Here is a 57631-nt window from a genome sequence, read left to right as displayed (position 1 = left end):
ACTCCAAAGTATTGAAGCTTAGGTTAATATTTCCCAGCTCAAAAGATAAACAACACTTCCTCCTGACTACTGGACATCCATTCCATCGGAAATCTTAAACTAAGATTCTTAGGAATCTTCCAGAAGATGCTGACGTCAGAGGTGGACAGCTTCTGCCCAAGACTTCGGATCAAGATTAACATTCTGACTCAATTTATATCAATTCAAAAACTAATAGCATCGATCCTATTTAAGAGAGGATAATTTATTTGTTTTCCTGAAAAGGAAAGTAGCACTTTACCTTTTGGCTTGGAGACCTGTCACAAGGACTAAGAGTCATTTTGTTTCTGATAATTGCCCATTTTACAGCTGGCCAATGTATCACTTCCAGAGTCTTAAAAGTTACTGCACAGCCATTGTCACATCAGATAGTTCAAAGATTTATCCTACAACAGAAGGAAAAGAAAAGAAGAACTCCAGTTTACAGACTACACTCAATGCACACTCTTTTGATTTTAGTTAGCCAAGTCTCAACATTGGAGGAAATCTGGATTTCCTGAATTAATGTTCTTAGCCCAAAAGGGAGGACTGAGAAAGAAATAAAGCAGTCCCAGATGTCTGGAACTGATCTGACATTCAGAGCGAGACCTCAGTGTTATTGCAAGCTGCTCTGATGCTCACAGCAGGACTCAGTTCTCCTTTTGGACAAGTAATCCCACAGAATAACAACCTCACAGTTACTCTGAGACCGTGATAAAATGAAACAAAACAAGACCACTTCATAGTTTTACTTAATCACAGACAAACAAGATCACTGTGCTCCCCACAAAATGCCCAATTACAGAATACCCCCCAACTTTCTGGCAGCATCCAATCTAGAGAGAGCCCCTGCTTCCCTGGGGCTGCTCCCCCAAATCACCCAACCAGCACCCAGATCCTCTGATTGGGTCTTTCTAATACTCTTCCTGAGACACTGTCTGGTTCCCTGCGTGTTCTCCCTGGCTGCAAGGATCAATAAATCCGGCTTGCTGTATTCCTGGTGGTCTTCGGCCAGAGGGCAGTGACAGTATCCATCATGCTCATTTTAAATTCTTGGCCCATGTATTAAAACAATTCTGTGTCTGAAGGTGTATGTTGTTTAGGTTGCTGCTTTTTCTTTTATAATAGCTGCACTTCTCAGGTGCCCATGTCTCTCTCTCTCCCACTCTGATCTCTCTCTCTTTCCAAGAGGCATTTCAAGAGACTCATAAAAAGACATACAAAATTTTTAAAAGTGAGGTAATTGGGGGAAAAGTAAAATAAAAAGAAAAGAAATAGCATTGAGTCAGAGGCCAGATTTACACAGAATGAATGTCATGAGACCCTGTGTTCTTTCCAGATGACAATATTTGGCTGTGACTTTCCTAGAAGTCAAGGCAAAGAGTGAAGTACAATTTATTATGCAATTCTGTGTCTATAAAATAAATAAGTGAACAAACGGCTTGGGGAAAGCCCCCCCTTTTCAGTAATGACCCCTTAGAGGAACGTGTCCTGTAGGATCCTATTAAAGTGAATACTATCCACATTATTCACAAGGGAAAATCCAATAACAGGTTTCGAGGGGCTATTTCTTGCAACATCCTTGTAAGGAAGTGTTTTAGGATCCACCAAAATGAAGACTGTCTCCCCATCCTGGGCCAGGCTGTACCTGGATTCTTGTAATCACAATGTGAGGGACATCACAGGGCTCCATGCCACAAGGGCTCTGCGCCCCCGTTTATGCCTACACTGCCCACACCGACCCTGCCTTCTTCCTCTGTCTGCATGATCCAGGGCTGGCTCCATCCACTGGGCTGTGAAGAGTGCCATTACCTGTCTGCAGGCCTCAGAGGGACACCCCAGGCAGCTCACTGAGGTGGGGGATGTATTGTTTTCCTCAGGAGAGGCCCTGTGGGCTGCAGCCAATAGCCAGTCACACTTCCCTCACTTCTTCCCGGCCTCTGAGCCACAGCTTTCTCCCTCTTCTCTGATGGAAACAAAAAAGCAAGGGGGACTTAAAAACACTTCAGTTTCTTTCTTTGTCGAAGATCTATAATAAACAATCTGGGAAGAGACACGTAGGTCTTTGAGTGCCTTTTGTAAGAAAAAGCAACAATAGCCATAGGTTGTCAATCCCTTCTGCTGGCCACAGCAGGAGCGCCTGTTCATGGTTATGTCAGAGGGTCTCAAGTCCCATAAAGGGGACTCTTCCCAGAGTCTCCCGTAACAGCAGGCGGATATGCCAAAATGCCAAAGCACCGCTCAGTTACAGCCATTCTATGAGGGGCGCCAAAAGGGTGGTCTAGGTTAAGACGGTGAATTTTACATGAATTTATGTGTATTTTACCACGATTTACAAAAAAAGTGTGGTCTAAAGACTCCCTCTTTGAAAGTCTGTTTTAACCCAAGGTTACAACTTAGAGTATCTAAAGGAATGAATGGACCGCAGAAATTATATCAGGAATGTTATTTCTTGCAGCTGAGCGTTTGATTAGTATCAAGTGGTAGAGCGTTCAGACTTACATCATCCGACAAAATCCTGGAGGGTGGATACTGTGGTTCTGATCAAGGAGACAGCATGTGCTGTATGGCAGCTATTCAGCTCTGGCCCACAGGAGAATTGCCTAGGGAGCTCGCAAAAGTTCAGATGCCATCACCCTTGGGAATTCTGACTTCATTGGTCTGGGACGGGGTCCGGGCATCAGTATTTTTTAAAAAGTTCTCCAGGTGACTCTAATGTGCAGACAGGTTGAAAATTACTTAGGCTTTTACAGCCACAGAGCTAGGGAAAAGGCTGATTTTTGTTTTTTAAATAAAAGTTAAGCAACTCAACCAAGGCGTGTGCCTGAATGAGCCAGCAAGAGATTGCCTGTGTTTTCCAATATAGTTTCCATCTTCTTGTTCTTAATCTAATCCATTTAAGCAACAGCTTTGTTTGTTTATGCTGTAATTGAGTATAACCCCGTGGAACTTGCAGATCACTGTCACTTGAGCCACACAGCCACCTGTGAGATAGCACAGGTGTTATAATTCTTATTTTCCAGGTGAAGGAAATTGCCTTTATCCGGCATAGGGCACTGACTAACCAACTAGTACCTAGTGTGGGTGAGGGGCGGGGTGGAGCCATCTCCCTGATGGTCCATGTGACGCAACCTGCTGTCACTACCTTGGATCAGTGTTCCTGATGCCACTGTGGCCTTGGCCACTTGGTCTGCTAAAGGAACCAGTGCCATTCTGTGGCTGTGCTGGAGTGTTCCTCTAGGCCTTCCACACACTTTGCATAATGAAATATTAACAGAATATGCAAGTCTGCTCTGAGAAGCAGGCTGTAACCAAAAAGCCAGAGTGGAGGAGAAAAGCACACAGACTCTATTCCATCAATTGTGAGATGCATGGTTATTTTATGGACAAATAAGAAACGGAAAAAACCCTACCATGTAAACTACAATGTGCAATTGATTGTAAGACATCCTGATTTCAGAGATGTTAGGATGTGAAAAAAAAAATGCAGGGGGCCTTCCCCGGTGGCGCAAGCAGTTGAGTGCACGCACTCTGCTTTGGCGGCCCGGGGTTCGCAAGTTCGGATCCCGGGCACACACAAATGCACCGCTCGTGGAGCCATGCTCCATATAAAGTAGAGGAAGGTGGGCACGGATGTTAGCTCAGGGCCAGTCTTCCTCAGCAAAAAAGAGGAGGATCGGCATTGGATGTTAGCTCAGGGCTGATCTTCCTCACCAAAAAAGAAAAAAAAGCATCTTAAAATCCATAAAATAGGGTATTTCTAGCCATCTCCTCTTTTCATGCTCCATAAAGAATGTGATCCATATTTTCCCAGGGCCCAGTAGCCCAGAGTTAAAATGGGGTTTCTGGGACCCCAAGCACCTGCATTTCATAAGCTCTGTTCCCGCCCCGTCTCCGTTATTCCTGGGAGTCTCCACAACACCTCTGTGCTCGCACTTGGCTCTGTCGCAGCCCCTTCTGTGGTGATTCTGAGGGATCCCCTCACCAGACAGCCTCTGAAGGCACTTGAGCCGAGCTTGCTAGCAATCCCCAGAAGGCCCAAAGCAGTGGACTTTTCGTTGCTCATCTCGAACTCCACATCTGAGAAGAGGAATTCACCATCGCTTCCCCTGCCCCTTGTCAACAATAGTAAGAAAATACATTGCCTTTTTTTTTTCTTTTTTCTGAGGAAGATTAGCCCTGAGCTAACATCTGTTGCCAATCTTCCTCTTTTTTTGCTTGAGGAAGATTAGCCCTGAGCTAACATCTGTGCCCATCTTCCTCCACTTTATATGTGGGTTGCCGCCACAGCATGGCTGACGAGTGGTGTAGGTCCATGCCTGGGATCCAAACCCATGAACACGGGCCGCCGAAGCTGAGCACACCAAACGTAACCACTACGCCACGGGGCTGGCCCCTACATCGCCATTTTAATGCAGGTGAGCATTCTGGATTCTCTTTATCTCAGGCACCAAGATCCCTGCCCTACCTTTAGACACTGGGTGTTGCTCAAATCATTAAGTGCCTGTTGATATGTATATATGGGCTTCAGGACCCAGTAGGTCCTCTGGACTTTGGAGCCCAAGGAAAGCAGCACAAACAAGCCCTCAAATCAAGGGAGGCCTAAGTGTGGGGGCAGAGGGGCAGCCCCCCACTGCAGAGCTCACACGTTGCCTTTGCTGTCCTCAGCTGCGTCTTTGACCCATGGGCTGTGTCTGCCAGTGGGCGAGTGGTCGGTGAGCTGAAGAGACTTGCCTCTTCTCTGACCACCACCCCACATCCTGCACAGTTCCTGGAAAGTTCCCATTGCTTCTGTGTCCTTCTTCCCTCTGACCAGAATGGCGACACTCACATCTGTGTGCACCTTCCAAGGTCCCGTTCAGATTTCGTCTCCCTTAGACTTTCCTGACTTTTCCCTCCCGTGTCCTTGCCACATTCAGACTTCCCTCCTGGCACTGCCATGCCACATGGGTCTTCTTTGTTGATCTCTTCATGCTCTAGACCAGTGCCATCCGATGGAAATATGATGCTAGCCACCTAATTTTAAGTGATCTAGTAGCTACATTAAAAAGTAAAAAGAAAGTAACTTTAATAATTTATTAAACTCAATATATCCAAAATATTATTTCAACATGTAAATGAATTTTAAAATTGTTAGTGAGATATTTTTCAAGCTTCTTTCCCCTACTAAGTCTTTGAAATTGGTTGTATGTTTTATACTTAGAGCACATCTCAGTTCGGATCCTAAATTTTCACCGGAAATACTTGACTTGTATCTAGATCTCAAAACATTTACAGTTGAAAAAATTGATTCACATCTCCAACTTGTTCCAAACATATCTAAAGGTTTTTCAATAACTGAATTGTCTCAGTTTTTAAAATTAAACTAATTAAAATTAAATAAAATGAAGAATCGAATTCCTCAGTTGCACTAGCCACACTTCAAGTTCTCAGTGGCCATATGTGGCTAGTGGATACCACGTCACACAGCGCAGTTCTAAACCACAGGCTTCTTGAGGGTAGGGATTGTTTCTTTGCATTTTCAGAGTCAAACATAGAGCCTAGCACAGAGGTAGTGAAATGTTTGTTGAATGAACAACAGAGTTGGGACTTTCAACAAAGGGAACAGCAAGAGTATAGCAACATGTTTACAGATAAAGCCTGCCTGGATCAGTGTAGCTCAACAGGGCACTTCTCTGGCATACACCTTCCTCGCCTAAATCTTTTTAGATTTTAGAGAACCCTCCTCCCCAGTGCCAGCCAGGTCTTGTTTCCACGCTCTCATTTGGCTTCTAAGAACTTCCAGAGCTCGATTTTTCAGATCCCCAGCGTTGAGAGGTAGAAACAGACCTCACTTCTTCCCCAGATGTTTCCATCTGGAGGCTCCACATTTCCCAGGTCTCAGAGCTCCTGGCAGGCCAGGCGGGCAGGAGTGAGTGGAGCCACCCTCTCAGCCCTCGCAGGGCTGTCCAAGAAGAGTTCTGTGCTCCAGCTGCAGCTGAGGCCAGTGGAAGCTTCCATCCTGTCAACAATGGCCCCTTAGGGACAAGGGGGCAGGGAAGGCCAGGGGGGATGTGTCCTCCTGGTCACTATCTGCAGAGGGGAGCCCAGAGGAGGCTTAGGTCCTTTCTCCCAAGCCAGAAGGTTCTTCTTGGAAGGAGAGGTGGAGGACAGCTGAAGCTGGGGAGGGACAGTTAACTCCATCAAGGCCAGTGTGGGAGGAAGTGGTGTGAAGGTTTTAGTGTTAGAAGATGATGTCACATCAGTCCTTTCCAGGTTCTAGGGGAATTATTTGTCCTCAAATTCCCGGTTCACAGGAAGCATCTGAGGGCCATCCTGCCTCAAAGTACCAGGAGACAAAATTACAGGGGCAAATTGGGAAATATGAGCCAGTCCCCAGACCAGGCTGAGGAGCTTCGCTCTCTCCCCTTAGAAGAATAATTAGAGACTGGCCACGCCCAGCCTTGCTGGTCCGCCTCTCCCATCCACCTTCATCTGGGTTTTCCTGAGTCATTCAGCAAGATCCGAATTCTCTTGCAAGTTGCACAGGCATGTTCTGAGCCTCTTTGTTTGGCTAGGGTCCCTCCTTTGTCTGCAGCTCTTGAGGAGCTGTGAGCCTCCTCTGAAACACAAGAATATCGTGGAGATGGAGCGAGTGACAAGGCCTCCTGTGGAGGCGGGAGTGGAGGGGGGGCGTGAGGCGAGTGCAGCAGAAAGAGCACAGAACTGGGGAGACACAGAGCCGGGCTGCATTCCAGCCCTTCCCACTCACTAGCTATGTGAGCACGAGGAAGGTGCTGAAACTGCTGTGTGCCTCAGTTTCCCATTTTTGTTGCCAGGTGGTTGGGAGAAAAGCCCAGATTTCATTCACAGATGCTGTCTTCTTCGTCACCATTAACCCATAGAGCAGAGCTGTCACAGCCTCCCTGGGCTCTCCGTGCCTTCCGTGCCGGTGCTCTGATAGGTTCCAGATCTTGAGTCAAGCTCTTCTCCTTCCCCACTCTCAGGGCCTGAAGAAGCATTCTGCCTGCAGAAAGCCAGCTGCTCTTTCTAGCCCAGGGCAGAACAGACGCTGGAGTCCTGGAGAGTTCCAGGCATCCTTTAAGGCCTCAGCTGCCCACTTCCTTTCAATAAATTTCCCTGCACCTGTCCCAGTTGGGTGTTCTCTTCTGCTGTCAGGGTCATTGAGGTGAGGTGAAGGGTGGTGACCTTGACCAGTGAATAGGTTCCTGACTTAGGAGGGGGGCTGGGACAAATCCTGTAGTTGCCTCTGCTTTGAAGAGCTCAACTGGACCTCTCCTCTGCTATACTTAGCTCTGAGGTCCTTCTCCATTGCCCTGCCAGGACAGTGCCAGCCTGGTGTGGAGGCCTCATGGCCAACTGGCCCGCTCACTGCTCTTGGCTGCAGCCCCTGGCCTCGTCCCACCCGAGACGTGTCTGATCCCCAGGTAAGGGCTGAACCACACCTGCAGTGTCTTGTCTTTTTACCTCTTCGCCACCTGGACTCACCATCTCGCCCTGCTGCTTCCAGGAGATTTAAAGGGCCACCGCCAGGACTTTTCCCTCCTTCATTTTTCACTTTTTCTCCTTTTGGAAGCCAGACATTTAAGGTCTAGGACATTCAAAAGCAACCACATATATGGAGGAATTTAGAAGATACCACACAGACCTTCAGTGTACACTTCAGGCTGATCCCTGGCACAGAGACACCATATAACAGAATGCGCACACACACACAGACATACACACACACACACACACACACACACACACATTCTATCTGTGACCACCACGTTCCCAGTCATGTCCCTGTCAATGTGAGGGATGTCCAGCTGGCTGCCAGGACATCTCTGGGGCTGCACCTCTATACCTTCCTCTTCGCTGGGACTGGTTCTGGATTTAGAGTCACAATTTAGGCCATAGCTGACTGATTAGTTTACATTTGATCTTATCATTCTTCACCCCATGACTGAAGGGCTGGTCCTCCAAAGTCCTTGAAAGGGAAACACTGAGACCACAGTTCCTTTTCTCTGCCCCTTGTCCTGGGTGGTCCTTCCCACACACTGAGAGTCTGTTGTGGAGGACAGGTGGCGGTCATGGATTATAAGGACTAGGAGGAGGTTTCAGACTCTTCTAGTCCTACTCTTCCTGTGACGGGTGCTGATTTAAACCCTCCATTTCACTGGCACCACCTTTTGGCCTTAGCCTGGCATCTGAGCCTCCCAGAGCCCGCGGGGCCTGGGCAGCCCAGGGACAAGGCTGACCGGTGCCTAGACGGGATGAGAAGGGAGAGAGCTTTGTTCTTTTTATCTTTCAGGCCTGTCTCCCAAGCGCGCTGCCAACGACCTCCGACCTAGCAGAGCTCTGAATGGGGGCGGGGGAACCGGGCAAGCCCGAGCCAGACGCCTTCGGAGTCACGGCACCCAGAGCTCAGCTCCGAGTCCTCGCGGCTGTGGCTGAAATAGATCTTATTCCTGCCTGCCCAGGGCGCAGACGCGGTGCTCCGAGGCCTCCGGCGCCAGGAGTCCCAGGAGATGGGGTGGTAGGTGGGGCGTGGCGGAGCTAGGCGAGGAGGCGGGGTCGGAGTCAGGCCTCACCCCAGCTCGGCCCCCGCACCCCGATGAGTTCCCCCGCTGCTCTGCTGACCCATTCCCTGAGTCCGCAAAACGCTGACCATGGCCATGACATTGGGTTACTGGGACGCCCGCGGGGTGAGCGAGGCGTCCTCCTGGGCGGCTGGGATGGAGGCGGGCGGGCGGGGAAACGCTGCGCAGCTGGGGACCGGTTCTGGCAGAAGGTTCCTCCTCCGGGGCTTGCTGGAGCCCAGCCCCATCCTGCCGCCTGTCCTCTCAGGTGGGAGAGTGTGTGGGAGGCTGGGGTGTGCGTGGGAGGTTACCTGGAGAGAAAGGCAGCAGTCAGGCCCCTCCAGCTCTGACCTCTGCCCCGGCCTTCTGTCCCAGCTGGCTCACGCCATCCGCCTGCTCCTGGAGTACACAGACTCAAACTATGAGGAAAAGAAGTACACGATGGGGGACGGTAAAGGCGTCCTCATGGTGTCCCTACTTCTGCCCAACTCATGCTGACTTGGTTCCAGGCACCCCATGCCCCGCCACCTGTTGCTCACCTCTGCCGCCCTCCAGCAGCTGGAGCAGGGCCTGCCCCTTCCCTACCCACTTTGAGGGTGCAGCTCTCCTGCCAAGGCAGGATGTGGGAGGGGATTGCTGGACCCCCTGTCTCAGTAATTGGGATGGGTTCCCTTAGGGTTGCCTAAACCCTGTGTAGCTTCCACGGCCTCATTATTGTTCTTTTCCCCTAATCCTGGAATGTGAGACTTAATGGTTCAGATTCCAGATTTCCCTGTTCAGGGGTCTTGCCACTGACTCCTTGGAAGATTCCCCTACACGGAAAGGAGGGTTGGACTCTGGGGTTTGTTTCACTCATCTTCTCCACCACAGCTCCCGCCTATGACAGAAGCGAGTGGCTGAATGAAAAATTCAAGCTGGGCCTGGACTTCCCCCATGTAGGTGCAGGGGATGGGGGTGCTGTGGGGGCAAGTGAGCGGTTCTCTTCTCCATCTCCTGTCCCAGATTCCAGGTGTCAGGATCAGGTGCCTTCTGCTCAGCCTCTTAGCTTCCTGGTTCTCTTCACTGCCTTCCCATGAGGCTCTATGTTCCAGCTCATTCATTCATTTTGCAATATATTTATTTAGTGCCTACCAGGGGCCAGGCACTGTGAGTGCCAGGTTTCATCTCTGCCCTTGCTCAAGCAGGGGGTGCAGGGGAGCCTGGTGGCCCAAGCGACCTGCCCATGTTGTCCTTCCAGCTGCCCTACTTAATTGATGGGGCTCACAAGATCACCCAGAGCAACGCCATCCTTCGCTACATTGCTCGCAAGCACAACCTATGTGAGTGGGCTGGGGGTGGGGTGCAGGGGACAGGTGGCCATGCCCTGGGCTTGGCTGGGGTGGGATGTTGAGGGTGAATCTCTGTTGTGTGGCCGTAGGCGGAGAGACAGAAGAGGAGAAGATTCGTGTGGACATTTTGGAGAATGAGGTTATGGACACCTTCATGCACCTGGCTAGGGTCTGCTACAGCCCTGACTTTGTGAGTCCCCTCCCAGTGGGCTGGGGGGGACAGAGTTTGATAAGGAGACTGGACTCTTGTGTCCCAGCTACACTGGTCCTATTTGCCATATGAACTTACTGGAGCTGCTGATCCTCAAAGTTGGTGTCTATACTGCCACCAGAGTGACCCTCATAAACCCAAATTGCATCAAGTGAAATCTCTGACTCAGTTCCCACCAATCCTAGGATAGAGTCCAGACTCCCCAGGGTGGAAATTTATTCCTGGACAGTGTGTTTGCTTGTTAGCCCAGCGCTGTCTCCATGACACCCTGAGGCATCAGCATATTAGCCCAGTGGGAGCCTCAGGGTCAGCCACCAGGCTTTTGTACCTCTCCCTCCTTCCTTTTAGCCTCTCAGATTCTCCTCTTTTGTCCAGAATCTACTCAAATGTCTATTCTTTCACCCACTACCTAGACCTTAGGACTTCTTTCCCTGAGTCATTTTAGTTCTTTGCTGCTTTGATTCTGCCCAAGAGGAGTCCTGAGCTCTGCCAGGTTCCCACAGCACTCCTGGGTCTGACCCATGGAGGGTGTTTGGAGATGAGTGGTGACAGATGCAGGGGCAGTGTGGTATTGCTCTCTGTCTTCCCATTATCTCTCACAGATGGGAGCTGGTCCCCAATAGGAGTCTAACGAACACAGGTTGGGTTAAATCACCCAGCTGTAGCCCGGGGGACATGGCTGCTCACTCGTGGCAGCTGGGGGTCATGCACAGCCCTGGGGAGGCCTGCCTCCTGCCCACGGAGTCTGTGTCTGAGGGTGGTGACAGCTGTTTTGTGCCTCAGAAGAAACTGAAGCCTGAGTACTTGGAGGTGCTTTCTGAAAAAGTGAAGCTCTTCTCACAGTTTCTGGGGAAAAGGCCTTGGTTTGCAGGGGACAAGGTAAGAGGAAGGCTTTGGGGGACCAGGATTTGTCATTATTCGCAAGCTTCAGAGTTTGGCGCCCATTCATCTTTGGCCTTTCTGCAGATCACCTATGTGGATTTCCTGGCTTATGACATCATTGACAAACTCCGTATGTTTGACCCCAAGTGCCTGGATGTGTTCTCTAACCTGAAGGACTTCATAGCCCGCTTTGAGGTGATTCTCTTAATTCTCTTTCTATTTATATCTCTTTTATCTTCCCCCTTCTCCTTGATGCTTTCCTAGTCCTGGAGCTAAAATGAAGAATAACTAGCATTTATTGAGGTCTTGTTTTATGCTAGGATCTGTTCTCAAGATCTTACATTTATTCTGTGAAATTTAATCTTCACCACATTCCCACTGGGTAGAAGAACTATCACCTCCATTTCACAGATAGGGAAACTGAGGCTGAAAGCATAAGTAATTCGCTCAAGGTCACAGAGGCAGGACAGCCTGTGCTGGGCCCCCTGTTAGTGTCTGGCTTCCACGGGCAGCAGTCAGTGGCTCCTCCTTTCCTGTGCCCAAAAGAGAAGGCTCAGGTCCTTTTCCAGCATGAGTGACACAGCTCAGGATAATGTGGATGAAGGAGAACGTTCAGGAGTGTGTATGTAGCTGGGATTAGTAGAGCTGAGACATAGTAGGATTGATGTGAAGTACCAAAGACACAGACGATATTTACTCTTGATCTCCAGAAAGCTCTGCAGGAATTGGCTCCCTATCGGGGGAGTTCTGAGATGCCAGGGCTGTGGTTGGTGCTGGGACTTGAGTCCACATGTGGGTGCCCTTGTGGAAGGATTGTATCTTGACATCTTCTTTTGTGGGACCCTTCCTTCCCACTGTCTCCCTTTCCTTCTTCCTTCCAGTTACCCAAGATTCTGTCTCAGCAATGGATAGTACATTTATTTTAGGTCCCATTCACTGATCTGATCTTCTCCTGTGCATGAGGCGCTGTGTCAGGCACAGTGGGGATGCAAAGGTGAGGCAGCCCTGGAGCCCAGCCTCCTGGGGCTCAGTGCATTTGGAGAGCTACAGCAACCAGGCTGTGTGGTGTGTGGGCCCAGCTAGCTGCTGGAGGAGCACAGCCTGGACCCAACCTCACTGCTCATCAGTGTTCACCCTGAGTCCACTCTTGGAGAGCAACAAAGTCTGCTTGATTACAGATTTGGGAATTTGAGGCATTAGTCCAACAGGGTTTTTAGCCTACAGTCTGTTTTCCTTTCCCACTCCCCTTCAGGAAATCTGCTTTGTCAGCTAGTTCTCATCAGCTCTGGTTCTGGTCCAGGCTGATTGGCCTTGGAGATTATGCAAGAGCTGGGATGACTGGCTGGCAGGGAAGGATGGAGGAGAACAGGGGCTGTGCTCTGTGGCTTGTTGGAGCCTGGCCCATGGGGTACAGGTGATCCTAGCATCTTTGAATCCTTTAGAACTTACCAGGTGCTGTCTATGTGGGAAGATAGTGCCCAAAGACACCTGTGTGTCATACCGCTTAGTTGGCTGCAGCAGGACTTTGGGGTGAGGTAGGTTGGGGCCCAGTGAGATTGGTCCCTGATAATAGGCCAAGCAATGGACATTCTCCTTTAAGAGGAATAATTAGAGTCTGGCCTGGCTTTGCTGCTCCACATCCTCCCATCATGTTTCATTGAGGTTTTGCTGAGTATTGAGTGAGATGTGGCCTCTTCTACAAGCTGCACAGGCACATTCTGAGCCCCTTTGTTCTGCTAGGGGTCCCTCTGTGAGGGAAGCCAGGCACCTCCCTCTGTAAAGGGGAATGTTTGTGAAGAGACAGGGAAGACAAGGCCTCCTGTGGTGAGGAGAGGGGGGAGTGCAGCAGAAAGAGCACAGAGCAGGAGAGAGAGCCAGGCTGCTTTCCAGCCCTCCCACTTACTGGCTGTGTGAGCATGAGGAAGCTGCTTAACCTGTGTGTGCCTCAGTCTCCCTTGTGATAAATGGTGAGAGTAGAGCCCATCTTGTAGGGTAGTTGTGTGGAGGGTCTAAACCTATGTCATATCTCTAGTGGATATACAGCACCTCACACAGTGTACAGTCTCCATCTGTGGTAACTCTTATAAGAGGTCACGTTAGTTCCAGGAAATTGGAATAGTTAACTTACCAGAGGTGGGGAGCCCAGAAAGACTGTCTTCTGTCCCAACACTTGACCCCACAAGGAAGGGCTGTACCAGGGTCCTGAATTCATTATGCCTGGAGTGGTGCTGCCTGAGCCCCAGTGGGGCAGCAGACCCAGAGGTCTGATCTTCTTTTTCCCACCTTCAGAGCCTGAAGCTGATCTCTGCCTACATGAAGACCAGCCGCTTCCTCCCCAGCCCTGTGTTTCTACATATGGCCATGTGGGGCAACAAGTAGGGCCTTTAAGGCCTGCAAATGGCAGCGAGGAGTCAGAGATGCGCCCGATGCCCCATGTCTTTGGCCCTGGAGAGCAGCTTGACCTCCATGCGCCTAGAGCCAGCTGTCTTGCTTCTTTCTCCTTCTTTTCACTCCCTTCTCCCACCTCGGATGCCTTATTTGCCCCCTTTTCTCCCTCCCTCCCCCCTTTTCATCTAGGCCCTTTAAGTCTTTAGCTTCCTGCTTCTCTTCAGTGAAGTCTGTCCCCGCTCCCCACCTATGTTATTCTTCCCACACTAAAGCCCACCAGGCCGTCCTTCACTTCGTTGGTTGCTCTGCTTGAGGAGTCTGACCAGACCCCTGGCCTGTGGAGCTCAGCCCTGAGCTCCTAGCACTGCCCTGAAGTCCAGTATTGGCCTGGTGTGCAGGCCCTGCTCCCCCACAGTGTGGGCCCTGCCCTGCCCTGCCTGGGATCCTCAATAAAGCCCTAATTACACCAGCTGTGTCTTGTCTTCTTCCTTCTGACCACGTGGACTCAGGACTGACTGTGTTGAGGGTGTGGGGGCATCCATTTTTCCTTCTGTGGTCCATTGCAGGGGCTGGATGGATGGGGATGCATGTGTATGTGTGTGGTGGTGGGGGGAAGGTGGGATTATAAGAGTCTTACTTATTTCAATTTCTCCTTCATCTCTGTGCCTCAGCATGGGGTTTCCACAGAAGGAGGCCCTGTGTGCCTGGGTCCCACCTTAATTCGGTCTTCATGGAATGCCTCCTGTTAGCCCTCAGTGCTCAGTGTGTCATGGTTCTTGGGTGGTGGGGAAGTGAGTTGAGCAGTCCACTGATGGTATGGGATCTGACTACCTTCAGTCACTTTTTCTTGGAACTTTCCCTGCTTTAGATACCCTCCTCTGCGCTCTTACAACATATCTCAGTAAAACATATCCCGCTGTATCATAGTTGTTGTTTTATTTGTTTTCCTCTCCACTTGATCATAATTTCATTGAAGATAGAATCTGTGTCTTATTCGACTTTTTATCTCTGGTATATATCACACTGCTTGGCACACAGCAAATGTTCAATAAACGTTGGAAATTTGAAGGAATTATCTCTAGGTAAGACCGAAGGAATGACACTGATAAAAGATAAGTAGAGAGAATAAAAATATCAATTCAGAGTAAAACAGATATAGATCTAGAACAGCAGTTGGCAAATGTCTTCTGTAAAAGGCCGGATAGTAAATATTTTGGAATTTGGAGACCATCTGGTCTCTGTCACAGTTTCTCCCCTCTGTCACTGGAGTGGGAAAGGAGCCCTAGACAATGCATAAATGAATGGGTGGGGCTGTAAGCCCACAGAAATTTATTTGCAAAAACAGGTGGCTGTAGTTTTCCTGAATCCTAGTCTAAACTTACAAGCTATATTATAGCTAAAATACTAGATTTGAAATGTAAAAGGTGATTATCGAAGAAAAACAACATAATAATCAATCCTTAAAAACGAGGGAAGATGTGATAATGAAGACAATTGCAAATGAAAACAATTTTTTGAACATTGTATCAAATTTATAAAAAGTAAAAACATGCATTTTAAAGCCTGGGGTAGAAGTACTAGAGTATGTACTTCAAGCTGAGGCAACCAAAACAGAAGTTTTTATTGCACCTCAGATCTAGCGGAGGGCCCAGAACTGGGGATTCTTTGGCACCTCGTGACAGTGCTCATATACCGTTCAGTGTGTATCTTCCCCTTCAAGAATGGGAAAACAAGACACATCTGAGGACACGGGTGCCTCATTGGTGGCTCCTGCATTGATCTGTGATCACCTGTTGTCAATTTCAAGTCCCCTGCCTGGTATTCCTCCATTATCATTGTGTTAGCAGAGAAAGAAAAAGCTGAGAGAGACCCCAAGACAGTAGCTTAGAGAGAGTGGCAGTTTATTCTATCATGTTCCATGGGGAATGGTCCAGGCTGTTGAGGCAGCCCTGCTCCATGAAGTTATTGAGGGACTCAGGCTCCTTCCATCCTGTGGTTCTGCCATCCTCTAGGATGCCTCCTTCTCTCCTTGGTTGAAGCTCTATCACGAGTATGGGAAGGAAAATAGAGAGAGAAAACCCAAGGAAGCCACTTCCCATTATGCAAGTGAGGCAGAAGTTGCCTATATCACAGTCATTCACATTCCATTCGAGAGGTTCAGTTGTGTGGCTGTACTGACTCACAAGGGTAGACCCATATTTGGACAGCAGAATGGATTTTGGTGGCCAACTATAGTCACTCCCACACCCAGAAAAGTGGGGATAAAGGTGAAATCCAAGTCCAGGAGAAACCTTAGGTTTCAGCCAGTGGTTTAAAGCAGGTAGGAGAGAGGCTAGGGTACTAAAGACAAGGTCTTTATCTTCAGAGAGACCTAAGGGGAGTGACATATATCCAGGATTCCTAGCTGCTGAAAGAGGAAGTGATTTATAGAGGTATCAGGTAGCACATGAATCCCTGGAAGGGCCAGGGTGTTGGTCTTGGAAACGGGGTGATCAGGAAGTGTGCCTAATCACTTGTGGAGAAAGCACCACAGCCCTTGCTGGGCATAGACACTGGAGATCCTGCCCTGACATGTGGCACCAGATGTGAGTGTCTCACCACTGCTGCCTCCAGAATCCTGATCCCTGCCCAACTACCCTTGCCAGAAAATAAATTCTCAGGGACTGATTCTTTAGAACAGAAGTCCTGTACCACGGTGTGCAATTAACAGAGCTTGGGTCACAGGCCTGGGCCTCAGCCACAAGGGAAGCTGGAATAGCCAGTGCATGAATTAGGACTGAGTTCTGCTGTATATAACTGATTAGTAACAGTGGCTTAAATAGGACAGAAGTTCATTTCTAATCTAAAAGAAGATCTGGAAGAAGAGAGTTAAGCACCGGTAATGCTGGCTTCATAGTAGCCTTAATGATTTAGCTTCTTAACTTCATGCTCCATCATGCTCTGCATGTGGTTTCCATTCTCTGCATCACCTCATAGTCTGAAATGGCCACCAGAGCCCCATCATTTCTGAGTTCCAAACAGCATTAGGGAGAAAGAGGAGTGGGATTGCCACGCCATCCGCCTGCTCCTGAAATAAACAGACTCAAACTATGAGGAAAAGAAGTACACGATGGGGGACGGTAATGGCGTCCTCGTGGTGTCCTGACTTCTGCCCAACTCATGCTGACTTGGTTCCAGGCACCCCATGGACCGGCCACCTGTTGCTCAACTCTGCCGCCCTCCAGCAGCTGGAGCAGGGCCTGCCCCTTCCCTACCCCCTCTGAGGGTGCAGCTCTCCTGCCAAGGCAGGACGTGGGAGGGGATTGCTGGATCTGCTGTCTCAGTAATTGGGATGGGTTCCCCTTAGGGTTGCCTAAACCCTGTGTGAGCCTTACTCATGTAGGTTCCAGAGCCTCATTAGCGTCCTCCCCCAAGACCTGGAATGTGAGACTCAGTGGTTCAGATTCCAGATCCCCCTGGTCAGGGTCTCTTGCCATTTACTTCTTGGAAGGTTCCCCCACACAGGAAGGAGGGTTGGACTCTGGGAGGTTAGTTTCACTCATCTTCTCCACCACAGCTCCCGACTATGACAGAAGCGAGTAGCTGAATGAAAAATTCAAGCTGGGCCTGGAGTTCCCCCATGTAGGTGCAGGGGATGGGGGGCTGTGAGGGCAAATGAGAGGTTCTCTTCTCCATCTCCTGTCCCAGCTCCAAGGGGTCAAGACCCAGTGCCTTCTGCTCAGCCTCTCAGCTTCCTGGTTCTCTTCACTGCCTTCCGGTGTTGCTCTATGTTCCAGCTCATTCATTCATTTTACATTATAATTATTCAGTGCCTATGAGGGGCCAGGCACTGAGAGTGCCAGGTTTCATCTCTGCCCTTGCTCAAGGAGGGGGTGCAGGGGAGCCTGGTGGCCAAGTGGCCTGCCGTGTTGTCCTTCCAGCTGCCCTACTTAATTGATGGGGCTCACAAGATCAACCAGCGCAACGCCATCCTTCGCTACATTGCTCGCAAGCACAACCTATGTGTGAGGGCTGGGGTTGGGGTGCAGGGGACAGGTGGCCATGTCCTGGGCTTGGCTGGGGTGGGGTGTTGAGGGTGAGTCTCTGTTGTGTGGCTGTAGGTGGAGAGACAGAAGAGGAGAAGATTCGTGTGGACATTTTGGAGAATCAGGTTATGGACACCTCCAATCAACCGGCCAGAGTCTGCCACAGCCCTGACTTTGTGAGTCCCATCCCAGTGGATGGGGCCCGACAGGATTTTGATAAGGAGACTGGATTCCTGTGTCCCTTCTACACTGGTCCTATTGGTCATTTGAACTCCTTGGAGCTGATGATCTTCCAAGTGGTCCCTATGCTGCCACCAGAGTGACCCTCATAACCCCAAACTGCATGAAATGAAAACTCTCAGTTCCCACCAATCTTAGAATACAGTCCAGACTCCCCAGGGTGGGATTTCAGTTTCTAGACAGTGTGTTTCCTTGTTAGCCCAGCGCTGTCTCCCTGACTCCACAGGTATCAGCACATTTGCCCAGGACAGCTCACGGTCAGCCACAGGGCCATTGCACCTCTCCCTCCTTCTTTTCAGCCTCTCAAATTCTCCTCATTTGTGCAGAATCTGATCGAGTGTCCATTATTCTGTCACGCACTAGCTAGAGCTTAGCAGTTCTTTCCCTGAGGCATTTTAGTTCTTTGCCTCTTTGATTCTGCCCGACTGGAGTCCAGACTCTGCCAGGTTCCCACAGAACTCCTGGGTCTGTCCCAAGGATGGTGTTTGGAGATGAGTGGTGACAGCTGCAGGGACAGTGTGCTATTGCTCTCTGCCGTCCCATTGCCTCTCACAGATGGGAGCTGGTCCCCAGTACGAGTCTAATGAACACAGGTTGGATTAAATCACAGCCTGGGCACCCACCCAGCTACAGTTAGGGGGACATGGCTGCTCACCCGTGGCAGCTGGGGGTCATGTGCAGCCCTGGGGAGGCCTGCCCCCCTTGCCCAGGGAGTCTGTGTCTAAGGGTGGTAAGAGCTGTTTTGTGCCTCAGGAGAAACTGAAGCCTGAGTACTCGAGGTGCTTCCTGAAACAATGATGCTCTTCTCACAGTTTCTGGGGAAGAGGCCTTGGTTTGCTGGGGACAAGGTAAGGAGGAACGCTTTGGGATGGGAAGTTGTCCTTCCTCCCAGTTTCAGAGATTGGTCCCCATTCATCCTTGGCCTGTCTGCAGCTCACCTATGTGGATTTCCTCGCTTATGACATCCTTGACCTGCACCGCATATTCGAGCCCAAGTGCCTGGATGGGTTCCCAAACCTGAAGGACTTCGTCACCCCCTTGGAGGTCATTCCCCTGATTCTCCATCTGTTTATATCTCTTCTGTTTTTTCCTTTTCTTCTTGATGTTTTCCTTGTCTGGAGCTAAAATGAAGAAAAACTAGCATTTATTGAGGACTTGCTATATGTCAGGATCTGTGCTCACCTGTTACATATATTTGGTGAAGTATAATCTATACAACATTCCTACACGGTAGAGTTATCACCTCTTTATTACAGATAGGAAAATGAGGCAGAAAGGATAAATAATTTGCTCAGAGTCCCAGAGCCAGGACAGGCTGTGCTTGGCTCACATGCGTTGTCTGGTTCCGCAGTCATCAGTGGCTCTCCCTTTCCTGTCTGGAAAGGAAAAGCTCTGTTCCTTCTCCCTCTCCAGCCTGAGATTCACAGCTCTGGGTTGTGTGGATGAAGGAGAGTGTTCAGGAGTTCATACGTAGCTGGCATTAGTAGATTTGAGACAGAGGGATTGATACTAAGTACCAAAGTCGTCTTCTGTTGTGCGGGATTTTCCATCCGCCTGTCTTCCTTTCTGTCTTCCTTCCAATTCCCCAAGAGTCTATCTCAGCGACTTGGTCCACGTTTATTTTAGGTCCCATTCACTGATCTGATCTTCTCCTGTGCGTGAGGCGCTGTGTCAGGCACAGTGGGGATGCAAAGGTGAGGCAGCCCTGGAGCCCAGCCTCCTGGGGCTCAGTGCAATTGGAGAGCTACAGGAACCAGGCTGTGTGGTGGGTGTGGGCCCAGCTGGCTGCGGGAGGAGCACAGCCTGGACCCCACTCACAGCTCATCAGTGGTCACCCAGAGTCCGCTCGTGGAGAGCAACAAAGTCTGCTCTATTACAGATTTGGGAATTTGAGGCCTTAGTGCAATAGGTTTTTCAACTTACAGTCTGTTTTCCTTTCCCACTCCCCATCACGAAATCTGCTTTGTCAGCTAGTTCTCATCAGCTCTGGTTCTGGTCCAGGCTGATGGGCCTTGGGGATTATGCAAGAGCTGGGATGACTGACTGGCAGAGAGGGATGGAGGACAGCTGGGGCTGCAGCCTGCAGCTTGTTGGGGCCTGGCCATTTGTTACCGGCAGTCCCAGCATCTTTGAATCCTTTAGCACTTACGGGTGCTCTCTATTTGGGAAGATGGTGCCCAAAGACACCTGCAGGTCTTATTGGGTTGTTGGCTGTAGTAGGATGGGGGATGAGGTATATTGGGGCCCAGTGAGATTGGGCCCAGATAAAAAGCCAAGCAAATGGGCATTCACCTTTAAGACGAATAATTAGAGTCTGGCCTGGCTTTGCTGCTCCACATCCTCCTATCAGCTTTCACTGAGATTTTGCTGAGTTATTGGGTGAGATGGGCCTTTTCAGCAAAGTGCACAGGTACATTATGAGCCCCTTAGTTATACTAGGGGACCCTCTGTGAGCAAACCCTGGGAAGCCTCGAGCCTTGCTCTGCAAAAGGGGAATGTTTGTGCAGACTGGGAGGACAAGGCCTCCTGTGGTGAGGAGAGGGGGGAGTGCAGCAGAAAGAGCACAGAGCAGGAGAGAGAGCCAGGCTGCATTCCAGCCCTCCCACTTACTGGCTGTGTGAGCATGAGGAAGATGCTTAACCTGTGTGTGCCTCAGTTTCCCTTGTCATAAATGGTGAGAGTAGAACTTGTCTTGCAGAGTAGTCGTGTGGAGGGTCTATACATATCTCATATCTTTAGTAGATATACAGCACCACGCTTGGTGTAGTCTCCATCTGTGGTCTTATTAAGATCACACGTTAGTTCCAGGTAATTGGAAGAGTTATCTTAGTAGAGCTGGGGATCCCATTAAGACTGTCTTCTGCCCCAACACTTGACCCCACAAGGAAGGGCTGTACCAGGGTCCTGATTCATTATGCCTGGAGTGGTGCTGCCTGAGCCCCAGTGGGGCAGCAAACCCTGAGATCTGGCCTTCTTTTTCCCACCCTCAGGGCCTGAAGGAGATCTCTGCCTACATGAAGACCAGCCGCTTCCTCCCCAGTCCTATATATACAAAGATTGCCCTGTGGGGCAACAAGTAGAGCCCTGTGTGGCCTGGAGATGGAGCGAGGAGCCAGTGCTGTGATTGCTGAGCAGGGGCCTGGAGAACAGGTGGATCTCCCTGCACCTCCAGGATCGCTGTCTTGTGCTTTTCTCTTTCTTTTCTTTCCCTTCTTCCCTCACTCAGTCCTTATTTAGCCCCTTTCCTTCCCCCATCCCCACTCATCCAGGCCCTTTAAAGCTTCAGTTCCCTACTTTTCTTCAGCAAGTTCCCTTCAATCTTATCCTTCTGTCAGCGAAGTCAGACTGTCCTTTCCTTTAGTGCTTGCTCTGCTTTGAGGTCCCCAAGCAGACCTGTGGCCTGTACAGCTCAGCCCTGAGCTCCCAGCACTGCCCTGAAGACCAGTATTGGCTGGTGTGCAGGTCCTGCTCTGCCCATGTGGTCCCTGCCCAGCCCTGCCTGATCCCCAGTAAAGCCTTAATCACACCTGCTGTGTCTTGTCTTATTCTCTCCTGGCTGCCTGAACTCTCCCACTGGCCCTGCGGCTTCAAGGGTCTGACTGTGGTGCTGGCAGTGGCTGGGTGCACGGGGATCTTGTGTGGGTGTAGGTGTTCTGAGACTTCTTGTTCCCATTTCTGACACCCTTAGGGCAGGAAGCCTCACTGGGCTCTCTGTGGAAGGGAGGCCTGGATCTGTCCTTCATTCATCCTCCATTATTGAGGGCTCATGGCTCTGCAGAGCTGTGTGTCTTAGTGAGTAGGGCCCGGAGGTGGTGGGAATCCCCACTGGAGAGAATGAGCATTCCTTTTCCCCTCTACATTGTCTGGCTTTATCACATGTGTAAGGTCTCTAGGATCCTATCTCTACTCTTTTCTCAGATGCCTTCTAGGTGCCCTCTCCAGGCTTGCTGCACAGCTGTCATTGGGACCTTGTTTCTTGGTTTACTCCCTCATTTTCCCAGGTACCCAGGAGATAAATGTCTTTAGTCCTTGCATGTCCGAAAATGTCTCACCTAGTGTACACTGAACTAATATCTTGATTGCATAAAGACTTCTAGGATGAAGACCTTCAGACTTCTGATGGAATTATTGACAGCTTCTAGAATTCAGCATTGCTGATGAGAAGGGTAATGCCAATCCCTTTATACTTGGCCTTTTTTTTAAACTTAAGGAACTTTTGGGTTCTTCTCTCCATTCTGAGGTATGTATCTAAGTCCAAAGTCTTCATGGGGATCTAAGGGCTGATGTTTTCCCACTTCACACCCTTCCAGGAGCATTCTAAGCATAGATTTCCTCCACCTCATTCACCAGTCACCATTCCTCCATCTGCATTGCATCCTCTGGAAGCAATTTTAAACCACACTGTAAAGTGGGCTGCTTAAGAGGAAGTTGCTAGTAGCTCAGGAGTTCCCAAATGTGTCACGATTAATAGTTGCTGGATCTGGTATTTAGGCAAGGCTCAGCAGGGAGAAAATAGTGAAATGGATAAAGTATTCTTGTCCAAAAATACAACCCAATGAAAAAGGGCCAAGTCTTGCACAGTCATTTCCCAAGAGAACATCCACGTGGCCAATAAGCATATGAAAAGATCTTGAACATCTTTAGACATTGAGGTTAAATCCCATTATGACCCAGATAGGCTAAAATTAAAAGTACCAACAAGTGTTCTTGAATTTATGGAGTATCTGGCAATGTCATTCATTGCTGGTGGGACAACCACTTTGAAATACCAGCAACATCTACTAGAACTAAACTGACATCTACCCTATGCCTCTGGAATCACACTCCTTGTTATATACCCACAGGAATGAGTGCTTATGTCTACCAAAAGACATGCACAATAATGTTCAAAGCAGCTTTAGTTGAAAGAGCCAATGACTGGCAACAATCCAAATGTCTAAAATGGGAGAATGGACAGATAAACTGTGGTTTATTAATATAACTCCATTGTTCATATGATGGAATACATACTACAATGAATATACCACAATGAAAATGAATGTGCCACTGCCACACACAGCAACACGGATGATTCGCACAGACACGATGTTGACCAAAAGGACGCAGACCGAAAAAGTACATACTCTATCATTCCATTTACATGAAAGTCAACAAGCAAAAGGAATCCAAGGTGACAGAGGTCAGCTGACTGGTGGCCTTGTGTGTGGGGTTGCTCATTGAAGGGACCTCGTGAAGTGCAGGAACTGTTCTCTCCTGGTCTGGGTGGGGATTCCATTAGAGTAGACGTATGGAAAATCCCATCGAGTTGTTCACTGGAGATGTGTGCACTCACTGCGTGTGACTTATACTTGTGCATGTGAAGTTTATGTATATGTTGTCTTGCATATTAAATTATTTGTGTGTTTTTCTTTATCATCTGTCTCTCCCCTTAGGACGTAAACACCATGAGGGCAGGAATTTGTCTCTTCTTGTTCAGTGGTGTTACAGGTGAACACAACAACCAGAACAGCACCGGGACCACAGTGGGTGCTCAGTGAAGAGTTATTAAGCAAATTATATTCTAATCTGAGCAGGGTCACTTCAAATATTCTTTTTATTTTAATTTATGCCTACTTCTTCGGGTAGGTGAGATTGTGTGTACATACATTCTTAGGTCTCCTCTTTTTTTTCTCTTAACACTTCACTTAAAAATCTTTGCATATTGGCAGTCCACACTCGGATATCCTTCTAAATATTTAATGGCTTGGTAGCATTCCTTCCTACAGATAAAGTGTCATTTCCTAGTCAGTCTCACACTGTGGGGCATGTGGGGTTTTCTAATATTTTACCTTCATTTACAAAACTGTGATTGTCTTTAAGCTAATGTTTTCCTCTGGTTTTTGTTACTTTATTTAGATAGATCCCCAAGCAGACCCCAGGAGGCAAAGGGTAAGAATAGTTTTATGCTTTTATAATAGATGATTTTATTGCTCTGCAGAGAGTCATTTAATTTATGGTGCCACCAGCACGGCATGTGGACCTTTTTCTCCAGTATGTTAGGCACTTGGGGCTCCACAAGTTCATCTTAGGCTAGTTTCATCGGTTCATAAGCATACCTTGAAGTTTTCCACCTTTACCTTTTCCTACTTGCTTATTGGCTGTGTATGTTTCCACCTGATAAATCACTGTGTATGAATCTCTCTGTCTTAAACTCTGTTTAATGATTCTCCACCCCTGACTTATTCAATTCTCGGTTCACAGTTAAAAGGTGAGGTGGTGGCAGTGCAAACATTTTTCTATAGGCACAATGTAATTAATTGTAGTTCTATTCTAGGTTTCTTATATAGCGGATGAATACGCAAATTGATCACATTAATAATGAATAAGTTTGTAAAACGAAACATAAGAAGCTAAAGCATACACATTTTTTGTGGAGGCTCTTTTTGTATTAGACTGGGCTGGCTGAGATGCCTTACAATACAACTCAAAGGAGGTTTAGAGTGAAGATATAATCTTCCTGTTGGTAATCTTCTTGATCATTGTTACTATTTTAAGGTCTTTAAAGGGCAAATCATCTGTCTGTCTGCATGTTTTGCCAATTCGATGTTCGTGAGTATCTCTGGGAGGCCTTGAACAGTAGGTAGGTAGACAGTGGGAAAGGAGCTGTTTCCATGGTGACTTCATCCCTGATGTCCATGTCTGTGGCAGTCTCTCGGTACTTACATATTCAAATTTTGGTCACCCCTATAAGGGTGTTAAAAACAGAGAGGGTCCCAGTTGTGAGTTTACAGTCACTTGTAGGAAATTTCTGTACACTCGTCTCAGTCATGTGGATACCTTTTGTTTCCCTGGCTCCTCTGAGCCCATGCAGTTCCCAGCAGGGCCCCCAGAAGCATGGCCAGCCACCCCAGTCTTTCATCTTTACCATAATGGGGTTGCTCCATCTCTGTTCCCACGGCAACTGCAGTGGCCCAGGTGCTGGAAGACCACTGGACTCGCTTTAGCTCTGGACTCTGGCACTCTGCTGTGGGGTAGCCAACTGTCCTGTCTTCTCCACAGCGCTCTCGTGCTCTCCAGACATAGAATGCCCTGGAGACCATCTGACCTAGTTCCCCCCATCCTATGTGGGCACCTGTGCAGGGCTCTGATGCGCTGAGGTTGGAGAAGGACACCAAGGATGACCCCAACCCATCCCTTGGTGGATACCTTTTTTCTTTTTTGTGAGGAAGATTCGCCCTGAGCTAACATCTGTTGCCAATCCTCTTCTTTATTTTTTTCTTCCTTGAAGGACATCAGCCCTGAGCTAACATCTGCACGGATCTTCCTCTATTTTTTGTATGTGGGATGCCTCCACAGCATGACTGATGAGTGCAGCAGGTCCATGCCCAGGATCCGAACCAGCAAACCCGGGCCACAGAAGCAGAGTGTGCGGGACTTGAACCATTTGGCCACGGGGCCAGCCCCTAGATACCTTTTAGAAATAAATTCCGTTCATCCTGTTTAGCCAGGCCTCAGAACCTCCTGAAGAATTACTCTCCTGGCCCAGGCCTCAGTGTTGCCTGGCCCTGGACAATGTGCGGAGAGCTCTGAGGGGCCCTGTTGTCTGACAGCCAGGGTTACACCACTCCATGCCCTGTGCCCTGGAGGATCAGCTGCCCAGCCCATCCACCCACCATCTCAGCCCAACTCTCACTCTCTTGTTGCTGATCTGCAGCCTGGTGCCTGCGCAACTGCCCCCAGGACAAGATTGTTTCCAGGTCCTCCCTGCAGACAGACCCCTCTGCCAGCCTGTTGCCAGGGGAGTGGGTGCTCTGGTCTCCTTTCTGCTGGCTAGAGCTGCCAGAGCAGTTTTTTCCACTTGCAGCTTTTGACCCATGGACACTCACTAGATTTCCTTGACCTCGACACTACTGACACTTTGGGCCACAGAATTCTCTGTGGTGGGGGGCTGTCCTGTGCATAGCATGGTGTTTAGCAGCATCCCCAACCTCTAGTCCAAAAGATTCCAGTAGCACTTCTCAGTCGTGGCAATTAGACATGTCTATAGACATTGTCAAACGTCCCCTTGGGGCCAAAATCGCCGCCAGTTGAAGACAACTGATGTAGTGCACGGAGACTACCATTAAAATACAAAGAGAATAGGGCTGGCTTGGTGGTGTAGTGGTTAGGTTAATGGGTTCAGAATCCAGGCGTGGACCTACACACTGCTCATGGAGCCATGCTGTGGTGGTGTCCCACATACAAAATAGAGGAAGATTGGCATAGATGTTAGCTCAGCGACAATCTACCTCACCAAAAAAATAAAAAGAATAGAATTTAAAAAAATTGGGCCGGCCCCGTGGCATAGCAGTTAAGTGCATGCGCTTGGCTGCTGGCAGCCCGGGTTCAGATCCCAGGTCCGCACCGAGGCACAAAAAAAAAAAAGAGGAGGAGGATTGGCGTGGATGTTAGCTCAGGGCTGATCTTCCTCACAAAAATAAAGAATTTAAAAAAATCAGAGTGCACCACACATAGTTTAGTCTTTGTTGATGACTTTTCAATTCGTTATTTCAATTAATAATATATGTAAGTCTTTGATCATATGGTAAATGTATTTTTTAAGTTTTGAAATATGAGACTTCTAATAAATTTGCAAAAATAGTAAAAGAACTTCTCTACACCCAAGATGTTAACTTATTCCACTTTTCTTTTCTCTTTCCTCTCCGTCTATCCTTTTGTGTTATTATTTTTCTTTATTTTGCTATTCTTACTTCATTTGGAATCTTTCTTTCTTTTAACATATTTTGATATATTTGTGTTTGCTCCATTTGGTTGTAACATGAATTAACCATTAGCTGAGGAAAATGTTTCCCGAGTTTTGAAACTGTTTTTTATTCATCTGTAACTGACTTTTTGTTTCTGCTGTTGGACCGATGCTCTATTGATTTAGCTAATGTTGTCAGAGAATTAACTAATTGTCTTATAAACATATTGGTTAACCTTCCACGTTTTTCTTCTTAGTATGGTCTCTTGTTTCCTATATTTTTCACATTGAACTTTGTTCCTTTTCTAAATTCTTGAAGCTCTAGTTTGTCTTTCCTTATTCAAAATTAGATAAGCATGTAAAAAAATTTTTTCCTAAATTCCAATTTGGCAGCATCTTGTAAATGGTTATTTTTATTTTCTTATTTTCAGAGTAAAAAAACATTCTTTGTAACCTGGATTTCAGTAAGTTTACACAGACAATATTTAAAAGACTTTAAAAAATTGCCATGAAGTAGGACATTTCAATCCTACTGTTGGTATTTTTTATAATATGTAGTTTCATATTCTGAGGCTGTTTTATATAGAATTTCTGTTAATTTACCTTGAGAGTTTAGAATATTAGCAGTAGAACTGGAAGGAATAATGGAATGCAGCCCAGAAGTCAGACCAGAGGCCCTTAGGGCAAACTTGTCACGATGTATTTTGACATCCTGGACAGTATCATTTCCAGATATTAGAACTTGCTGACATTTTAAAATCAAGACAGAGCACATGGAAATCCAGAAGATTTGGCAACACTGGGACTGAATTTCTGGGAGGTCACAGCTGGCTGCAATCACTGCTCTCAGACCACTTTCCAGTTTCCCTAATCCCCACTGCTCCCTATTGCCTTTCACAGACCCATCACACCCACTGGTACAATGTGGACCATCTGGGCCCTGTGGACCCTGCGTCTGAGAAGCTGCTGGGCCAGCCCTCCTCCTCCTTCTGCAGAATTGTCCTCTTCTTCTGAAGGGCCATCTGTGCTCTGGGCCCATTTCCTGCCCTCAGTGTGTTTGTCCTACGAGGCATTGCCTCTTTCCCCTGCATTCAACCTCTCTCCCTCTCACTCCCTCTGTGTTTAAACACACGGAAATGTGTCCTGTATTTTAAAAAAATCTCTCTTTTTTTGTTCCGACCTGGCTTCCAGTCTTTAATAGCCAGGATTGTCTTATTCACGGTGCCTGTGATATGACAGAATCTCAGTGATTGTTTCCTCAATAAAGGAATGACCGGATGGATGAATGCTAATGTAACAATATCTGTTGTACCTATTCTAATAGTTATTAATCTGTTTAATGTTAGCTTTTACAAAAAATTATTTTCTTAGTGGAATCTAGTAATGTTTCTGTTCAAAGCTCCAGATATATAACCTCAGAACGACAACTCCTTAATGTATTATGAAAATTATCACAATTAAGAGGGCCAGAATTTGTGTGTGTGCACAGCTGCCGTCACCTCCCCATGGGCCAACCTACCTGGAATTCACCTTGACCCTAGAGGCTGCATCCTGAGCCTGGACTCAGACCTGGAGCCTGGAGGACTAACAAGGTCTGAATGGGTGGGGAGCCTCTGCAACAGGCACTGAGCTCTGCCGGCCTCTGGTGACATACCCCCCAGCTCCCCAGTTAGCAGAGATGCACAGACATCTGACTTCTATGATTTAATAGCAATTAGGCAAAGCCTCTGTGTCCTCCGCAACCCATGCTCCACACTCTATCTTGGTGGTTGGAAACCTCGTTTGAATCCTGGGTTCACACGTTGCTCTCCTGACAAAGCATTACCTAATTTTGAAACTTATTTTTCTGTAGCATAACAACCTTGCCCTTTAATTTCTAAACCCATTTTTTTTTTTTTCGAGTTCTATCGCATCTGTTTTCACATATGCACTAAACCTTGTAATATCCTTTAAACAAAGGAAAATGAACCACAGGCCAAACTATTTCCTATTCTAGTTTTGAAATAGTCTTTTGCCTTCAAAGAGGAAAGTTGGCAGGTAGGACCTCATTCTCTTGGAGGTTATACTGCAGGTCACAGATCACAGAGGGACTTCAAAGGCCATGTGAGCCATCTCTCTTGCCCAACCACACATGGGTTAGGAGCCACTGTCAAGCCTTGAACCAGAGATCTGTGGCCTCTAACAGCCGAGGGGGCGCAAGGCCCGCCTGAAGGTATCCTATGCGGAGTGATCCAGGCTCCCGGCTGGCCACCTGATTCTGGCCGCGGTGGGCAGCAAAATAGGCATCTGACCCCTCAGAGGACAGCTCTTCCCCCCTCACTCACACTTTGTCTGTGTCCACTACAATGTGAGTCACTGTCCCTGTCAATGTGAGGGACGTCTAGCTGGCTGCCTGGACATCTCTGGGGCTGCACCTCCATACCTTCCTCTTCGCTGGGACTGGTTCTGGATTTAGAGTCACAGTGTAGGCCATAGCTAATTGATTACTACACATATGATCCTTATCATTCTTAGCCCCCTGACTGAAGGGCTGGTCCTCCAAAGTCCTTGAAAGGGAAACACTGAGACCACAGTTCTTTTTTTCTGCCCCTTGTCCTGGGTGGTCCTTCCCACCCCACTGAGAGTCTGCTCTCTAAGACACCGGGCTGTCACGGATAATAGGACTGGGAGGCGCTTTCGGACTGTGCTGAGTCCTGCTCTTCCTGTGACGGGTGCTGATTTAAACCCTCCATTTCACAGGCACCGGTTTTTGTCCTTGACCTGGCATCTGAGCCCCCCACAGCCCGCGGGAACTGGGCAGCCCAGGGACACAGCTGAAAGATGCCTAGAGGGGAGGGAGGGAAGGGAGAGAGTTTTCTTCTTTTATCGTTCAAGCTTGTCTCCTACGCTCACTGCCACATCCCCAGGACCTAGCGGAATTCTCAATGGGGGCTGGGGAACGGGGTGAGCCCGAGCCAGGAGACCTTCGGCGTCCCAGCGACCAGACCTAGCCCCCCAAGTCCCCGCGAATCTGGCTGATATGGTTTTTCCCCCGCCGGCCTTGGGGGTGTGGTCGTCGCGGGTGTAGCCGAAGCTCGAGGGCGCGGCGGGGGCGGGGCCGGGAGGGCGGTGCGCGCATCAGGCCCCGCCTCGCCCCACCCCTCCGCTCCCGGTCTGGGGATATATTCCAGTCCCAGCTCTACTGAGGCCCCTCCTCTCCGAGCGCAAACACCAGCACCATGGCCATGACCTTGGGTTACTGGGACGTCCGTGGGGTGAGCGAGGAGTCTGCCTGTGCGGCTGGGATGGAGGCGGGCGGGCGGGGAATCGCTGCGCAGCTGGGGACCGGTTCTGGCAGAAGTTTCCCCTTCGGGGCTTCCTGGAGCCCAGCCCCATCCTGCCGCCTGTCCTCTCGGGTGCGGGAGTGGGTGGGCGGTCGGGGAGTGTGTGGGAGGTTACCTGGAGGGGGAAAGGCAGCAATCAGGCCCCTCCATCTCTGACCTCTGCCCCGGCCTTCTGTCTCAGCTAGCTCACCCCATCCGCCTGCTCCTGGAGTACACAGACTCCAACTATGAGGAAAAGAAGTACACGGAGGAAGACGGTGATAGCACCTTCGTGGTGTCCCGACTTCTGCCAAACACGTGCCGACTTGGTACGAGGCATCCCATGCCCTGGCCACCTGTTGCTCACCTCTGCCGCCCTCCAGCAGCTGGAGCAGGGCCTGCCCCTTCCCTACCCCCTTTGAGGGTGCAGTTCTCCTGCCAAGGCAGGACGTGGGAGGGGATTGCTGGACCCCCTGTCTCAGTAATTGAGATGGGTTCCCCTTAGGGTTGCCTAAACCCTGTGTGAGCCTTACTCATGTAGGTTCCAGAGCCTCATTAGCGTTCTTCCCCCCAAGTCCTTTAATGTGAGACTTAGTGGTTCAGATTCTAGATCACCTTGGTCAGCTGTCTTGCCACTGACTCTTTGGAAGGTTCCCCCAAAGTGGGAAGGAGGATTGGACTCTGGGGAGGTTTGTTTCACTCATCTTCTCCACCACAGCTCCCGACTATGACAGAAGCCAGTGGCTGAAAGAAAAATACAAGCTGGGCCTGGACTTCCCCCATGTAGGTGCAGGGGATGGGGGTGCTGTGGGGGCAAGTGAGAGGTTCTCTTCTCCATCTCCTGTCCCAGATTCCAGGTGTCAGGATCAGGTACCTTCTGCTCAGACTCTCAGCTTCCTGGTTCTCTTCACTGCCTTCGCATGATGCTCTATGTTCCAGCTCATTCATTCGTTTTGCAATACATTTATTTAGTGCTTACCAGTGGCCAGGCACTGCGAGTGCCAGGTTTCATCTCTGCCCTTGCTCAAGAGGGGGTGCTTGGGAGCCTGGTGGCCAAGTGACCTGCCCCTGTTGTCCTTCCAGCTGCCCTACTTAATTGATGGGGCTCACAAGATCACCCAGAGCAACGCCATCCTTCGCTACATTGCTCGCAAGCACAACCTATGTGAGTGGGCTGGGGGTGGGGTGCAGAGGACAGGTGGCCATGCCCTGGGCTTGGCTGGGGTGGGATGTTGAGAGTGAGTCTCTGTTGTGTGGCCGTAGGTGGGGAGACAGAAGAGGAGAAGATTCGCATAGACATTTTGGAGAATGAGGTTATGGACACCCGCATGGCCCTGGTGTGCCTCTGCTACAACCCTGACTTTGTGAGTCCTATCTCAGAAGGCTAGGATTGGACAGGGTTTAATAAGTAAACTAGACTCTTGAGTCCCATCTACACTGGTCCTATTTGCCCTTTGAACTCCTTGGAGCTTCTGATCCTCTAAGCTGCTCCCTGTACTGCCAACCGAGTAACCTCATAACCCTTAATTGCATCAAATAGCACTCCTGGGTCTGGCCCAGTGAGTGTGCTTGGAGATGAGTGGTGACAGATGCAGGGACAGGGTGGTATTGTTCTCTGCCTTCTCATTGCCTCTCAGAGATGAGAGGTGGTCCCCAGTAGGAGTCTAATGAACACAGGTTGGATTAAATCATAGCCCGGGTACCAACCCACGTGCAGTCAGGGGTCATGGCTGCTCACCTGTGGCAGCTGGGGGTCATGCACAGCCCTGGGGAGGGCTGACTCCTGCCCAGGGAGTCTGTTTCTGAGGGTGGGGACAGCTGTTTTGTGCCTCAGGAGAAACTGAAGCCTGAGTACTTGGAGGCGCTCCCTGAAAAGGTGAAGCTCTTCTCACAGTTTCTGGGGAAGAGGCCTTGGTTTGCAGGGGACAAGGTAAGAGGAGGGCTTTGGGGGATGTGGATTTGTCATTGTTTTCAGGTTTCAGAGTTTGGCGCCCATTCGTGCTTCACCTTTCTGCAGCTCACCTATGTGGATTTCCTGGCCTATGACATCCTTGATTATCTGCGTATGTTTGAGCCCAAGTGCCTGGATGCGTTCCCAAACCTGAAGGACTTCATAGCCTACTTTGAGGTGATTCCTCTGATCCTCCTCCTATTTATATCTCTTCTATCTTTCCTTTCTTCCTGATGTTTTCCTAGTCCTCTAGCTAAAATGAAGAAAACTAGCGTTAATTATGGATAGCAATATCAGGATCTGTGCTCAGGGTCTTACATATATTGTGTCACATTTAATCTTCACCACATTCCAACTGGGTAGAAGAATTATCACTTCCATTTTACAGATAAGGAAACTGAGGCCGAAAGGATAAGTAATTTGCTGAAGGTCACACAGGCAGGACAGGCTGTGCTGGGCCCCTTGTTAGTGTCTGGCTTCCATGGGCAGCAGTCAGTGGCTCTCCCTTTCCTTTGCCCAAAAGAGAAGGCTCAGGTCCTTTTCCAGCATGGGTGACACAGCTCAGGACAATGTGGGTGAAGGAGAACGTTCAGGAGTGTGTATGTAGCTGGCATTAGTAGAGCTGAGACATGGTAGGATTGATGTGAAGTACCAAAGACACAGATGATATTTACTCTTGATCTGCAGAAAGCTCTGTGGCAGGAATTGGCTCCCTGTCGGGGGAGTTCTGAGATGCCAGGGCTGTGGTTGGTGCTGGGACTTGAGTCCACATGTGGGTGCCCTTGTGGAAGGATTGTATCTTGACATCTTCTGTTGTGGGACCCTTCTCTCCCACTGTCTCCCTTTCCTTCTTCCTTCCAGTTACCCAAGATTCTGTCTCAGTGATGGGCAGTACATTTATTTTAGGTCCCATTCGCTGATCTGATCTTCTCCTGTGCATGAGGCACTGGGTCAGGCACAGTGGGGATGCAAAGGTGAGGCAGCCCTGGAGCCCAGCCTCCTGGGGCTCAGTGCAGTTGGAGAGCTACAGGAACCAGGCTGTGTGGTGGGTGTGGGCCCAGCTGGCTGTGGGAGGAGCACAGCCTGGATCCCACTCACAGCTCATCAGTGGTCACCCAGAGTCCGCTCGTGGAGAGCAACAAAGTCTGCTCTATTACAGATTTGGGAATTTGAGGCATTAGTGCAACAGGTTTTTCAACCTACAGTCCGTTTTCCTTTCCCACTCCCCATCACGAAATCTGCTTTGTCAGCTAGTTCTCATCAGCTCTGGTTCTGGTCCAGGCTGATGGGCCTCAGGGATTATGCAAGAGCTGGGATGACTGACTGGCAGGGAGGGATGAAGACAGCTGGGGCTGCAGCCTGCACCTTGTTGGGGCCTGACCGTTTGTTACAGGCAATCCCAGATTCTTTGAATCATTTAGAACTGACGGGACACTCTCTATATGGGAAGATGTTGCACAAACACACCTTCGTGTCATACCACTTAGTTGGCTGCTGCAGGGCTGGGAGTGAGGAAGGTTGGGGCCCAGTGAGATTGGGCCCCGATAACAGGGCAAGCAGGGGACATTCTCCTTTAAGATGAATAATTGGAGTCTGGCTTGGCTTTGCTGCTCCACATCTTCCCGTCAGCTTTCACTGAGGTTTTGCTGAGTTATTGGGTGAGATGTGGCCTCTTCTACAAGCTGCACAAGTACATTCTGAGCCCCTTTGTTCTACTAGGACTCTCTGTCAGCAAAGTCTGGGAAGCCAAGTGCCTCCCTCTGCAGAAGGGGAATGTTTGTGCAGAGAGGGAGGACAAGGCCTCCTGTGGTGAGGAGAGGGGGGAGTGCAGCAGAAAGAGCACAGAGCAGGAGAGAGAGCCAGGCTGCATTCCGGCCCTCCAGTTCTGGCTATGTGAGCATGAGGAAGGTGCTTAACCTGTGTGTGCCTCAGTTTCCCTTGTCATAAATGAGAGTAGGACCTATCTTGTAGGGTTGTTGTGTGGAGATTCTATATCTATGTCATATCTCTAGTGGATATAGAGGACCTCTTACAGTGTAGAGTCTCCATCTGTGATAAGTCTTATTAAGAAAACACATTAGGGGCCAATCCTGTGGCTTAGCAGTTAAGTGCGCGCGCTTCCCTGCTGGCGGCCCAGAGTCAGATCCCGGGCACGCACCGACGCATCGCTTCTCTGGCCATGCTGAGGCGGTGTCCCACATACAGCAACTAGAAGGATGTGCAACTATGACATACAGCTATCTACTGGGGCTTTGGGGAGAAAAAGGGAAAAAAAGGAGGAGGAGGATTGGCAATAGATGTTAGCTCAGGGCCGGTCTTCCTCAGCAAAAAGAGGAGGATCGGCATGGATGTTAGCTCAGCGCTGATCTTCCTCACAAAAAAAAAAGAAAAAGAAGGAAAAGAAAAAAAAAAAGGATGGAATATAAAAAAAAAATAAAACACATTAGTTCCAGGTAATTGGAAGAGTTCACTTAGCTGAGTGGGGACCCCATTAACACTGTCTTCTGCCCCAACACTTGACCCCATGAGGACATGCTATACCAGGGTCCTAAATTTGTTCTGCGTGGAGTGGTGCTGTCTGAGCCCCAGTGAGCCAGCAAACCCTGAGATCTGGCCTTCTTTTTCCCACCCTCAGGGCCTGAAGAAGATCTCTGCCTACGTGAAGACCAGCTGCTTCCTCCCCAGTCCTATATACACAAAGATTGCCCTGTGGGGCAACAAGTAGAGCCCTGTGTGGCCAGGAGATGGAGCGAGGAGCCAGTGCTGTGATTGCTGAGCAGGGGCCTGGAGAACAGGTGGATCTCCCTGCACCTCCAGGATCGCTGTCTTGTGCTTTTCTCTTTCTTTTCTTTCCCTTCTTCCCTCACTCAGTCCTTATTTAGCCCCTTTCCTTCCCCCATCCCCACTCAACCAGGCCCTTTAAAGCTTCAGCGGCCTACTTTTCTTTAGCAAAGTCCCCCTAACGTTATCTGTCCTACACCAAAATCAATCAGGCTGTCCTTCTCTTCAGTGGTTGCTCTCCTTTGAGGTCCCCAAGCAGACCTGTGGCCTGTACAGCTCAGCCCTGAGCTCCCAGCACTGCCCTGAAGACCAGTATTGGCTGGTGTGCAGGTCCTGCTCTGCCCATGTGGTCCCTGCCCAGCCCTGCCTGATCCCCAGTAAAGCCTTAATCACACCTGCTGTGTCTTGTCTTATTCTCTCCTGGCCGCCTGAACTCTCCCACTGGCCCTGTTGCTTCAAGGGTCTGACTGTGGTGCTGGCAGTGGCTGGGTGCACGGGGATCCTGTGTGGGTGTAGGTGTTCTGAGACTTCTTGTTCCCATTTCTGACACCCTTAGGGCAGGACACCCTGGGAAGCCAAGTGCAGGAAGCCTCACTGGGCTCTCTGTGGAAGGGAGGCCTGGATCTGTCCTTCATTCATCCTCCATTATTGAGGGCTCATGGCTCTGCAGAGCTGTGTGTCTTAGTGAGTAGGGCCCGGAGGTTGTGGGAATCCCCACTGGAGAGAACCAGCATTCCTTTTCCCTTCTACATTGTCTGGCTTTATCACATGTGTAAGGTCTCTAGTATTCTATCTCTACTCTTTTCTCAGATGCCTTCAAGGCGCCCTCTCCAGGCTTGCTGCACAGCTGTCATTGGGACCTTGTTTCTTGGTTTACTCCCTCATTTTCCCAGGTACCCGGGAGATAAATGCATGTCCCGTTAGTCCCTGCATGTCTGAAAATGTCTCACCTAGTGTACACTGAACTAGTACTTTGGTGGGTACAGAATTTTAAGATGAAGACCCTGAGACCTCTCATGGATTTACTGACAGCTTCTAGAATTCAGCATTGCTGATGAGAAGGGTAATGCCAGTCTTACTTGATCCTTTTATAGTTGGCCTTTTTTTAAAACTTAAGAAGCGTTTAGGTTCTTCTCTCCATTCTGAGGTATCCATGTCAAAAGTTTACTTGGGGATCTAAGAGCTGATGTTTTCCCACTTCACACCCTTCCAGGAGCATTCTAAGCATTGGTTTCCTCCACCTCATTCACCAGTCACCATTCCTCCATCTGCATTGCATCTTCTAGAAGCAATTTTATTTATTTATTTATTTTCCCCCAAAGCCCCAGTAGGTAGTTGTATGTCATAGCTGCACATCCTTCTAGTTGCTGTATGTGGGATGTGGCCTCAGTATGGCTGGAGAAGCGGTGCATCGGTGCACGCCCAGGAACCGAACTCGGGCCGCCAGCAGCGGAGCGCGCGCACTTAACCACTAAGCCACGGGGCTGGCCCTGGAAGTAATTTTAAATCACACTACAGAGTTCCCAAACCACGCCGCCATAAATAGTTGCTGGTTTTGTGGATCTGGTATTCAGTCAAAGCTCAGGTGGGAGAAAATACTGAAATCAATACAGGACTCTTATCCAAAAATACAACCCAATGAAAAAGGGCCAAGCCTTGAACAGTCATTACCTAAGAGAGTATCCAAGTGGCCAATAAGCATACGACAAGGTCCTCAACATCATTAGATATTGGGGAGGTTATAAATACAGTTAGGTCCCATTACGTACCCACACAGGCTAAAATTAAAAGGACAATTGTTCTTGAATTTGTGGAGTAACGCACTGTCACTCATTGCTGGTGGGACAACCACTTTGAAATACCAGTGATATGTACTAGAACTAAACTTACATCTAGGCTATGGCCCTGGAATTCCACTCCACGTTACAAACCAACAGGGAGGAGTGCTTATATCTTCCAGAAATTGCACAATAATGGTCAATGCAGCATTATTTGAAATAGCCAATAATTGGCAACAATCCAAATGTGTATCAGTGGTTGAATGGACAGATAAACTGTGGTTTATTAATATAACTCCATTATTCATATGATGGAATACATACTACAATGAATATACCACAATGAAAATGAATGTGCCACTGCCACACACAGCAACACGGATGATTCGCACAGACACGATGTTGACCAAAAGGTTGCAGACTGAAAAAGTACATACTCTATCACTCCATTTACATGAAAGTCAACAAGCAAAAGGAACCCAAGGTGACAGAGGTGAGCGGAATGGTGGTCTTGTGTGTGGGGTTGCTCATTGAAGGGGCCTTGTGAGGTGCAGGAACTGTTCTCTCCTGGTCTGGGTAGGGATTCCATTAGAGTAGACGTATGGAAAATCCCATCGAATTGTTCACTGGAGATGTGTGCACTCACTGCATGTGACTTATACTTGTGCGTGTGACTTTTACCTATATGTTGTCTTGCATGTTAAAGTATTTGTGTGTTTTTCTTTATCATCTGTCTCTCCCCTTAGGACGTAAACACCATGAGGGCAGGAATTTGTCTCTTCTTGTTCACCAGTGTTACAGGTGAACACAACTCCCAGAAGAGCACCTGGACCATAGTGGGTGCTCGGTGAAGAGTTATTAAGCAAATTATCTTCTAATCTGAGTGGTGTCACTTCAAATATTCTTTTTATTTTAATTTATGCCTACTTCTTTGGGTAAGTGAGATTGTGTGTACATACATTCTTAGGTCTCCTCTTTTTTTTTCTCTTAACACTTCACTTAAAAATCTTTGCATATTGGTAGTCCACACTCGGATATACTTCTAAATATTTAATGGCTTGGTAGCGTTCCTTCCTGTAGATAGTCATTTGCCTAGTCAGTCTCACACTGTGGGGCATGTGGGGTTTTCTAATATTTTACCTTTATTTACAACACTGTGATCGTCTTTAAGCTAAGGTTTTCCTCTGATTTGTTACTTTATTCAGATAGATCCCCAGGGAAACCCCAGAAGGCAAAGGGTAAGAACAGTTTTATGTTTTTATAATAGATGATTTTATTGCTCTGCAGAGAGTCATTTAATTTATGGTGCCACCAGCAAGGCATGTGGACCTCTTTCTCCAGTATGTTAGGCACTTGGGGCTCCACAATTTCATCTTAGGCTAGTTTCATCGGTTCATAAGCATACCTTGAAGTTTTCCACCTTTACCTTTTGCTAATTGTTTATTGGCTGTGTATGTTTCCACCTGATAAATCACTGTGTATGAATGTCTCTGTGTTAAACTGTGTTTAACGATTCTCCACCCCTGACTTATTAAATTCTTGGTTCACAGTTAAAGGATGAGGTGGTGGCAGTGCAAACCTCTATAGGCACAATGTAATTAGTTGTAGTTCTCTTCTAGGCTTCTTATCATATAGTGAATGAATACACAAGTTCATCACAATAATCAATGAATAAGTTTATAAATCCAAACATAACATAAAAAGCTAAAGCATACCCATCTTTTGTGGGGGTTCTTTCTGTATTAGACTGGACTGGCTGCGATGCCTTACAATACAACTATAAGGAGGTTTGGAGTGAAGATATAATCTTTCCTGATGGCAATCTTCTTGATCATTGCTACTATTTTTTTGTGTGTGTGTGTGAGGAAGATTAGCCCTGAGCTAAAATCTGTTGCCAATCCTCTTCTTTTTGTTGAGGAAGATTGGCCCTGGGCTAACATCCATGCCCATCTTCCTCTGCTTTATTTGTGGGATGCCTGCCACAGCATGGCTTGATCAGCGGTGCATAGGTCCATTCCCGGTATCCTAACCTGCAGCCGCGGAGGCAGAGTGTGTGAACTTAAGCACTATGCCACCAGGCTGTCTTCTCATTGCTACTATTTTGGCCTTTAAAGGTCAAATCCTCTGTCTGTCTGCATGTTTTGCCAATTTGACGTGCGTGAGAGTCTCTGGGAGGCCTTGAACGGTAGGTAGAGTGGGAAATGAGCTGTTTCTATGGTGACTTCATCCCTGACGTCCATGTCTGTGGCAGTCTCTCGGTACTTACATATTCAACTTTCGGTCACCCCTGTGGGGGTGTAAAAAACAGCGAGGGTCTCAGTCTAGACATTGTGAGTTGGCAGTGGCTTGTAGGAACTTTCTGTATACCCGTCTCAGTCATGTGGATACCGTTTTTCCCCTGGCTCCTCTGAGCCCATGCAGTTCCCAGCAGGGCCCCCAGAAGCGTGGCCAGCCACCCCAGTCTTTCATCTTTAGCCTAGTGGGGTTGCTCCATCTCTGTTCCCAGGGTGACCGCAGTCGCCCAGGCGCTGGAAGACCACTGGACTCGCTTTAGCTCTGGACCCTTGCTCCCTGCTGTGGGGAGACCTGGCAGTCCTGTGTTCTCCACAGCGCTCTGGCGTTTTCCAGACATACAATGCCCAGGCGACCGCCTGACCTAGCTCCCCCCAGCCTACGTGGGCACCTGTGCAGGGCTCTGATGTGCTGAGATGGAAGACTGACACCAAGGATGACTCCAACCCACCCCTTGGTGGATATCTTTTTATTTTATTTTTTTTTGGTGAGGAAGATTCGCCCTGCACTAACATCTGTTGCCCATCTTCCTCTTTTTTTTTTTTTTTAAACTTGAAAAACACCAGCCCTGAGCTAACATCTGCGCCAATCTTCCTCTACTTTTTGTAGGTGGGATGCTTCCACAGCATGGCTGAGGAGTGGAGCAGGTCCACACCAGGGATGAGAGCCAGCGAACCGGGGCCACTGAAGCGGAGCGTGCGGGACTTTAACCACTCGGCCACGGAGCCAGCCCCTGGATACATTCTAAAAATAAATTCAGTTCATCCTGTCTAGCCAGGCCTCAGAACCTCCTGAAGAATTACTCTCCTGGCCCAGGCCTCAGTGCTGCCTGGCCCTGGACAATGTGCAGAGAGGTCCGAGGGGCCCTGTTGTCTGACAGCCAGGGTTACACCACTCCATGCCCTGTGCCCTGGAGGATCAGGCTGCCCAGCCCATCCACCCACCATCTCTGCCCAGCTCTCATTGTCTTGTCCCTGATCTGCAGCCTGGTGCCTGCAGCAACAGCCCCCAAGGCAAGATTGTTTCCAGGTCCTCCCTGCAGACAGACCCCTCTGCCAGCCTGTTGCCAGGGGAGTGGGCGCTCTGGTCTTTCTGCTAGCTAGTCTTGCCAGGGCAGTGTTTTCCACTTGCAGCTTTTGACCCATGGACACTCACTAGAGTTCCTTGACCTCGACACTACTGACACTTTGGGCCACAGAATTCTTTGTGGTGGGGGTCTGTGCTGTGCATAGCACGGTGTTTAACAGCATCCCCAACCTCTAGTCCAAAAGATTCCAGTAGCACCTCTCAGCCGTGGCAATCAGACATGTCTACAGACATTGTCAAACGTGCCCTTGGGGCCAAAATCGCCCCCAGTTGGAGACAACTGATGTAGTGCATAGAGACTAACATGAAAAAAAAGAATAGAATTTTAAAAAATCAGAATGCACCACATGTAGTTAAGATAAGTCTTCCTTGATGAAATATTTATTTCAATTAATAACATGTGTATATGTCTTGGATCATATGGTAAATGTATTATTTTTTAAATTTTGAAATATGAGATTTTTAAAAAATTAGCAAAAATAGTAAAAGAACTTCTCTACATCCCAGAGGTTAACTTTTTCCACACTTGTTTTCTCCTCCCTCCCTCTCTCCAATTTCTTTCCCTCCCTCCCTCTTCTTTTTCTCACTATGCCCTGTGTAAGCAAGCACAAAGGCATTAATAACACAAATACTATACTTTTTTTGTGTATGTGTGAGGAACATCAGCCCTGAGATAACATCCGATGCCAATCCTCTTCTTTTTTGCTGAGGAAGATTGGCCCTGGGCTAACACCCATGCCCATCTTCCTCTGCTTTATATGGGACGTCACCACAGTCAAGCCGTGCGTCGGTGCGCTCCTGGGATCTGGGCCAGTGAACCCCGGGCTGGCGAAGCGGAGTGCGCGAACTTAACTGCTGTGCCACTGGGCCGGCCCCAGAAACACCATACTGTGTTCTCTAAGCTGTAGTTATTGATGTTTGCACTTAGGTTCATAAGTGACAGTGATTTATAATCATCCTCACCTCTGTTGTCCTTTCCAGGTTAGGTCGTTCATGCCATACTTGTCTATAGTTTGTGACAATTTATGTGAGGCATTCCTTTTTCGAAAGTTTGAGAAGTGATCCAGAAAATTCTCAAGGACCAAGTGTCCTTTTGTATTATTATTTTTCTTTATTATGCTATAACTACTTCATTCAGAATCTTTCTTTCTTTTAACATAGTTTGATATACTTGTGTTTGTTCCACTTGGTTGTAACATGAATTAACCATTAGCTGAGAAAAATGTTTCCCCGTTTTTAGAAACTGGATTTTATTAATCTGTAACTGCCTTTTTGTTTCTGTTGTTAGACCAATGTTCTATTGATTTAGCTAATGTTTTCAGAGAATTAACTAATGGTTTTAGAAGCATATGGGTTAACCTTCAATATTTTTCTTCTTAGTATGGTTTCTTGTTTCCTATATTTTTCACCTTCAACTTTGTTCCTTTTCTAAATTCTTGAAGCCCTAGTTTGTCTTTCCTTATTCAAGTAAGATAAGCACGTAGAAAAATTTTTTTCTAAATTCTAATTTGGCAGCATCTTGTAAATGGTTATTTTTATTTTCTTATTTTCAGAGTAAAAAAATATTCTTTGTAACCTGGATTTCAGTAAGTTTACACAGACAATATTTAAAAGACTTTAAAAAATTGTCATGAAGTGGGACTTTTTAATTCTACTGTTGGTATTTTTTATAATATGTAGTTTCATATTTTGAGGCTGTTTTATATAGAGTTTCTGTTAATTTACCTTGAGAGTTTAGAATATTAGCAATAGAACTGGAAGGAATTATAGAATGCAGCCCGGAAGTCAGACCCGAGGCCGTTAGGGCAAATTTATAACAATACATTTTAATGTCCTACACAGTATTGTTTCAAAATATTAGAACTTGCCGACATTTTAAAATCAAGACAGAGCACATGGAAATCCAGATTTGGCAACACTGAGACTGAATTTCTGGGAGGTCACAGCTGGCTGCAATCACTCCTCTCAGACCACTCTCCAGTTTCCCTAATCCCCACTGCTCCCTATTGCCTTTCACAGACCCATCGCACCCACTGGTACAATGTGGACCCTCTGGGCCCTGTGGACCCTGCGTTTGAGAAGCTGCTGGGCCAGCCCTCCTCCTCCTTCAGCAGAATTGTCCTCTTCTTCTGAAGGGCCCTCTGTGCTCTGGGCCCATTTCCTGTCCCTCAGTGTGTTTGTCCTACGAGGCATTGCCTCTTTCCCCTGCATTCACCCTCTCTCCCTCTCACTCCCTCTGTGTTTAAACACACGGAAATGTGTCCCGTATTTTAAAAAAGCATCTCTCTTTTCTCCTACTCACCTGGCTTCCAGTCTTTAATAGCCAGGATTGTCTTATTCACAGTGCCTATGATATGACAGAATCTGAATGATTGTTTCTTCAATAAAGGAATGACCAGATGGATGAGTGCTAATGTAACAATATCTGTTCTATGTATTTTAATAGTTATTAATTGGTTTAATGTCAGCTTTTTTAAAAAAATTATTTTCTCAGTGGAATCTGGTAAATTTTCTGTACCAACCTCATTATGTATAAACTCAGAATGACAACTCCTTAAAGTATTATGAAAAATATAACAATTAAGAGGGCCAGCATTCGCCTGTGTGCACAGCTGCCATCACCTCCCTGTGGGCCAACCTACCTGGAATTCACCTTGACCCTAGAGGCTGCATCCTGAGCCTGGACTCAGACCTGGAGCCTGGAGGACTAACAAGGTCTGAATGGGTGGGGAGCCTCTGCAACAGGCACTGAGCTCTGCCAGCCTCTGGTGACATCCCCCCCAGCTCCCTAGTTAGCAGAGATGCACAGACGTCTGACTTCTATGATTTGATAGCAATTAGGCAAAGTCTCTGTGTCCTCCACAACCCCCACTCCACACTTTATCTTGGTGGTTGGAAATCTGTATTGAATCCTGGATTCATACTTTTCTACCCTAACAAAGTGTTACCTAATTTTAAAACTTATTTTCTGTAGTACACCAACCTTGCCTTTTAATTTTTAACCCATTTTGTTTTAAAGTTCCATCTCCTCTGTTTTCACATATCCACTAAACCTTGCAATATCCTTTAAACAAAGGAAAATGAACCACAGGCCAAACTATGTCCTATTCTAGTTTTGAAATAGTCTTCTGCCTTTGAAGAAGAAAGTTGGCAGTTAAGACCTTGTTCTCATAAAGGTTGTACCACAGGTCACAGATGACAGAGGACTTCAAACGCCATCTGAGCCACTCTCTCATACCCAACCACACATGGGTCAGGAGCCAGTTTGAGAAATTGAATTGGTGACTCTGTGGCCCCGGACAGCCAAAGGTTGGCAGGGCCCACTCCTCTGAGGAGTCCTTCACCTCCTGGCTGGCTGCACTCATCTGGCCGCCGTGTGCAGCAGAACAGGCATCTGACCCCTCAGAGGACAGCTCTTCCCCCCTCACTCACACTCTGTGACAACTACAGTCCAAGTCACCATCCCTGTCAATGTGCAGGACGTCCAGCTGGCTGCCAGGACATCTCTGGGGCTGCACATCCATACCTTCCTCTTCGCTGGGCCTGGTTCTGGATTTAGAGTCACAGTTCAGGCCATAGCTAATTGAATAGTACACATTTGATCCTTATCATTCTTTGCCCCATGACTGAAGGGCTGGTCCTCCAAAGTCCTTGAAAGGGAAACACTGAGACCACAGTTCCTTTTCTCTGTCCCTTGTCCTGGGTGGTCCTTCCCACGCACCTGAGAGTTTGTTGTGGAGGACAGGTGGCGGTCACGGATTATAAGGACTAGGAGGGGCTTTCGGACTGTGCTGAGGCCTGCTCTTCCTGTGACGAGTGCTGATTTAAACCCTCCATTTCACAGGCACCGCTGTTTGTCCTTAACCTGGCATCTGAGCCCCCCAGAGCCCGCGGGAACTGGGCAGCCCAGGGGCAAAGCTGACAGATGTCTGGGGGGTGTGGCGGGGAAGAGGAGGGCTTTGTGCTTTTAATGGTTCAGCCCCGTCTACCAAGCTCACTGCCACATCCCTAGGACTTAGCAGAAGTCTGGATGGTAGCGAGGGAGCCCAGGAACCGGATGAGCCTGAGCCAGGCGGCCTTCCGCGACCCGAGGACCAAACCTAGGGCCCGAAGTTCTCCCAACTCGGGCTGAAACGGACCCTACCTCCGCCTGCCCTGGGGGTGTGGTCGCCGCGGGCGTTGCGGCGTCTCGGGGGCGCGGCGGGGGCGGGGCCTGGAGGGCTGTGCGCGCCTCTGGCCAGGCCTCGCCCCACCCCCGATCAGAGGATATATTCCAGCCCAGCTCTGCTGAGGCCCGTCCACTCAGAGCACCAACACCAGCACCATGGCCATGACGTTGGGTTACTGGGACATCCGCGGGGTGAGCGAGGGGTCCGCGCGGGCGGCTGGGATGGAGGCGGGCGGACGGGGAATCGCTGCGCAGCTGGGGACCGGTTCTGGCAGAAGTTTCCCCTTCGGGGCTTCCTGGAGCCCAGCCCCATCCTGCCGCCTGTCCTCTCGGGTGCGGGAGTGGGTGGGCGGTCGGGGAGTGTGTGGGAGGTTACCTGGAGGGGGAAAGGCAGCAATCAGGCCCCTCCATCTCTGACCTCTGCCCCGGCCTTCTGTCCCAGCTGGCTCACGCCATCCGCCTGCTCCTGGAGTACACAGACTCCAACTATGAGGAAAAGAAGTACACGATGGGGAACGGTAATGGCATCCTCATGGTGTCCCGACTTCTGCCCAGCTCATGCTGACTTGGTTCCAGGCACCCCATGGCCCCGCCACCTGTTGTTGCTCACCTCTGCCGCCCTCCAGCAGCTGGAGCAGGGCCTGCCCCTTCCCTACCCCCTTTGAGGGTGCAGTTCTCCAATGGACGCAGGATGTGGGAGGGGATTGCTTGACCCCCTGTCTCAGTAATTGGGATGGGTTCCCCTTAGGGTTGCCTAAACCCTGTGTGAGCCTTACTCAGGTAGGTTCCAGAGCCTCATTAGCGTTCTTCCCCCCAACCTGGAATATGAGACTTAGTGGTTCAGATTCTAGATTCCCATGGTCAGAGGTCTTGCCACTGTCTCCTTGGAAGGTTTCCCCGATGTGGAAAGGAGGGTTGGACTCTGGAAGGTTTGTTTCACTCATCTTCTCCACCACAGCTCCTGACTATGACAGAAGCCAGTGGCTGAAAGAAAAATTCGAGCTGGGCCTGGACTTCCCCAATGTAGGTGCAGGGGGTGGGGGTGCTGTTGGGGCAACTGAGAGGTTCTCTTCTCCATCTCCTGTCCCAGCTCCGAGGGGTCAAGACCCAGTGCCTTCTGCTCAGCCTCTCAACTTCCTGGTTCTCTTCACTGGGAGTGCCAGGTTTCATCTCTGCCCTTACTCGAGGGATGGAGTGCCAGGGAGCCTGGTGGCCCAAGTGACCTGCCCCTGTTGTCCTTCCAGCTGCCCTACTTAATTGATGGGGCTCACAAGATCACCCAGAGCAACGCCATCCTTCGCTACATTGCTCGCAAGCACAACCTATGTGAGTAGGCTGGGAGTGTGGTGCAGGGGACAGGTGGCCATGCCCTGGGCTTGGCTGGGGTGGGATGTTGAGGGTGAGTCTCTGTTGTGTGGCCATAGGTGGGGAGATAGAAGAGGAGAAGATTCGCATGGACATTTTGGAGAATGAGGTTATGGACACCCGCATGGACCTGGCCAGAGTCTGCTACAACCCTGACTTTGTGAGTCCCGTCCTAGGGGGCTGGGTTTGGACAAGGTTTAATAAGTAGACTCAATGCTTGAGTCCTGTCTACAGTGGTCCTATTTGCCTTTTGAACTCCTTGGAGCTGCTGATCTTCCAAGCTGGTCCCTATACTGCCACCGGAGTAACCTCATAACCCTCAGTTGCATGAAACAGTACTCCTGGGTCTGACCCAGTGAGTGTGCTTGGAGATGAGTGGTGACAGATGCAGGGACAGGGTGATATTGCTCTCTGCCTTCCCATTGCCTCTCAGAGATGGGAGGTGGTCCCAAGTAGGAGTCTACTGAACACAGGTTGGATTAAATAATAGCCTGGGCACCCACCCAGCTGCAGTTGGGGGACATCGCTGCTCACCTGTGGCAGCTGGGGGTCATGCACACCTGGGGATGTCTGCCCCCCTGCCCAGGGAGTCTGTGTCTGAGGGTGGTGACAGCTTTTTTGTGCCTCAGGAGAAACTGAAGCCTGAGTACTTGGAGGCACTCCCAGGAAAGGTGAAGCTCTTCTCACAGTTTTTGGGGAAGAGGCCTTGGTTTGCAGGGGACAAGGTAAGAGGAGGGCTTTGGGGGATGTGGATTTGTCATTGTTTTCAGGTTTCAGGTTTCAGGTTTCAACCCATTCATGCTTGGCCTTTCTGCAGCTCACCTATGTGGATTTCCTGGCCTATGACATCCTTGATTATTTGCGTACGTTTGAGCCCAGGTGCCTGGATGCATTCCCAAACCTGAAGGACTTCATGGCCCGCTTTGAGGTAGTTCCTCTGATCCTCCTTCTATTTATATGTCTTCTATCTTTCCTCTTTTCCCTGATGCTTTCCTCGTCCTGTAGCTAAAATGAAGAAAACTAGCATTCATTGAGGATTGTGATATCAGGCTCTGTGCTCAGGATCTTACATATATTGTGTCAAATTTCATCTTACCACATGTCTACTGAGTAGAAGAATTATCACCTCCATTTTGCAGATCAGGATTCTGAGGCTGAAAGGATAAGTAATTCGCTCAAGGTCACAGAGGCAGGACAGCCTGTGCTGGGCCCCCTGTTAGTGTCTGGCTTCCATGGGCAGCAGTCAGTGGCTCTCCCTTTCCTGCGCCCAAAAGAGAAGGCTCAGGTCCTTTTCCAGCCTGGGTGACACAGCTCAGGACAATGTGGATGAAGGAGAATGTTCAGGAGTCTGTATGTAACTGGCTTTAGTAGAGTTGAGACATGGTACAGTTGATATTAAGTACCAAAGACACAGACAGTATTTACTCTTCATCTCCAGAAAGCTTGCCAGGAATCGGCTCCCTGTCAGGGTAGTTGTGAGATTCCAGCGCTGTGGTTGGTGCTGAGATTTGAGTCCACATGTTGGTGCCCCTGTGGAAGGATTGTATCCTGATTTCTTCTGTTGTGGGGCACTGCCTTCCCCTGTCTCACTTTCCTTCTTCCTTCCAGTTACCCAAGATTCTGTCTCAGCGATGGGCAGTACATTTATTTTAGGTCCCATTCACTGATCTGATCTTCTCCTGTGCATGAGGCGCTGTGTCAGGCACAGTGAGGATGCAAAGGTGAGGCAGCCCTGGAGCCCAGCCTCCTGGGGCTCAGTGCAGTTGGAGAGCTACAGCAACCAGGCTGTGTGGTGCGTGTGGGCCCAGCTGGCTGCGGGAGGAGCACAGCCTGGACCCCAGCTGACACTTCATCAGTGGTCACCCTTAGTCCACTCTTGGAGAGCAACAAAGTCTGCTTTATTACACATTTGGGAATTTGAGGCATTAGTCCAACAGGGTTTTTAGCCTACAGTCTGTTTTCCTTTCCCACTCCCCTTCAGGAAATCTGCTTTGTCAGCTAGTTCTCATCAGCTCTGGTTCTGGTCCAGGCTGATGGGCCTCAGGGATTATGCAAGAGCTGGGATGACTGACTGGCAGAGAGGGATGGAGGACAACTGGGGCTGCAGGCTGCAGCTTGTTGGGGCCTGGCCATTTGTTACAGGCAGTCCCAGGATCTTTGAATCCTTGAGAACTTACCTGGCACTCTCTATGTAGGAAGATGGTGCCCAAACACACTTGCAGGTCATACCACCTAGTTGGCTGCAGCAGGACTGGGGGTGAGGTACGTTGTGGCCCAGTGAGATTGGGCCCAGATAAAAAGCCAAGCAAATGGACAATCTCCTTTAAGATGTATAATTAGAGTCTGGTCCTGCTTTGCTGCTCCACATCCTCCTATCAGCTTTCATTGAGGTTTTGCTGAGTCATTGGGTGAGATCTGGGCTCTTCTGTAAGCTGCACAGGCACATTCTGAGCCCTTTTGTTCTGCTAGGGGTCCCTCTGTGTGCAAACGCTGGGAAGCCAGGCACCTCCCTCTGTAAACGGGAATGTTTGTGCAGACAGGGAGGACAAGGCCTCCTGTGGTGAGGAGAGGGGGGAGTGCAGCAGAAAGAGCACAGAGCAGGAGAGAGAGCCAGGCTGCATTCCAGCCCTCCCACTTACTGGCTGTGTGAGCATGAGGAAGGTGCTTGAACTGTGTGTGCCTCAGTTTCCCTTGTGATAAATGGTGAGAGTAGAACCCATCTTGTAGGGTAGTTGTGTGGAAGGTCTAAACCTATGTTGTATCCCTAGTAGATATAGAGGACCTCGCACAGTGTAGAGTCTCCTTGTGTAGCAACTCTTACTGAGAGATCACGTTCCTTACTTGAAATTGGAAGAGTTAACTTACCAGAGCTGGGGACCCCAGGATGACTGTCTTATGCCCAAACACCTGCCCCCACAAGGAAGCACTGTACCAGGGTCCCAAATTCATTATGCCTGGAGTGGTGCTGCCTGAGCCCCAGTAGGGCAGCAGACCCTGAGATCTGACCTTTCTTTTTCCCACCCTCAGGGTCTGAAGCAGATCTCTGTCTACATGAAGACCAGCCGCTTCCTCCCAAAGCCTCTGTTTCTAAAGACAGCCTTGTGGGGCAACAAGTAGGGCCTTCTAAGTCCAGGAGCTGAGAGTGGGGAGTCAGAGCTGGGCCAGATGTTTGTGGCCCTGGAGAACAGCTGGTCCTCCGTGCACCTAGAGCCAGCTGTCTTGCTTCTATCTCTTTCTTTGCCCTCCGTTCTCCCTGCCAAATGCCTTATTGGCCCCCTTTTCTCCCTCCCTACCCCCTTTTCATCCAGGCCCTTTAAGTCTTGAGCTCCCCGCTTCTCTTCAGTGAAGTCTGTCCCTGCCCCCTCCCATGTTATTTTTCCTGCACTAAAGCCAACCAGTCCGTCCTTCCCTTCATTGTTCGCTCTACTTGAGGAGCTCGACCAGATCCCTGGCTTGTAGAGCTCAGCCCTGAGCTCCCAGCACTGCCCTCAGGTCCAATGTTGGCCTGATGTGTAGTTCCTGCTCCCCCAGTGTGTTCCCTGCTCCACCCTGCCTGATCTTCAGTAAAGCCTTAATGACACCTGCTGTGTCTTGTCTTTTTCCTTCTGACCATGTGGACTCAGGATTGACCGTGTTGGGGGTGTCCATTTTTCCTTCTGTGGTCCATTGCAGGGGCTGGATGGATGAGGATGTGTGAGTATGTGTGTGGTGGTGGGGGGACAGGTGGGATTATAAGGTTTCTTGCTCATTTCAGTCTCTCCTTCATCTCTGTGCCTCAGCATGAAGTCTCCACAGAAAGGGTCCCCTCTGTGCCTGGGTCTCACCTTAAATTCAGCCTTCATTGAATGCCTCCTGTTAGCGTGCAGTGCTCTGTGTCATGGTTCTTGTGTGGTGGGGAAGGGAGTTAAGCAGTCCACCGATGGTGTGGGATCTGACTACCTTCTGTCACCCTCTCTTGGAAGTTTTCCCTTCTTTAGGTATCCTTCCTTTGTGCTCTTACAACATATCTTAGTGAAAAATATCCCACTGTATTATCATTATTGTTTTATTTGTTTTCCTCTCCAACTTGATCATAATTTCATTGAGGAGAGTATCTATGTCTTATTCGACTTTTAATCTCTATTATATATCACACTGCCTGGCACACAGCAAATGTTTAATAAAAGTTGGACATTTGAAGGAATTATCTGTAGTTAAGACCCCAGGCAAACTCTACAGCCATGATTGGTATTTAGAGCTCTGGGTATTGCTAATTTCAGCCACTGGAGATACAGAATAAAGTTCAGAAGGTTTTAAATCTATAGATCTGGCAGAATGAGCCATTAACTCTGACTTCAGCATTTAGTAGGCTGTAGCTTCCCTTTTAACTTGACCTGAGATGGGCAGGTTTGGTGTGCTGGGCCAAGGTGCACAAGTTGGCTAGCTTTTACTCATTCTCCCACATCTGTAGATTGGTGTGTGCATTTTATGTTGGGACACTGTCAAAGGAGGAGGACTCATCAGATAACCATCTGATGAGCAGGTTCTTCAAACAGTGGCTGGATAGTGGAGTTGGGTCTTGTGAAGGCACAGCCTTGAGACTTAGCCCGTAACAGGAGAAGATCTGGAGAAGAGTTCTATTGGGCGTCTCTACAGAGGGTCACTGTCTTGCAGTTATTAAATAGAAAGGGAGCAATAGCAATAATGTTAAAGGTCATTAAGAAATGAATAATTAATTTAAAAAGATAAACCTGGTAAGATCAAAGTTCAGCAAAGCTAAAAGTTAATGAAACTGATATGATCAAGATTAATTAAGCCCAAACCTTATTAAACTTTAACTTAAAGACAGAAGGTATAGAAGGAAAAGAAAGGAAAGAAGTAATAGAAATTAGGAGTGACACTATGACAAAAGATAAGTAGAGGGAATAAAAATATTAAATCTTAGTAAAACAGATACAGATCTACACCAGGAGTTTGCAAATGTTTTCTGTAAAGGGCCTGATAGTAAATGTTTTTTGCTTTGGGGGCCATATGGTCTCTCTGTTTCTCACCTCAGTCACTGGAGTGAGAAAGCAGCCCTAGACAATGCGTATATGACTTGTATGCTAACAGAACTTATTTTGCAAAAACAAGGGGCCATAGTTTCCTGACTTTCATTCTGGAAGCGCAAATTAAAAGGGCATAGCTATATTAAAGCTAAAATACTAGATTTGAAATGTAAAAGGTGATTAAGTATCAAGGAAAACAATAAAATAACTGAATCCTTTAATCATGGAAGACAGTCGCGAATGAAAACGGTTTTCTAAACATGCAGTCAAAATGATAAAAGGTAAAAACATGCATTTTAAAGCCTGGGGTAGAAGTAGTAGAGTATGTACTTCAAACTGAGGCAACCGAAACAGATGCTTTTATTGTCCCTCGGATCTAGCAGAGGTCCCAGGACTTGGGATTCTTTGGCACCTCGTGACAGTGCTCATATACTGTTCAGTGTGTATCTTCCCTTTCAAGAATGGGAAAACAAGACACATCTGAGGACACAGGTGCCTCATTGGTGGCTCTTGTATTGATCTGTGATCACCTGTTGTCAATTTCAGGTCCCCTGCCTGGTATTCCTCCATTATCATTGTGTTAGCAGAGAAGGATAAAGCTGAGAGAGACCCCAAGACAGTAGCTTAGAGAAAATGGAAGTTTATTCATTCTTGTTCCATGGGGAATGGTCCCGGCTGTTGAGGCAGCCCTGTTCCATGAAGTTATTGAGGGACTCAGGCTCCTTCCATCCTGTGGCTCTGCCATCCCCTAGGATGCCTCCTCATCTCCTTGGTTGAAGCTCTATCACGAGTGTGGGAAGGAAAATAGAGAAAACCCAAGGAAGGAACTTCCTATTATGCAAGTGAGGCAGAAGTTGCCTACATCACAATCATTCATATTCCATTTGTGAAGTTCAGTTGTGTGGCTGTACCTCGTCACACGGGCAGACCCATATTTGGACAGCAGAATGGATTTTGGCGGCCGACTGCAGTCACTCCCATACTCAGAAAAGTGGGGATAAAGCGTAAACTCAAGTCCAGAAGAAACCTTAGGTTTCAGCCAGTGGTTTAGAGCAGATAGGAGAGGGACTAAGGTAGTGAAGACAAGGTCTTTATCTTCAGAGGGACCCAGGGGGAGTGGTGTATCACCTAGGGTTCCTTGCTGCTGAAAGAGGAAGTGATTTATCAGAGGTATCAGGAAGCACATGAATCCCTGGGAGGGCCAGCATGTTGGTCTTGGAAGCTGGGTGACCAGGAAGTGTGCCTAGCCACCTGTGGGATTGTTCTAGAGAAAGCCCCACAGCCCTTACTGGGCACAGACACTGGAGCTCCTGCCCTGACATGGCACCAGATGTGAGTGTCTCACCACTGCTGCCTCCAGAATCCTGATCCCTCCTCAACTACCCTTGCCAGAAAACAAATTCTCAGGGCCTGCTTCTTCGGAACTGAAGTCCTGCACCACGGTGTGCAATTAACAGAGCCTGGGTCACAGGCCTGGGCCTCAGCCACAGGGGAGGCTGGCAGAGCAAGTGCATGAATTAGGACTAAGTTCTGCTGTATACAACTGAACAGTAACAGTGGCTTAAATAAGACAGAAGTTCATTTCTAATGTAAAAGAAGATCTGGAAGGAGACAGTTAAGCACTGGCAATGCTGGCTTCATAGTAGCCTTAATGATTTAGCTTCTTAACTTCATGCTCCATCATACTCTGCATGTGGTTTCCATTCTCTGTGTCACCTTATAGTCTGAAATGGTCACTAGAGCCCCATCGTGCCTGAGTTCCAAACAGCAGGGGGGAGAAAGAGGATGGGGTTGCTCTTTCCCACTTATGGAAACTTCTTGGAAGTAACATATAACTTTCTATTTATAACTCATTGGCTAGAAATTAAACATACTGGAAATGACATCTTTTGCCTGAGAAGCAAGAAATGATGGCAGAAATGACAAAAGAAGATGGGAGATGGATATCAGGGGTCAACTAGTAGTCCTCTACCTTGGGGAGGTGGGACTTCAAACGTGAGAAATTCCCCACCTATATGCAGGATGTTTCAAAGATGCAAAGGATAGATGCCTGACATAAACGTATTCTTTTCCATATGTGCATTTCCAAACAATCATTACTACAGCCACCACCATAAAATGTTCCTGCCTAACGTAATGCAACCATTCCCTGTACAAACAAAACACGCCCACCCGCCTTTTGCCCAAAACAACAACCACTTAAAGTGTCATCGACTAAGTCTACCCAGTTCCAAGTCTGGGCTCTCTGGGTAACATTCAGATGGATATGTTGAAAATGACAATCTAAAGTGTACTGTCATTGACTCCCAATTCACCCTATGTAAAATGGTAAGGGAATGGGAGGTGGACAAAGGGAATATAGGTGAGCCCTATACTGCAGTTGGACACGGCCTGCACTCAGATTTGCGGAGAAGCTGTTTTGCATTTGTTTTTGAGGCTTATAGGATGCCCTCGTTTGGTGAGAGGATTCCTAAGAGATGTTGCCTAATAAGGCTTTCATAGTAAACACTGATATCAGCAACCTAAAGTCACTCCCTGGATTGGCTCTTGTCTCCATCGCTCTGGTGACCCCACTTTCAGAGTCACCGTCATCCCACTTTCTTAGCCTACATTTTCCTAACTTGTGTGGCATGATGAGGACACTTTTATTGATGACAGACACACAGAGACCAGCCTGCCATTACATGGTAACTCAACACTTGGAAGCAGAGAATAAGAGGTGCCCATCCTGATGGTTTCCAGAAAACTCTTCCTGTAAATGCTAATTGTCATATTCCTATTTAAACAGATCTGGCTTTTCCCAACAGACTCCTCTTTGTGGGGTAGCCCCAACAATCCCCTATAAGGCATAGCATTGTCCAAAAGGCCTAACATTTGCCCTGCAGTTCCTACTTTCTTCCAGTTCTCTTCCCATCTGAAACATAATTTTGGAAGGAACCAGACAGGGTTTCAGTCAGAGTTCAAAAAAATAGCTGTTAATACATTTGGAAACATTACACTATAGAAGATAAAATAGACACCTATTATAATTTTCCTTCAAACTGTAACACAACATAAACAGTATCCTGTTTGTTCTATTCCCATATCTCTACACCATTGAAAACACTCCCTTCTAATAACCTCAGGTTGGCCCCCTTCTCTATGTGGGGCCACACAGCAGCACCTGTTCATCTGAAATTCCAATGCATACACATCCATTGAATCTTTTCTTCTGGATTTAAATGCCACAAGTGAGTCCCCTGTAATTATTTCCATTGAAAATCCCCAAGGAACACTAAGAGCCTATCTTTGTTGGTTTTTCAGAAATGTTTCATTCCTATTTGGCCTATGCAAGGAGAAAGCCAGCTTACTAAATCACGTCCCCCACCTCCAGCCTCACAGTTCTTTGCTGGTCCTTGAGATCTTCCTGAACCTGAACTTGTGTCCTGACTCCAAGCACTTCTACCATCTGTTTTAAGAACAGGGCATTCCGTGTTCTGTGTTCTCACTCCCAACCAGAACAGAGAGGGAGTTTTAAAAGTTCCTTGAGAGCAGTAAGCACTTATCTGAAGGAAATTCTTCTCTTTCCAGTTCTCATTAGGACTGGAATCAATACACTATTGTGAATGCCTACTTCGTGCCGGACTCTATACAAGCACTAAGAATAAACATTTGCTTAAGACACAGTCCCTGCTCTCAGACAACTATAGTTTAGTGCCAGAGACAGACATCTAAACAAACAATTAGGATTTAGCATGGTATGTGCTGATCCAGGAAAATATGGAATCCTATGGGAACAGACATTTAAAATAAGTACATTTAAATTAGGGGGGTGGGGAGTATCGGTCAGGAGAAACCAAACCTCAGTGCTTAATATACTGTATTTCTTACTGACGCTTCATGTCCTTGTGGTCAATAGGGCCTTGCTTTTGTAGTCGGTCAGAGACCTAGATCGATGGAGGCTTCAACTTGGAGCCTCTCTCAGAGTCATCACAGCAGTCGGAAGCAGATATGGTGACTCTCTCTCTTAAAGCTTCTGCCTGGAAAATGTAATTTCTGTTCCATTTCATTGGCCAAAGCAAGCCACAAGGCTACACTTAAGTTCAAGAAGTTAGTGAAACTTTCCCAAAGGAAAAACAATCAGAAATCTTTGGTGACCAATCTCTAATGATTTCCACAGGGGTTATCAGTTGTGGCCTCCCAGAGGTAGTGACTTCTAGGCTTACCTTAGAAGATGAATAGGCATTAGGCAGGCCTAGCAGGCCAGGGCAAAGCATTCCAGGCAGAAGGAACAGTAAGTGCAAAAGTGTGAAGATAAAAGACAACCTGGTTCGTTGGGATAATTTATATTTATAAATTCATGTAACACTGGGATGTTCTAAGTGCTCTAGAAATACTGGCTTACTTCTCAAAACCACCCTGTGAGGGAGGGTTCATTTATCAGAGACGGCACCAAGGCAGAGGAGGCCACAGTTTATTGTGGCAGAGCTGAGATCTGCACCGGGGCAGCTTGACTCCAGAGTCTGTGCTGCTCCCTAGGGAATTCAGAAGGCAAGAACCTAGGGCTCCAGGGCAGGGGAAAGGGACACAGTTTTGGGACTTCAAAGAGGAAAGTCAGCAGGTAGGATATTGTTATTGTGGAGGTTGTACCATATGTCACAGATCACAGAAAGACTTCAAAGGCAACTGAGGCACCCTGTCCTACCCAAAACTACACATGGGTCAGGAGGCAGGGTCAGGGATCAAATCTGTGCACCTGTACAGCTGAGGGTCTGCAGGGCTGTTATGAGAGGTTTGGGGATTCGATTGGAGACGTAAAAGAAACTTTCCACTCCAAACAAATGGACTGAAGGTATATTTTATTATATAGAGGATAGTAAAGGCGATAGTCCGCAAACAGATCTGAATAGGTCAAATAATAAGAGGGAAAAAACACCAGCTCAACTGGAAAGGGAAAATATCCATATTGGCTGAGATAGTAGCAGGTCCGAATAGGTCATATAATAAGAGGGAAAAACATCAGATCGATCGGAAAGGGAAACACCAGATCGACTGAAGGGAAATGACACAAATTAACTGGAAATAGAAACACCAGGTTGACCGAAAAGAGAACATATTAGATTAATTATTTTATATTAAATTAATTATTTTACATTAAATTAATTACTCATAATATCCACGCCCCACTGCCGGGAGAGTCCTGTCAATCGACGCAGCTGGGCAAGGATCACACGTCCTGGGCAAGGTGTCCCTTCCACAGGTGGAACTTTCACCGGGTCTCAGTCTCCAGCAGTTTATATAAACAGTTACAGAGTTTGCAGAGCAAGCATCTAGTGTTTTTATGCACAAAATGGTTATCAGTGGCGTACGTGCACTGAGCCCCTTGGCTAATGTCCCAGCCCAGTAGTTGTGTACGTGTATTGTTTTTTTTGGTTATCATCTTAGCCCGGCACAGATGGCCCGTCCATCCCGTGCTACGACGCTCCAAGAGCCTTGAAATGTTACAACTTGTAACTCTCTCCGTGGGAGAAGGGCCAGTTTCTACCACGCAGAAAGCAGCTTTTATATTTCTTTTTGTGCTGGTGGCTGTAGGTCAATGGAGCGGCCAAACATGGCTGTACTCATGTCAAGACATATTCGGCCGTGGCCGTCTCCATTAACCATAAGACACCATATGCACAGACAATGAACTCTGTACATAAGTATATAAGGCACATCCAAGAATCCAAAATCCAATGACTATAATAATTATAAAACTATTTCACAATAAAGGACCCAAACCCCAAGGTAACTAATCAAATAACCCCTTAGAATATGAAATGTTATTAACTTGATCCTGCAAATTATGTACAGTATCAAAGATAACATTAGATAAGGTAACACTTAGGCCTAACAAACTAGCTTGTAGAAGTCCAGACCAGCCCCCATCACGGAGGGTAGCAGAAGGCAGGGTAATAGAGAAATTATCTTATATTGAGAAGTTGTTTGATGTTTTTGAGACCAAATTTTTTGGCCATTTATAGTCCAGGTTATAGGTCCCACTGGTGCAGAGCAGTTGGTCCAGCAGTGCAGGATCAAAGGTTGTCCTACGAAGACATTAGTTGGTGTGGAGGTCTGCAACAGACATGGAAGTGCAGCATAGCATAGCGAACACAGCGGAATATCTATTCACGCAAAGAAACAGAATTTTTAGGAACATGATATAATTGTTTATTTCCTGGATACATAACTATGAGTGTTGTAGTGGGCCCTTGGACCACTACTTTTGCGGCACGGGGAGCCGCATTGGGTGGGTGTGTCACCCACACTTTTGTTTCAGGTTTCCATCCATCTGTAGACCCAAATCCTTGTATTCCTCTTTTAGTTAATTCACTCGGAGGTTGTCCTTGCGACACATTTGGAGTCAGGAGGGGAAGCACCAATAATTGTCCCACTCGTTCCCCAGACTCTACAGTTAGTACTGTGTCACTACCTTTATATAATATAAATTTTATTTTTTCTTGGTAATCTGGATCAATGACTCCTCCTAGTACATCAATACCTTTTGCTGCCAGTCCAGAGCGTCCTTTTAATAAACCAAAGGTGTTTTTGGGAAATTGTATCCTTATCCCAGTAGGGACTGTAGACTGCTTCTTAGGGGGCAATTGAATAGAATAAACAGTAGATAAATCCAATCCAGCCGCTTCGGCCGTGGTACAAAATGGCAGTTTAGCAGATTGAGTCAAGGGCCAATAGGTTAAGGTCATAAACTCATGGGTGGCAGTTGTCACTTCTGTAATCTTTGCTGGTAATAACCTTGACAGAGGAGCAGTACTTAGATGGTTGTGCTACCCCTTTAATGAGCCATGACTGAGTTTTTTCAATTGTTATTTAAGCAATCTATGCATTTGTTTTATGAGGCCTGCAGCTTGGGGGTAATAAGGTATATGATAAATCCATTCTATATAATTTTCCTTGGTATAAGTTTGAATCAACTTACCTGTAAAGTGGGAACCGTTGTCACTCTGAATTTGCCTTGGTGTTTCATAATATAACTTAATTGTATCTAATAATTTTATGGCACTCTGTTGGGTGGCCACTTTAGCCGGCATAGCCAATAAATAACCAGAATATGTATCAACAGCAGTGCAGGCATAAGTATAGCCACAAGAATTTGGCAATGGTCCAATAAAATCTATTTGCCATGTATGGGCGGGAAATAATCCCTTTTGGATATGACCTTGGTAGGGGTGTGGAACTCCCTGTTTATTTAACTGTTGGCATAACTGACATTGTTGTACTGCAGTGGCAATATCATCATGGGTGACAAGGATTCCCCTTTGTTGTGCCCACCTGTATGAAGCTTGTTTTCCCAAGTGTCCACTCTTTTCGTGGACCTATTGTGCTAAGCCTGGATTGTGCGTTGCATGACTTTGCACCAGCTGATCAGCATAAGAGTTATACTTTTGTTTTGTAGAAATTAAAGAACTGTGAGCATCAACATGAAATACAGTAACAATTGTATTTTAGCATCATAATCATGTC

At 48.0% G+C, this 57631-nt stretch overlaps 3 protein-coding genes and 1 pseudogene across 10 annotated transcripts; all 4 read left to right on the top strand.

Moving 5' to 3' along the window:
• Positions 1–8581: 8581 nt before the first annotated feature.
• On the top strand, positions 8582–13860 carry LOC101394285 (glutathione S-transferase Mu 1-like). 3 transcript variants are annotated; one of them, XM_087445975.1, is made up of 8 exons: positions 8598–8708; positions 8958–9033; positions 9453–9517; positions 9820–9901; positions 10000–10100; positions 10908–11000; positions 11088–11198; positions 13293–13860. In XM_087445975.1, the coding sequence occupies exons 1-8, from the start codon at positions 8673–8675 to the stop codon at positions 13380–13382; spliced, it is 654 nt and encodes a 217-aa protein (XP_087302101.1). In that variant the 5' UTR covers positions 8598–8672; the 3' UTR covers positions 13383–13860. The 3 variants fall into 3 exon arrangements, with proteins under 3 accessions (XP_087302105.1, XP_087302101.1, XP_087302094.1); XM_087445968.1 differs by having other exon boundaries at positions 8599–8708; positions 10905–11000; XM_087445979.1 differs by lacking the exon at positions 8958–9033 and having other exon boundaries at positions 8582–8708; positions 10905–11000.
• Positions 13861–16485: 2625 nt separating this feature from the next.
• LOC101407027 (glutathione S-transferase Mu 1-like) lies at positions 16486–20976 on the top strand (annotated as a pseudogene).
• An 8562-nt stretch (positions 20977–29538) lies between these two features.
• On the top strand, positions 29539–41966 carry LOC101397745 (glutathione S-transferase Mu 1-like). Of its 6 annotated transcripts, none has more exons than XM_087445856.1 (8): positions 29539–29632; positions 29883–30009; positions 30399–30463; positions 30764–30845; positions 30944–31044; positions 31515–31610; positions 31698–31808; positions 39092–41966. In XM_087445856.1, exons 1-8 carry the CDS (start codon positions 29597–29599, stop codon positions 39254–39256), a joined length of 783 nt encoding a protein of 260 aa, XP_087301982.1. In that variant the 5' UTR covers positions 29539–29596; the 3' UTR covers positions 39257–41966. The 6 variants fall into 6 exon arrangements, with proteins under 6 accessions (XP_087301982.1, XP_087301991.1, XP_087301999.1 ...); XM_087445865.1 differs by lacking the exon at positions 39092–41966 and adding an exon at positions 34267–34806; XM_087445873.1 differs by lacking the exon at positions 31515–31610.
• Positions 41967–43795: 1829 nt separating this feature from the next.
• Positions 43796–48681, top strand: LOC147918027 (glutathione S-transferase Mu 4-like). Its single transcript, XM_087445895.1, has 8 exons — positions 43796–43928; positions 44179–44254; positions 44695–44759; positions 44981–45062; positions 45161–45261; positions 45731–45826; positions 45919–46029; positions 48129–48681. The coding sequence occupies exons 1-8, from the start codon at positions 43893–43895 to the stop codon at positions 48216–48218; spliced, it is 657 nt and encodes a 218-aa protein (XP_087302021.1). The 5' UTR covers positions 43796–43892; the 3' UTR covers positions 48219–48681.
• The last annotated feature ends 8950 nt before the right edge of the window (positions 48682–57631 follow it).

The sequence above is a fragment of the Ceratotherium simum genome, chromosome 2, assembly GCF_057802395.1.
Source record: "Ceratotherium simum simum isolate JZ-2026a chromosome 2, ASM5780239v1, whole genome shotgun sequence".
NCBI classification, from domain to species: domain Eukaryota; kingdom Metazoa; phylum Chordata; class Mammalia; order Perissodactyla; family Rhinocerotidae; genus Ceratotherium; species Ceratotherium simum.
The sequence above is the reverse complement of the archived record's forward strand: the minus strand, read 5'-3'. Positions and strand labels throughout refer to the sequence as shown.

Coding starts and splice junctions, on each gene's coding strand:
- LOC147918027 (XM_087445895.1), top strand. CDS start 43,893: ATGGCCATGACGTTGGGTTACTGGGACATCCGCGGG. Junction 43,929..44,178: donor GTTACTGGGACATCCGCGGG/GTGAGCGAGGGG, acceptor CTTCTGTCCCAG/CTGGCTCACGCCATCCGCCT. Junction 44,255..44,694: donor GAAGTACACGATGGGGAACG/GTAATGGCATCC, acceptor TCTCCACCACAG/CTCCTGACTATGACAGAAGC.
- LOC101397745 (XM_087445856.1), top strand. CDS start 29,597: ATGGCCATGACCTTGGGTTACTGGGACGTCCGTGGG. Junction 31,045..31,514: donor TCTGCTACAACCCTGACTTT/GTGAGTCCTATC, acceptor TTTGTGCCTCAG/GAGAAACTGAAGCCTGAGTA. Junction 31,809..39,091: donor ACTTCATAGCCTACTTTGAG/GTGATTCCTCTG, acceptor TACTTTTTGTAG/GTGGGATGCTTCCACAGCAT.
- LOC101394285 (XM_087445968.1), top strand. CDS start 8,673: ATGGCCATGACATTGGGTTACTGGGACGCCCGCGGG. Junction 9,034..9,452: donor GAAGTACACGATGGGGGACG/GTAAAGGCGTCC, acceptor TCTCCACCACAG/CTCCCGCCTATGACAGAAGC. Junction 11,001..11,087: donor CTTGGTTTGCAGGGGACAAG/GTAAGAGGAAGG, acceptor GCCTTTCTGCAG/ATCACCTATGTGGATTTCCT.